We start from the raw sequence: 71,735 nt of genomic DNA, 5'->3' as shown, positions 1-71,735 counted from the left end.
CTTACTTAGCACTACTTAATCCTACTTTTATTCTTCTGCTATGTGCTACTTTATGATATTTAATGCTACTTAACACTGCTTAATCCTTATTTTCTTCGTCAACTTTATGCTCCCTAACCTACTTAACGCTACTTTTTCATTCTTTTCTTCTTCTACTATGTGCTACTTTATGCTACTTAACCATGCTTAATCCTTCTTTTATTTGCTACTTCAGGTTACTTGACCCTACTTAAGATTACTTAATCTCACTTTTCTTCTTCTAATTTATGCTACTTAACCCTACTTAAGTTTTACTTAAAAATACTTATCCATCTTTTCTTCTACTAAATAATGCTACTTAAACCTATTAACCTGCTTAATTCATCCTTTCTTTTACTACTTAATGGGTACTTAAACATACTCAATACACTTAAAGCGACTTAACGTTACTTAATCCTTCTTTTCTTCTTCTATTAGTTTTATAATTAGGAAGACACAATAATTAGTCCTGATGTATTTTATTTTTCTTTCTTAGTCTTTTTTTTTTTGTCTTTGTATAAATAATTAAAATAATATTATTTTACTATTTTTTTTTAAAAGATGTTTAAATTTTACAAAGATATGTTTGCTTTAGTGTCTTGATTAGCTAATTTGTCTTTCATTTTGTTGATTCTTTTATTTGTTTATTCAGGCCACCTGGTTGTATCAGAGTCATTAAACATATGAATAAGCTCTGATACTGATAAAATATATATATAATATACGTAAATATGTTATTTTTTTAATACAATTCTTTTTGCAAGAACACCATAATTATTAAAAATTAGGACCGGCTGATAGGTAAGGCTAGTAAGGAAATGCCTTGGGGCCCCACTTTCTTTAGACCTCACTTTTTCTTAAGACCATATATATGTATATACATATTTACTATTAAAAAAAAAGTGTATTCCTACGTTAACTTTGAAGTTTGAAGAGATGTATTTGGGGAAAAGTACAATAATAACTTCTTTCTTTTGTGGAAGAGTGAGTCTGCATTAAATGGTCTTCTCTTATTTATCCATTTTAAAATAAATAAGAAAAATGACTTAATGAATGATTGAGCTATAATATTATACAAGCTATGAGACCTATTTGTAAATAAACTAAACATAAAAATCTAATATTTCCTCCAATTCAAATCTGCTATCCCTCGCATTGCAACGGCACAAATAAAAAGATTTGCTATGTCTATTGAAGGCAATTCTATCTTTCTCCTCCCTTCTTGCTAAAGAAGGATTGCTTCTCCAATTTACTCGTCTTTAGAACTTTGTCTTTGAGTATTCTTCTTGAGTTTCTAAATTGTAAGTTTTCTACTCTTCCTTAACTCTAGCATCAATCTTATTTTCTAAAGAAAAACATTATAGTAATAGATATGCAATTAAAGTTTATATGGAGTTACAATAGTAATTGCTTTTTATTTGTGGGTGTTGTTTCTTGATCATAACTTTTACTTGTTCTTTGAAGAATTCATGGTGCAAGTAGATCCTAAAAATGTTGGCCGCGAGCTCAAGGAGAATCAGGTGCATCTTCATTTTTTAACTTTTTTCAACTTAAATTTCTCATATGAGTAAGAAAGGAATCACAGATTTTATAAATTAAGTGACAGATAATAAATCGGTCCGACCAAGTAAAAATCTGTCACAATTTACATGACCGATTATTAATTGTTCTACTCAATCAACCATCGATCTGTTTTATAAAATCATCCAAAAGGCTAAAATATTTTGTTTACCAATCAGGCGATTGATAATAAATTAATCTGACCAATCTATAAATCAGTCTGATTTTCTAAATATATAATAGACCGACTAATAGTTGGTCGGATCGATTTACAATCAGTCCTTTAAAATATTGGCACCAATCTTTAGTTTTCCTTATTTGTCTAATTGATATTACATTTGTTACAATATAATCAGGAACACAATATATCTAGCGAGGGGGATGAGTCTTCTAAAACCATTAGTGATGGGGATGAGACTTTTAGATATAACGACTGTTGACACCTAATTTTGGCTCGACGTGCTTAAAATTATCGTTTGGGGGGGCCCTGATTCGTTAAAAAGCACGAAATACATTTTTTACACATTTTTACATTTTTTCAACAATTTATTGATGATTATCCTTATTTTAGGAATTTTCTCAATTTATTGTCATTTTTTTAAGAATCATTATTTTGCACATGTACAGCGTGATACTACAATTTTTTGTGCAATTAATAATTGTTTCTTAATTTTATAGCAATACATTTTCATATCATAGACATTAATGTTTATATTTTATACTTGCGTTATTATTTATACATGTATTAATTAACTATATTTTAGTACAGTCTGACAGTGCAGAGAAAATCGGAGTAATTAATTTTTAAACGCGGAGTAAAATCCGATCAAGTCAAGGTTTCATCACTTTTTTTTTAAAAAGGGATTAAAATAAGCATTGAGGGGACAAAGGGGTGCATTCTTTTATTTTTTGGACAAAAGAGGGTGTTCATTGATATTATAAGAAAGGGTGGGGTTAAATTTTATTTTTTTCATCCTTTGTCTTCATTCTATACATCTACACAACACTTACACATACACACACAAGCACAACACAGATTTTTTCTCTCCCCTCTCTCTTCTAAAAAAAACAAAACCCTAAACATTTCCCTCTCCTCACACCTCTCTTTCCAGCCGCCGCCGCTCTCTACGAGCTCCGGCGAACTCCGTCACACCCCTCTTCACCCCACTGCCCCACTTCATTTCCCTCTCACTCCTCCCTCTCCATAAAAACCTAAACATTTTTATTTCCTCTACTTCACACAACAGCCGCCGCCGCCAGCCCCTCCACGCCGGAGCTCCGAGCTCCGGCGAACAGAAAACCCACCACGAAACCACCAGCCCGCACACCACGTTGCTGCTATCTTCCTCTCCTCTCTAACGATTTTTTTTGTTTTGTTTTGTTTTTGTGTGTATCTTATGTATTTTTTTTTCTTCTTTTCGCTTCACAAATATCACTCGGAGTTAAAATATATGTAAAGTTTCAATCTTGGTGAAAAAAAAAAAATAGAAAGTTTGAATCTTTACTGAAAAAAAAAAAAGAATGAGAAAGATTGAATTTTTACTGGAGGTTTGATTTCTTATTGATTGTTGAGTGTAGCTAGTATTGCAAAGAAATTTGAATAGAGGTGCTAGAATTTTTACATCCACATGAAGTTCCTTTTTAGGGTAATGTTGTAGTTGCTGTTTTACGGATGGATGGTTTACTGAAGTTTGGTGTCTTATTGATTACTGAGTGGTAGTATTTCAAAGAATTTGAATAGAGGTGCTAGAGTTTTGACATAAAAAAGAAGCCCTAAACATTTTCCCTCCTCTCATTTTTTTTTCCACAGCCGCCGCCACTCCCCTCCACGCCGGAGATCCGGTGAACTCCAACCACCACGAAATGGCCAACCACAACGTTACCCTCCTCCTCTTTCCTTTTTCTCTTTCTCCTTCATACCGGAGCAGCCAACGAGCAGCCACGCCGCCCTTCCCCCCATTTTCCTTTTCGTTCTCCTCCCATCGCCACCTTTACTTCAACCAGTCCGCAGCCGTGGCGACACCTCCATTTCCCTGGTAAAAGCCGCAAATAATATTTCTGAGCCTCAATACGTTGGTCGCTGTTGTTTCTGGCTAGGCTTGGCTATTTGACACCCACAGGCTGTTTCTTTCCTTTCTTTAAACATATCATTGTTTGCCTTGCCTTCGTTAATGTATTTATTTGAGCCTTGCCGGCTGTGGTTTGTTGATCGTTATTACTTCGCCTCATAGGCTGTTTGTTATCGTTGTTCGCCCTGTGTTGCTGCCCATTTTGGGATAAGTTTTCCACTTCCGTGTTGTTGCTATTTGTTATTGGGATGCCCTGTTGGTGACCATTTTAAGCCTAATGACTGATGTACTTTGCCAAAGCTCGCTGGTGTATTTTGAGAAAAATCGACTAATGTTTTTAAATTTCAAGGTGCTATAATTTTCGCTATAGACTTTCCGCCAAACATGAGTAGATGATCCACTTAGCTGCTCGTTCTACGTTGCTTCGACATCGTTTGATTAATACTTTGTTAGCATTGATGTTTTGGGCCATTCTCCCTCGTTTTGGGACTGATTTACTGCCTGTGTTTTTGGTCATTTTCTACTGTGTTTTAGGCCATTTTCACCTCATTTTTGGGACTGATTTCGCTGCTGCAATTGGAGGCCAACGCTGCCGCGTTTCTTGGCCATTTTCTACTATGTTTTGGGCCATTTTCACCCCGTTTTGGGACTGATTTACTGCCTGCATTTTTTGTCATTTTCTACTGTGTTTTAGGCCATTTTCACCTCATTTTTGGGACTGATTTCGCTGCTGCAATTGGAGGCCAACGTTGCTGCGTTTTTTTGGCCATTTTCTACTATGTTTTGGGCCATTTTCACCCCGTTTTGGGACGGATTTACTGCCTGCATTTTTTGGCCATTTTCTACTGCGTTTTAGGCCATTTTTTGCCTCATTTTAGGTCTGATTTACTACCTGCATTTTAGCCAACTGATTGCTGTGTTATTTAGGGTGAAAATGCCACATTCTTGATGACATATGGAAAAAATGGCTGCTGCATTTTTGGTCTGTCCGCTGCTAAGTACTGGCTGCTTTAAGATGAAATGTGTTGCATTTGAAGTGTTCGGTTGCTGCATTTATAAAAACTGAAACTGAAACTACACTTGAGCTATTGTATTTTGATGGTGCTAGTACAGTCCTTCTGAGCTCCTACTATGGGCTGTTTTCATTTAGTTGTTGTTATGTCTATTGATTATGTGAGCCACTTGTTATGGACAATATGTTGTTGTACTTAAGAGTTCTCTATGGCTGTTGTTTGAGATGATCTTGTGCTAAGGTTGTTCTTTGAGTTGTTGCTTCGTTGGTCTTCTATCCTGATTCTAATGCACTCTTTAAGTTATTACTGTTCTTGGAGCCTGAAACATTGCACTCTCGAGCTGCCACTGGGCTGTTATGTTTGCTGTAAAATGATGCTGAAATCTTGTCTACTTAAATCTCTTTTGGGAGTATTTCACATATGATTCCTTGGTTGAAACTTCCACTAGCTTGTTCGAACAGAATAGATACTGCTCATTATTGCTGTTAGCTGCTGAATCTGAGAAAAATAGCCTCTGTACTTAGCCTATGATGGTTGCATTTTGAGTAGATTTGTTGCTCCTTATTGTTGTTAGTTGTTTGGCCTAGCCATTGTTGTTATTTTTTTTTATTATTTTTTGGCAAAGAAGTCTGCTACTTTAGAGTTGTTCGAGAACAGTTTCATCTTGATATTTAGACGCTATACTTTGATATTTTACTGATATTCCAGATGTTACACTTTGGTGTTTACCTGATATTACAGGTACTGCATTTTAGATATTTTCTGATATGGCCGATGAAGAAATTTCCGTCGATTTCCAAGGCCTTCCATGTACAAAGACGGGTTTTTTTATTTTAAGTTTATTCATTATTTCTTTAATTCATCCAAGAGTTATTTATTTTCTTACTAACATTTTTATTAAGTCTCACGCAGGTATCCGGAGTTACTTTTTGAAGATGACACTCAAAAGAAGTTCAAATAGCTTCTTAAATTCTCTGTTTATATATATATATATATATATATATATATATATTTATTTATTTATTTTTACATTATTAAATTATACAAGCATAAAATATAGTGAAACTTTACTTTTTAGGGTGCAATTTGATGGTATTTATTTATGATCTGCTTAGGTGATTTAAATTTTATGTGTTTTAGAAAAATCAATATTAGGCAGTTATTATTTTCGTAGCTAATATTCTTATAGTTATCATGTTTCGCTAGAGTTTTAATTTAATAGCTTAGCACACTTAAGTAAATAAATAAGGTGATTTGCCTCAATATTTAGGCTTTAGAATGTACTCTCATAATTAATTGATTAGGCATACATACTTAGCTAGTTAAATTAGTTAACTCATCTTGAGTGCAAAATAATTTCATGTCCATTCCTTATACCCCTTTCACATACCCAAGCCTTTAAGTTGCACATAACTTCTTTTTTTTTAAATAATTATTATATCACATATGTATAAAATACGTATTGCACGATTATTTATGTGAATAGTCATATTAGTTATTCTTTAGTCTAAACTCTACTAATTTTTGTAAATAATAATCAAGCCTTTTTACACATCCCTCGAATAGTTAAATTGGTCTAGCCGGGAACCACATTTGTGGATTCTGAAGGATGCCTAACACCTTCCCTTCGGAATAATTTGAACCCTTACCTAGAATCTCACTTATTTTCGTAGACATGTTAAGCTGCATATATTAATAATTTATAGGTACCCTAGTATACCTTAAATGCTAGGTGGCGACTCTGTACATAATTAATTCTTTCAGAGTTCCATAAGTTGTAACTTTGTTTAGCCTTTGGTAAAAATAGGGTGCAACAACGACCCTTCCGGTCGTTATGGGAAATGTAGGGTCACTCCACCAAATAGAACCTTCCCAAGGGTAGAACGAACCAGTAAGAACTCGATTTTGTAAGCTTAAGAGCTGAATTTTGACTTGCTTGTGATTGTTGTTTAATTTTGATAGAGTCTGTTGGGGGATGACGTAGGAAATTAGAACTCCGTTGGGAATTCCGAGGCCATGGGTGGATTCATATGATGTTTTTATGTCTGTGTGCATGTTTTGTTTGTATTTGTGAGGCCTCGGATGAAATGTGGAGTGAAAGAGGGGAAAACTGGACAAAAGTTGAGCTCGCTGCCCAAATGGCACCGCTGTGGCGGTACCGCTGTAGCGGTGGGCTAACCGCTCCCAGCAGCCAGCCATTTCTCTTGTGGCTACTGTAGCGGACGATTTCCCGCTAAGGCGATACCGCTATAGCGGGGAATGGACCGCTATAGCGGTGATCGGATTTCTGTTGGATCCGTTATAGCGGTCACTTGGCCGCTATAGCGGGACCGCTGCAACGATGAAACGACTGCTGCAGCGGTCGACGGGGGGACAGAATCCATATTTTAAAGACTTAGTCTCATATTCTTTATTCATAATACCCCAACACAGTTCCCCACAAACACTTAGGGTGAAATTTCAAGCTAGGGCAAGAAAACTCTTGAGAGGTAAGTTTCATTTATTCCTTCTAACCATTCCATATCATCTTCATGATTATCATCACTCTTGTGGGTCTTCAACGGTGGAATTGTAATAGAAACCCTAGAAATTGTTAAACCTTCTAAACTTGATGGGTTATACTTATTATCACTTATTTATCATCTAAAGGCTTGGGTTAATTCCTCTTAATTATGAATTGAATCCTTAGAGCCATAAACTAAGTGAATTGAGACCTAAGGTTCTATAAAAATGATATCTTGACCATGAAAACTGCTTGTAGTGGGAATGTTGATATAATATTGTTATAATTTGATGATTAGTGATTACTAAGGCCCTTGATAGGTTGCTTCACATCTAGAAAATCATCCACTCATTGGAATGGGGTAAATGGAAGGGTATGCTTGCATTGGTACCTGTGATTTGAGATATTGTGACTCATTGAGCCTTCTATTTCTAGACTTTGAGCGTTCCGAGGCTTTAAGAAAAGGAAAAGTTGTAGCGGAGTGACTTGCGTTGTTCTAGCTCTACGTTTGAGGTAGGTTATGGTCTACTTGAGCTAGACTTTGGTTAGTTGATTGAATGTTTTGTGAATTCTTTAGGAGAAAGCATGTCTAGTTTTCATGCATGATATTGTGTGGTTGAATTCCTATGTGAACGCGATTGAGTGATTGTGTAGGCTTCATGCCACTATTCCTGTGTGTTAAATCTGCAGTGGATGTGTTTGTGACAAGAAGCTAATATAATCTTCTCGGTGATATTGTGATATGAAATAGTGACTTAACCATTGATAATGAAAAGGTAAAAGACGATGTCCTATTATGAGGTATGGAAAGACACAAATGTGACCTAGATTATGAGCTCATGGTCCAAGGTTAGTTCTGGAAACAAGAGGTATATTGATATGGCCCGTGTCTGAGGTTCGTTCCGGAGAGGAGATTTATGCTCGGGTCCGAGGAGTAGATCCGAAATGAGTGATACATGGACACCACGGGTCCCCTACAGGTCATGACTACTTAGCAATGACACCAGTTAGCATGTATGCACAGTGAGTATGGTTATTGTGGTAAACTTATTTCAGTTGTGACTTCCGTTGATTGTGATTCTTGATATCTTAGTGACTTGATTGTGATTATCCTTGGTTGACTTGTTGTGGTTTATTGATATTCATGTCTGTTGGCTGACTTGTTTATCCTATTGATTTTATGAGATATGCATGATACTAATCTTAGTCGCCCTATGATATCTACCGGTACATAGTGTTTGTACTGATACTATCTTGCTGCATTCTATTGAGTGCAGATTGTGATACAGAGACTGCTACCCGCCCTCACATCCAGCGTTGAGGACGTTTGCTGACAGATTTAGGGTGAGTTTCTATCCATGTCAGGCCGCCCGAAGATCTTCCTCTTATGATGTCTTTTTCTATTCTGGACATTATGGCAAATTTCATTCCTTATACATGGTTTAGATTAGAGTCCTGGAACGATGACTTTCAGATTTTGGGGATTTTGTAATAGTTAGAATTTTCGCACTTATTTTAGTATTTTATGGCATGACTTATTTTGTTTACTTGATGCTTGATTGAGTAATAACTGACTAACTTGATTAATATAAAATTAGACTTGCATGAATAGATGATTGTGTGTTGGTTCGCCCGCTAGAAGTTAGTGTGGGTGCTAGTCATAGCAGGTTGGGTCGTGACACTAAAACAGTTAGTGATGGGGATGAGTCTTCTGAGACATCTAGTAACGGGGATGAATCTGCTGAGGAGAATGATACATTATTGATACCATAACGTGAAACCTCAATAGACCTCTCCCAATATAGTTTGCGTAAGGAATTGGAGGACGAGGACCACTTTGATGGACTTGTGAGCATTTTATCAAGGTGGATGTTGTTAAAAATATACAATAGGAGAAGGAAAAAGTGTACAACCAATTTATGAGTGGTCTTTTTTTTTCTTTTTTTTCTTTTTTATCTTTGTATAAATAATTAAAATAATATTATTTTACTATTTAATTTTTTAAAATGATTAAATTTTACAAAGATATGTTTACTTTAGTGTCATGATTAGCTAATCTGTCTTGGATTTTGCTGATTCTTTTATTTGTTTATTCAGGCCACCTGGTTGTATCAGAGCCATTGAACATATGAATGAGCTCTGATAATGATAAAAAATATATATAATGATACATAAATAAGTTGTTTTTTAATACAATTCTTTTTGCAAGAACATCATAATTATTAAAAATCAGGACTGGCTGATATGTAAGGCTGGTAAGGAAATGGCTTGGGGCCCTACCTTTTTGAGACCTCACTTTTTCTTAAGACCATACATATGTATACACATATTTTCTATTAAAAAAGGTATACTCCTACATTAACTTTGAAGTTCGAAGAGATGTATTCGGGGAAAGTTACAATAATAACTTCTTTCTTTTGTGGGAGAGTGAGTCTGCATTAATTGGGGATATTTTAGGGGAAAAAATACAATAGTAACTTCTTCCCTTTTATGAGGGAGTGGGTACCGTTGAAGCATAATTGGAGAATTGTAATAGCTTTTTTAGGTAATTGTAGATTTGTAGCATCCTTCTTTATTTGAGTAACTATTTTATTACCTATATTTACCAATTTCCTTCTTCTTTTTATTATTCTTGTACTCTTATTATGCTACAAAACTTAATGCTTCTGCTTACAAAAGATAAAGATTTATTTTTTGGCATCTTCTTCAAATTATCAAGCATCGCAATAAGCAATCATTATATTGAATTAACGCAACACTATTTTGATAACATTATATCAACCTATCAATTCTTGAACTAGATTTTATTGTACTAACTTTATCTTATGTTTCATTAAAAAAATGTCATTGTTGATATTCTCATTTCATAATTATATATTATTGTTTTAGTTATTATTAGAATTTATTCAATTTAAATATGTCAACTAGAAAACATAAATCCGGTTATGTAAAAGGAGAGAAAAAGAGAAAAGCTGAAGAATTAATTAAATCCAAAAAGGAGTACTTGATAGATATTTAACAAATAATAAAAATCTTGAATTGAAAAATATGGGAGAATATGATCATATCGGAAAATATGAAAATAACATCGAAGAAGAAAATCTAGAAGAAGTTATTGAAAATTTGACATATTTACAGAAAATAAAAAAACTCCTAAATGATTTAAGTAATTGCATCACTTAAAATATATACGATCCAAGTCAATGGGATACTTTGGATACAAAGATGAGAGATTCATTATTGGAAAGGGGACCAATTAGAATAACTAACATAAATTTTCAAAGGATAAATTATCAAGACATTTTTATACAACACATTATATTCAAAAATTGGCAACTAGGGAAAGACATGAAAGAAAATGGTTAGTTTACTCAAAAGATTTAGATAAAGTCTTTCGTTTTTGTTGTAAATTATTTAATACAACTTCTAGTACTTGTAACTGTAAACTAGCTAGTGAGATAGTAATGATTGGAGAAATCTTAGTGCTAAGCTCAAAGATCATGAAATAACAAACAGCCATATTATTAAAATGGTTGCGTGGGTTGATTTAGAAATGAGATTGCATAAAAATAAAACAATTGATAAAGATGGGCAAGAATAAACTAATAGAGACAAAGCGCACTGAAAAAATGTACTGTCAAGAATTATTGTTGTGATCAAAACTCTTGGGAAAAATATTTTGGCGTTTAGGGAAACAATAAAAAGATTTATCAAGAAAGTAATGGAATTTCTTTTAAGCCTAATTGAAATGATTGCAGAATTTGATCCAGTCAAGAACATATCCGGCAAATTAAGCGTGAAAAAATTTATAATCATTTTTTGATGACAAAGAAATTTATAATCATTACTTTGGACATAATATACAAAATGAATTGATAAACTTGCTGGCAAGTAAATCAAGAATAAAATTATTGAAAAAGTTAAAGAAACGAAGTACTTCGCAATGATTGCACTCCAGATGCAAGCCATCAAGAAAAAATGTCTTTTATATTACAGAGTTTGGTTATTTCAGCTGCTCCAATAACAATTAATGAATATTTCTTTAGAGCTTTTAAAGGTGGATGATACAAGTGAAAAATATATTTTTGATGTTATCATAGATGAGATAAAAAATATTGAACTTGATATTGATAATTTAAGAGGACAAGGATATGATAACAGATCCAATATGAAGGGAAAACACCAAGGAGTTCAAAAAGGACTTCTCGATGTAAATCACAGAGCATTTCATACACCTTGTGGTTGTCATGATTTAAAATTAGTACTTTGTGACGTGGCTTATTCTTGTACGAAAGGTATATCATTTTTTGGAGTGATACAACACATATAAACGTTATTTGCTTCTTCTACTGAGCGTTGGAAAGTATTAAAAGATTTTATACCCAACCTAACTCTTAAGTCATTGTCACATGAGCGTTGGGAAATTAGAGTTGCTCTATTGAAACTAGTAGAAGTTAGCGAGGATCCAAAAACTAAAAGTGAAGCTTCTTGTTTAGAAATTGAGTATGACTATTTGATATGATATTTTATTTACGGTTAATAATTAGTAAAAGTTTACAATCTAAATATAGGCATATTGATGTTGCCATAGATAAGCTATGATGTATAATTTCTTTTTAAGAAAAAATATAGAGAAGAAGGATTTGCAACTGCTATAATTTTTGCTAAAGAAATTGTATATGAGATTAATATAGAACCTGAATTTCGTAAGAAACTATTTGATGGAAATGTTGATGACGATGTCACAAAGTCTCTTGAAGAATAGTTTAGAGTTGATTACTTCTTATACATAGTAGACCAAGCCATTTTGTCATTTCAAAATAGATTTTAACACTTTGAAGCATATGAAAATATTTTTGGTTTTCTATTTAATGCTAAAAAATTGAGATCACTAGCTGATGAGAGTTCGAGAATTTTTTGTCTTAACCTTGAACTTCTTTAACACGTACTAATAGTTATTCTGATATTGATGCTTTAGATTTATTTTTTGAATTAAAAGTGCTAAGAGAAATAATACAAGTAGAAGGTAATGATCTAATCGAAATACTCAATAAATAAAAAAGACTCGATTCCTTTCTAAATACATATATTGCTTATAAAATAATGCTAATAGTTCATGTAAACTGTTGCCTCAACCGAAAGAAGTTTTTCAAAACTAAAATTGATAAAATCTTATCTAAGATCAACAATGTCTCAAGAGAGTTCGAATGAATTAACTATATTATCAATTGAAAAAGAATTATCAGAACAAGTAAATTATAGAGCAACAATTAACGAGTTCTCATCCAAAAAAGCTAGAAAAATAGACTTTAAATAAAAATATATATATGATTTTTTTTTAAAATAATAATAATTAGGGCCTCCGTATAAAGTTTGGCTTTAGACCTCCAATCTTATTGAGACGAACCTGATAAAAGTCATACAAGTCACCAATTAATGAATATGCTGCCAGAGAAAACTACAATCTAAATTGACAATGAAGATCTAAGGATAAAAAAAAAAAAAACTCAAAAGTTGAAAAACAAAAAGAAAGAAAGAACATTATTGTAAAATCAAGCTAAAAGAGTAACATTACAAAAGGATGAAATCAATAGAAATAGAGAGACAAGGGATGATAAGTTTCTTATTCATCCAAGTGTGTAATTATTACATACAATCCAACTATATATAGAAATACATTGAGAACGCTAAAGAATATGTCATAAACATGGATAGTAACTATTTGCGGGTTATAGCAATAAAGTGTGGGAGCAGTGATCGTGAAGTAATGAAGTTACTTCTACCAGAGTTATGAACAGAAAGTGGTGGAAGTTATATATAGAGGAGTAATAGACATCCACACATTAATATTTTCATAACAAATATGCGTTTGTCTCAAAAGGTCTTGCCAATTTTCTTTTTGAAAAAAAAAATTGTACATGAGGTAAGTGGACAATCATTAACACAAGTTAGTCAATTACCAAATTCTCAGAAAGAATCAAAAAATTATTTTACTGTAATTGCAACTTATTTAAATCTTTTTAAATAACATCACATTGATCTTTTTAGGGAATGAAAAATTGGAGAAGTTGAAGAGCAGCAAGCAAGGGATGCAATTATTTCAAATTTTAGAATCTGCTCTTATACAATTTTTTCAACTTTAGTATTCAAAATTATTCTAATTCCTACTTTTAATTAAATAGAGAAATAGTTCTTCTATTTTCTTATTTAATGGACAAAGATATTTCTGTTAGCAATATTAAATTCATTATATAGTAAATTTTCTTATGTTGAGAAAATGATGAATCTCGATATTTCTATACAATAACAAATATTATTTCTAAATTCACATGCTTGATTTTAAAGTTTTTTATTTAAATTTTAGCTGTTTTAGAGTTAGATGTTATTTAATTTATCAATAAATAAAGAGTTATTCTTTTTTACTTTCTTTTTTCTCCTCAACCCCAACTAATTTTTTTATTACTCGCGTGTTTTGTTTTTCCTAGTGAATTATTTTCATATATACTTTTTTTCTTTCTTTTCATAAATATATAGTTCCAACCAAAGGGTTAATTTATTTCTAATTTTATTACTATCTATCTATTTTATTGGGTTGGGAAGAACAAGTCCCCTTGTCCGTAATCCTTTTATCATAAACCCCAGCCAGAACGGTGAGGTTTCTCCAAATCTTGAATGGCGATTCTTGCACTCCCATTAGTCACCTCAATTCTTAAACCCCACAAGACTCACTTCTCCTTTCTTCTAACCACCAAATCTCCTCTACCTGTCATTCTTCATAGGCGTTTTTTCTCTAAATCTGTGTCCACTTCTTCTTCATATGTGTCTCACAATTCAGAGAATCAAAAGAAACCATCTGTTCCCACTTTCCAACAAGCCATTCAAAGGCTTCAGGTATTCAATTGGGGTTGCCCAAATGTGTTACAACTTCCTTTCTTGGCAAAATATATAATGGAATAATGCATTGCTCTTTATGGTTTCAAGATTGTAATGGGGTTGTCTAATTGTGTTACAATTTCCTTTCTTGATCAAATATACAATGAATTACTAACAAATTGCTCTTTATGGTTTCAACATTGTAATGGGGTTGCCTAATTGTGATACAGTTCCCTTTCTTGATCAAATATACAATGAATTACTAACAAATTGCTCTTTATGGTTTTAACATTGTAATGGGGTTGCCTAATTGTGTTACAATTTCCTTTCTTGATCAAATATACAATGAATTACTAACAAATTGCTCTTTATGGTTTCAACATTGTAATGGGGTTGCCTAATTGTGATACAGTTCCCTTTCTTGATCAAATATACAATGAATTACTAACAAATTGCTCTTTATGGTTTCAAGATTGTAATGGGGTTGCGTAATTGTGTTACAGTTACCTTACTTGAGAAAATATACAATGAATAGCAATTGTACAGAAGCTTCATTCACTTTTCTTGGACATAGTATGTTTGTTGCAACAAATATCTCTTTATGGTTTCAAGATTGTATCAAGTCACAATTTTTAAGTGTTACATTAGTCCTACCACAAGCAAGAAACTATTCAATTTCTTTTTTGGAGGTAACTTTTCTTTTGATGATAAAGAATAGAAACAAAAACCTATTATGGGGATGTTTGTACCCTGCCTATATAGAGATAGATATAGGAACATGGTAGAGTAGGTATAATTTAGTTATACTTTGGTTAATTCAAGAATGGGAAAGGAAAGGGTGACAGGTAGGGATCTTGCATTCTTGCTAAAAGAGATATATCAATGTGGTATGCATGATTTCTTTGTCTACCATATTTTTGCAGAAGTTCTGTCTTATTCACGAGAATTACAAGATGTTTAAATGGATGGATACACATGTCTTGATTCTCGTAGCTTTCTCTTTGGCCTCCTCTTATCTATCTTAAAATTATCTATGGATTAACCTATCCTTTTAAAATGGTAGGAGTATTGGGGTTCCGTAGGATGTGCCGTGATGCAATGCAGCAATACTGAGGTATGATGTCATCCTTTTTAGGCTCAAAAAGTACAAGACATGATAGGAAAAGATTAACTTGCTTTTCCGCTGGAATTGATGCTTTTCTTTTTAATGAGTCTTCATACATTATCAAAGTCATAAATTGTGATTTTCAAGTTGCAAGAGCTAGGTATATTCTCCTTGCATACTTTCTTTCTTGATAGGTACTGTAACTTTTATTATAATACTGGCATAATGGGAATGCTGAGCATATTCTCCTTGTATACTTTGGGAAACGTTAATGTACTGTGTATTGCACCGAATCTGGATTGCGTACATATGATTTGATAAAATATGCTTTGTAGTGGACTTTTAGTGGTTATTAGATCTTTGAGTGTTTAAATTAGATTTACAATCTTTAGAGTTTTTTCTCATCTACTTTACTGACTTGTGTAGTTTAAATTGCACTGACCAGGTTGGAGCTGGGACTATGAATCCTCTAACATATTTAAGGGTTCTCGGACCAGAACCGTGGAATGTTGCGTAAGATTTTCTGATAGGATCATTTCATCTATTAAGTTCTCCGATACAATTAGCATCCTCATATTTGACCTGAATTTCTTAAAGGAAGAGAGGAAATGCGCAAAAAAGTCGTCCCCATCTTAGACAGTCTTTTTAATGCGAAGTAAAATCTTAGTCATTGTTGGTGTCAGTGTTGCTAAAAGCGAGTACTTCATCGCTTAAAGTGCTGAAGCGATACTAAAGCTAGTAAGAAACTCTTGCTTTTTACTAATTGTTTTAAAGAACCAATGGCCTTTTTAGAAGAAAAGAAAAGAAGAAGATAAGGAGACCTTTTAGACAAAATAGAGGCGAGAAGTTCATACTCACAGTTGCTGCTGCTTAGTGTTTGTTCGTTGCTTCTTTTCTTCAGCTTCTACAGTTCTGCTCCAGGTTTCCACTGGTTTGTGGTTCGCTGTTGTCTGCTTCTTCTTTGTGTCTTGCTGCGGTTTTTTTTTCTGCTGCTTCTCAGACTTTATTTTCTCTGTTTGTCTTGTCTTCATTTTCTCTTTCTTGCTACTTCTCAGATTTTATCTTTTATTTGTCCTTTTTCTTTCTTCCAGTTAGTCATTTTTTTCTTGCTTTCTTCACTGAATTCAATGGGACATTTTTAAGCGGAAAGGGCTTTTTTATAGATATTGAGGTGAGTAAGGTGGGGCTTAGCTTGAGGCTTCCCGGCCGCCCGCAGTAACAGGGAACATATCCTCCAAAAATGGAATGAGTTCGCAATTAATGCCATAAGAAAGCTGCCACTTTCACTCCTTTGAGATAAGAGTGCAACTAACATATTCAAAAAGGCACGGGAGGCCTCAAACTCATGCAAAGTTGGAGAATGAAATACCAAAAAAAAAAAAAAAAAAAAGATTCTCAAGATGAATGTACCAACAATATTTTCCCTTCTTGTTTTATTAGGCCATTCACAAGAGGAATGTATCAGATTTTATTTTCTTTGTTCGTCTTTCTCTCTCTTTCTTGCTACTTCTCAGATTTTATTTCTATTTGTCTTCTTCTTTTTGGTTAGTCCTTTTTCTTGCTTTCTTTACAGAACTCAATGGGACATTTTTAATCTTCTTTTCCTTTTTTTTTTTAAGAGAATGTCATGGACAATTTTCCTTTTCAGTTTGTTAATCCTTTTTATTGTTTCACTGAATTCTATTGTCAGACATTATTTTTGTGGAGTTCTTGTTTATTTTGTTATTTTATCTTTTTGTTCAAGGTTCATTTTGATATTCTTTTAAAATTGCCCTTCACTTCAATGAAGCATGCGCTTGCTTCTCGCTTAAAGCCCGAGGGCCCTTGTTGCTTTTAAGCTCGTCTAACTTAACACTGATTAGTGTCATTGGCAATGATTATGTCAGGTTTGCCTTTTTAAGTTTTAAACTTGCTTCTTCGAAGAGAAGCTATGTCATGTTGTCAGTAAGTTTTGATTGAACAGTTACTGTGGTTTGACTGACATGGATTGCAAGCTGTTGTAAAAACTAAGGCTTGTGATATTTGGAGATGATCTCCTTAATCTAAAAAGTGGAATACATGTCATGTTATCCGTCCTAAAACAAAAGTTTTGCCCACATTGCAATCACTTGTGCAGACTAATTAAGTCAAAGGACACAATGATTGTTAGAATCTGGACAAAATTGAGTCCCCTATAATATCTGAATGGAGATTTGGGTGTCAGATACCCATTTCTTTTCTTGCTAATTACAGATGGTCTATCATGCTTTTCGCACCTCTCAGAAGAATTGGGAGATTTCGTCTTTCTAACTAAATGAGTATGAATTTGGCAAAGAGAGAGGACTAGTCAGTTGTGCTTGCATACAGCCTTATTCCAAAATATCCCATTCCTTTAATTCACATCAGTCCTTTAACCTTGAGGTGCACCAGACGAGGTGCCTGTGGTAACTGATTCACTGTCTAGTTCTTCACTTACTCTTTTCTGGTTCACCATAATCTTAATCATGAGCATGAAGGATAATGTTATATTGGCAATGAAGTGAATACATTAGTATATTTTCTTGTATGGCTATCAATGTGACTGTCTGATGACAGGTATGTAGAGCCTAGTATTCGTCCAGATGATAGTCGTTATGGAGAAAATCCAAATAGACTTCAAAGGCATACACAATTTCAGGTCACTTTGCCTTCAATTTATTGACTAAAATTCTGAACCACAGTTGATTGCTTAGTATTGTTGAAGCCCTAAATGAAATTATCGTACCTTCGACTTAATTCTTCTGGATGCCTTTTGTGTTTGAATGAAACTCAGGTGATTTTGAAGCCTGATCCAGGAAATTCGCAGGATCTGTTCATCCGTAGCTTGTCAGCGTTAGGTTTGCAACCAATATCTACTTTCTTTTTCCTGCATTATGTCTTTCGGAATAACTTATGTGGTAACTGGTAACAAAAACTTCTTCCATTTGGCACTTCTGGTAAGTAATAAGACTGCACGGCGTATCAATAGCAAAAAGTTGCAAACTCTTCCCATATGTAAGCTTTGAGCCTGGGAGATAGGGCCATGATTACCAATCTCTGTTTTTTTGTGTTGTGGACCAGAATGCCGTGGTCACTGAATTTGAATGTCTCTGATCTGCTTTCTAAAAGGCGTGCATGGCAACTACCTTTTAGAAATAAAGCATAAATCTAGAGTTGGAACTAGGAGTACGACATAATGCAAGTTTGAGGCAAGAACATGTCGATAGAAAATGTGATTAGGAAGAATTGCAAGGATGAACTAAAGAAAACATGTCCATATAGATGACTGATCATGCTTGCTGGAATAGGTCGAGGAACACAGAGTTTCTTTCTATTCATTATTCACATAATATAACATTGACTCTGGGGAAAAAGAGAAACATACTTTGCTTTACATGGAGACCTTGATATATTGAAAAGGAATTGAGGGAAAAGCCTTAAGAGAAGCTTATTTTAGGAACTCAAAAGTTAGAAGCAACTTGTCACTTATGATAAAGAGACTATTTGTTTCTTTGTTCTAGTTAATATTGAGGGAAAAGCCTTAAGAGAAGCTTATTTTAGGAACTTAAAAGTTAGAAGCAACTTGTCACTTAATTTGTTCTAGTTAATATTTGGTATACTTGTGAGATTCCTATTAGTGTAGATGATTGGATGTTATTTGTAGAGAACCATATAGTTGTATAGGTTCTCTACTGTCTAAAAGACTCGTATCCCACTGTTTTCTTTCCAAATTAATTAAAAGAATAACTTTATAGAAAGAAAAAGAGTGGTTGTATGTTATTTTTCTTCTTCTTGTTCTTATTCTTAAAAATAGAACATTTTGTGTAACTTTATGCTTAGGTAACAGCCATACTTAACCAAATAGGCATACACTTTACTGTTTTTTTTTTCTCCCTTTTGGTTGTTGAACTTTCCTGCAAGTTTCATGTTGTATATGTATGTGTTTCTTGTATACATACGCACATGTGTATGTGTGAGTGTGTATATATATATATATATATTAGTTCTAGAAATTGTTTTCGCTTGAGCTTTTATTTGTTGACAGGTATTGATGTCAATGCGCATGATATTCGCTTTGTTGAGGACAACTGGGAGAGCCCTGTAAGATTATTCTTTCTCTTGATAAGGGATGTTTAACTTTTGTAATGCACATATAATGTTTCATGAACTGTATATTTCCTCTGTACTTATCCCTGTTCAGGCAAATCTCCAACTTTTTGTTTGGATTTGCATGAATGGGGTCTTCTGCTACATGACGCACAATAATATGTGTTCCTTCCATCTGCGTATCTCAGAGCTGTATTATTAAATGTTTGTTGACTTGAACTACTAGTAGGTGCTTGGTGCCTGGGGATTGGGCTGGGAGGTTTGGATGGATGGAATGGAAATCACACAATTCACCTACTTCCAGCAGGTTATTCTCTTTCTCCAACTTCATTTGCTTTACTGGTTACTGTTGACTTACAAGAACTTGTCCTTTTGCTTTTCTGTTCAACCCTTATTCTATTTTTGAGCACATCCACTCATTAACTTCTAATATTCCAGGCTGGAAGCATTCAACTGATGCCAGTATCAGTTGAAATCACTTATGGGCTTGAGCGTATCCTTATGTCACTTCAGGTTAATTTCGCTTGTTGAGGTCGCTTTCAGGCTTGTTCTTACTCCTCTCTTATGATTTCTTTCTTTCCTTTTTTCTTCTTCAAACAAACGATGAGGCTCGTTGTATAAATTCTGCATGCTCTTTTCACTAGGAGAAAAAAGGCCTTAACCTTCATGTAGGAGGTCATCACTGCCCATATCTTAGAATATAAAGAGGCTAAACTACCTGCATTCTCTTCTGTTTCTCAAATATTTTGCTTGTTATGACTCATTATTACTTATCTGCAGGGTGTTGATCATTTTAAAAAGATTCAGTATGCAGATGGCATTACGTATGGAGAGCTTTTTCTGGAAAATGAGTAAATAAGCTAAATCCAGCCAGAAGCTTTCTCCTTTCTTTTTGTTGATTGCCTTTCTATTAGATATATCATTTTGCTTCTTATAGATTTTCTTATGCCTTTAGAGAAATGTTATTATTTACTTTTTGTTAAGACTCGAACCCAGATTGGATATTTAAACATTATCTTCTTCATTTCTTGTCATTGGGCATAACATTTCTTTTAAGTTCCAATTCCTAACTGTTTAAGAAAATGAAACTTGCATTTATAACGTATAAAAGAAAAAACAGTAGTTGTTGTCATCAAAAAAAAAAAAAAAAAAAAAAAGGAAAAGCAGTAGTTGTAAAGGAGGAAGGCAAAATATGACTAGACATATTAAGTGACATACTAAGTTTTTTTTTTTTCTGAGATAATTAAGTGACATACTAATTGATATACTAAGTGTCAGGCAGATAGACCAACATGTTACATATAGACACTAGCATTAGGGTATAAAGATTATGAAAATAAGGACTAGTCAGGAAATTGTCAAACCGATACTTATTATTTATACGAGTTTCTTATGTAGTCTACCGGAAGAGCATTTAAAAGTTAAAACTGCTTCCTTCCTCTCAAATGGAATATTTACCTTTTCTGTTTTGTCCATTAATTATTGAATGGGAAGGGCCTCTTTGGCACTTATCTCTTGAGACTTTATGCTAAGTTAGTCATTTCCAAATAAAAGGAAAAACAAAAGGATGAGATACTTGACATATGTCGATATTACAAGGCTGTAAGATGGATAATGCATGGCATATGATAAGAGCCAAAGTCTATAGACTTTTTCTGTTTGTCATGTAAGCAAATCAGTGTTTGCTATGCTTTCGTTATTTCCCAATAACCGAATACTTTTAAATACTGCATATTTGATTCCATCCATAAATTGATTTTCTTTTAATTTGGCAAAATTCTGAATTGTCTGTATGTAAAGGGTTTCTGTGGTTTACTATGTCATTAATGAAATTAGGAGCACTTATCAGAAAAAGATAAAATAAAATTAAGAGTACTTGTGCTTGATAAAACAATCATTTTCAGGAAAGAGATTCCAATTCAAGCTTCTGTTTCAGGAAGGAGATGAGTGCATATTATCTGGAGCATGCTAGTGTTGACCACATACAAAAGCAGTTTGATCTTTTTGAAGCAGAAGCTCGCCGTTTGCTTGATCTAGGCCTTGCAATACCTGCGTATGTACTTATATTTTAATGCTATTTTTTCTTCACGGAATGGAGATAAGAATAAATATTTTGTTAACTTTACATTGAGTAACATTATTCCTTACACTGTGCTAGGTATGATCAGCTTTTGAAGACTTCTCATGCTTTTAACGTTTTAGACTCAAGAGGCTTTGTTGGGGTAACAGAACGTGCTCGTTATTTTGGGCGTATGCGTAGTTTAGCCCGTCAATGCGCACAACTTTGGTTGAAGACAAGGGAGTCTCTTGGCTATCCATTGGGTGTTGTTTCTCAGAGTGATCATCTTCTTGTTCAAAGAGAAGTCTCGGAGGAAGCAACAGGAAAGGTGCCTTCAGAGCCACGGTTGTTTGTTCTTGAAATTGGGACTGAGGAGTTGCCTCCAATTGATGTATCGAGTGCATGCAAGCAACTCAAGGATCTGATTGTTCAGTTACTGGACAAACAAAGGTTGTCTCATGGGGAAGTACAAACGCATGGCACCCCACGAAGAATAGTAGTTAGCGTCGAGAAGCTACATTCTAAGCAAGTTGAAAATGAGGTTGAGATTCGTGGACCTCCTGTTTCTAAAGCTTTTGACACGGAAGGAAATCCTACGAAGGCTGCTGAAGGTTTTTGTCGCAGAAATAATGTGCCTTTGGACTCCATGTATAGAAGAGCTGAAGGAAAAACAGAATATGTCTATGTCCGTTTGGTGGAGACATCAAGGCTTGCATTCGAGGTACACATAAAAAATAAGTGTTTTGTGTATGATTTCGTGGAAAAGTAAAATTTTCCTTTTCAACACCTAGCTAACCTTAGTAGGGTGTGTCAGTGACCAAGGCTACTGCTATAGATTACAAAGTTAATCATGGAGATTACTTTTGATTAAGTTTGGCTGTATTTGGTAGTATGAGCGCCATGTACTTTTATCAAGTTCTTTAAGTCAAAAAGGAGAGATTGAAAAGGAGAAGCTAGCGGAGTGTTGACATTGAGACTTGTAGACTATGTTTTATTACAGGTTTTCTGGAATAACGTTTATTTTGGTGATCAAAATGCTAATGGATTCTAGGATGAGCCTTTGAATAACTGTCACTATGGTGTTAATGATATATGGTGTCTTTTGAACTGGTAATACTTGAGTTAATTTTTGGAATTGAGTTAGGCAAAAGATCCCTTTCTTAATATGGGCCTCTTGTGTTTCTTTTGGGTGTAGACTACTATTAGACATGATTTAGCTACTACCGCATTGTCGGTGATTTCACGTGGCTGCTGGACAGCTTCTACGAAGAAAGATAAAGAGAAACGGAAACTAACGTTGGTAGTATATCTCTACGAAAAGACTTAAGCTACCTTTTGGGGTTGAGTTAGGCCCAAGATCCCTGTCTTAATAATGGCATGTGATGTGTCTTTCGAGATCCCTGACTTAATATTGGCATGTGGTGTTTCTTTTGGGTGTAGACCACTATTAGGCATGACTTAGTTATGAACGCATTTTCGGTGATTTTATGTAACAGGTAGCTGGCCATGTCAAGTTGCTGGACAGCTCTTTGAAGAAGATAAAAGAAATAGCCACTGTAATTGGAGAGTTTGGTAGTGAATCTCTAAGAAGAGCTATTTGTTCAATTTGAACTGGCTTTGGTCCAAGGACCTAAATGCCTAACGCTGAAATATTTAACCTTTTTTGTTTTTGTTCGAGTTAATTTTTGCAGTTTCGTTTATGCCTTCTCACTATTAGTACGTAAAACCTGAACAATCTCTTAAAAGCTGCTACGCTGTTCTTCTGTTGCTTTGTATAAATGAATAATATAACAGATATGTTCTTTTTTTGTTTTTAATACTTGAGTTTCCTAGATCTCATTGTTTGAATCACTATCAACAGGTTTTGTCTGAAGAGCTACCTCACATAATTGCCAGCTTATCATTCCCCAAATCAATGCGTTGGAACTCTGATGTATGTGCTACGACTTTGACTAACCCTTTTTCTTTGCAATATGCGTGAGTTGTGACCATGTTCGTGTTTATCTTTTTCAGTTTGTTTATTATAATCTAAGTGTTTTATTGCCTTTTTTATCCTTGGAATTATGTAACAAACCATTTTCTATAGCTGGAATAATTTGTCTTCATATTAACCTTCCTATCAAGCTACTAGGTGGCAAGGGGAAAAACATAGTAGATATTAGGATGTAAAGTTGGGTTGGAACTGAGCTTCAACGCCAAAAACACTTTGGCTGTTACTATAGAAGATGAGGTTTCACCAGAAACTTAGTTTCAAATCCATTTAACAGCTACCTTGTCTCTGTTATTATCAAAAGGAAAAGAAGCCTTTGCTTTCCTTCAAAAGAATTTTTTCTATAGGATGTATTCAAGAGGAGGATCAATTCGGCTCAGCCCCAAAATAGTTACATCAGATAAAACAAATCCTCCAATCATGGGTTCGGGGCTATTATTCATGAAGAAGACCTGGTGCTTTACATCAGTTTGAATATAGAAACTTTACTCTATTATAGCATGTGTTGCTGAAAAAAAAAAAAAACAATCTTGGAGTGTTCTGCTGTTTTGTGTTTTCCTTATATGCCATACCACACATAATTAAGTGTTTAAGATATTATGTTCCATTTCTTTGGGGGAAGTGCGCTTTTCTTCTGATCTAAGTATATTATTTTTTTCTTTTGGATCAATTATCCTTTCCCTTTTTAGGAATTTTCTCCAATTTTTAGAACATATATGAGTCCGTAAAAATAGAGATCCAATCAAGTTTCTTTTCCAATTTTTCATATCCTTCTTTTCCCGTTGAAGATAGAAGTTTGTCATAATGTAATTATCCATGATAATTGCTTTTTATATGAGAAAAAAAGACTAATTTATGTCTTATGGGATTGAAATATAGTAATAGTAACATGTGATTCTTGAATAATCCGCTTAACCTCTGCGGTTGTCGGTTTTCATTTGAATGCTTCCCATTCTTCCACTCTTTTTTCTCTCTTTCCTATAACAAAAGTACTTGGTATAGTAAAGGAAAGTAAATCAACCCTGAACTAGTGATATATTTCCCAGAAGCAAATTTGGTGCTACTTTTGCTTTGTATGGCATTTTCTTCAAACTTATTCATCATTTTTTCTTCAATTCAGTCTTCACAGCTCTTAGTATTTTAAAATTCTATAACTGTAAGAAAATGCGTAAATTCTATATGAATATAATGTGCATTGAGAGATTGTCATGTAGGTTGCATTCAGCAGACCTGTTCGTTGGATTTTGGCCCTTCATGGAGGTGTAGTTCTTCCATTTATGTATGGTGGAGTTGTAAGGCAAGTTTGAGCTCCTGCCTGCTCTTTTTTTTTTTTTTTTTTGTATAAAAGAAATTCCTTTACTACTTTACTCCACATGTGCTTAGAAGTAGGGTTGCGGTTCCGGTACTTTGTCAACTCTTAGTTTTTCTCTTTTTCTTTTCGGGGGAAAAAAAAAAGCTATATATCCAATGATTTATCTTCTCTTCTCAGGCCGGTTGGGTGGGTAATAAAGCTAATTCTCTGTTTTATGTCCACTCTCAAGAAAGTCACAATAATTTTGTGTTGAGGGAATTCAGTAACTGTTAAATAGAAGGAAAAACTCTCTGTTGGATGTGTTTAGTTGAAGGGAAAACGAAAGTTTAGTAGAAGAAAATAGTGATTGATCTCAGCTTTCTTTCAATATCCTACTATTTTCGGGTGCTTCACTTGCAGGACAGTCTATCTTGAAGTTGACTTTGTCATCTACTTGGTCGCCTTTGTCTTTCTTTCTGTGAAACTTCCCTGTATAGATGTTTTGCATGGTCTTAATCAATGCAAACTTACTATGGGCTTGGCACTTCTAGCAATTTATAAGCTGTAAGTGGTCAGCCGGGGTGATCCTTTATTCTCTAGCACCACTTCATGAAAGGCCCCACTAATAAATGATTAAGCCTTATCTATTTGCCTTTTCCCCCACCAGCATCAGCTTTCTTTCTCTGATATATGGGCTCCTTCATGTTTTATCTTTTCACTTTTTCATCTGCGTTTAGTTGATTATAAACAACACATTCAAGTGAAAAGTTACATTGAGAAGGAATGGTCTTTTAGGGCTAGGAGATAAATGTGATTCCTGAAGCTCTGATACCATTTCACAGAAAAGAGGAGATTTAGAGAGACGGAATTTGCTTAATTTATTTCTTCAAAACTCTTGCAGATTAAATAGAGTTTAACAATGCAAAGAAAGGAAAACCTCTAATTGTATCCCTATAAATCTCCTAATTGCCCAATTATATGGATTGAGAATCCAGTTTTTCCATATTTACAGTTATTTACATTCTCATCAGTCTGCTATAGTTTAAGCTTTGATTTTCATTCTCCAAGTTAGTTTACTTCAGAGCCCAGTTGGAGGTCACCAGATTTTCTTCATTAATGAAATTCAATATCTTGAATTTGCTCTAAAGCCCAGGGTAATTCTAAATACACACTTGTGGCACATTTGTTTGGATGAGTACTTGTACTGCATATATTTTTGTGCATTTATCAGTAGCGTTACTGCTCTTATGGGATCAATGTTCGTTCTTTACTGGTTTTATGGTTTTTGGTTTGTCTCTTACTACTGTATTTCTTTGATTTTGCTACAGTGGAAATGTGTCTCATGGTCTACGCAATACTCCATCAGCTACAGTTAAGGTCTGTACACAAAATTATAGACATCTCGCTTCCGCCCGTGCTCACCATTTTTTCAACTTATGTATTAAGTAGTGGAAGTTGGGTATAACACACTTTATCTTTTGGAAGCTCTTCTATTCTTGTCATCATGCTCAAATATTAGAACCTGGTCATCCTTTTGTTGCATCTGCTGTGTTTTCTCTCTTATTACAGTTGAAAATCAAGGGAAATTGATATTGTTATATGTTCAAAGTATGTCTAGATTCATTGAACTTGAGTATGCAGACAGCATTGAAGTCCTTTATTTCAATCTTGTTCCATGGATCCACATTGTCTCGGGAGAGTGTGCTTAATCAATCTTAGGGTAGTGCCAAATCAATTTATGTTACACAATATTTCTTGGCGGTAATAATCAAGGAGTGCTATTCCGACAACACTATTCCAGTAGTACTTTCCCTACGTCTATTAATTTGTGAACTACTGATTGCGGCAATGTTTATACTGATGTTAGTTAAAAAATTTCAAACTCACCTAAGTTCACCACCCTGAGATTAAGAGGGCTTGATCAAGGAAATTAATTTTATAATTTCAAAATGTCTAAATTCATTCGATTTGAATAGGTAAATATGAAAAATAATAATTTATAGAATATTGTAGAATGTCTTTAATGTCAGAATATTGTGTATCAGCCAGTTTTATAAGTAAATTGGAAAGACTCTAAAGGAACTTCCTATTCAATTCAATAGATAGAGCAAGAAAGTTTCATTTAGTAAGTTGGGAGGTGGTTACGTCCCTAAAAAGATGGGAGGCTTGAGGTGAAAGATCTTCGAGTGTTCGATAAAGGCCCTTATCTGTTGTTAATAGTCAATTCAATTCAAGTTCTCTTTTCTTTTCTCTATTTTAAATATCTTTTTGAGATTCATAGCTTCACTTTTTAAGGAGAATTGCTATACTTCCTCTACCCTTGGAAGCAAAATCTCTGATGGATTCTTTCGACAAAATACTACAGATTTTGGATGCAGAAACCTATGCAAATGTAATGCAGGATGCTGGGATTCTTGTTGATGTCGAGGTAATTCAAGTTCTGCATAAACTTCCATACATACCTACTATGCTTGTTAATGATCTTTTTGATGTTTAACCATCATCAAATATCAGCATCGCAAGAAAACAATTGTGGAGAACTCAAACGATTTAGCAAAAAGTGTACATGGACATATTGTAATGAAAAGTGATTTGCTTGATGAGGTAATAGATGAAGTTTCAGACTTTTCCTATTCAAACGTCGACAGAACAGTATTTAAGCATTTTCCTGAATGCTTAGGTTGTGAATCTTGTTGAGGCACCATTGCCTGTACTTGGCAAATTCGATGAGTCCTTCTTAGAGCTTCCAAAGGAACTACTTATAATGGTAAACTCTCATACTCTCTGGAACTTCAGTTGTTTTGTGGCTGTCTTCATTTATGATACTATTAGGGTTGCGCAAAAAATGTGACCATCTCTGGTGAAGGAAATAAGCATGGATATTCTACTTGTTGATTATGCCTTTTAAAGCCATCTCGTCTCTCAGAATCAGAAATCTAGACGTTACAGTTTCTGGGAGATATGTAATCGTTCTGGTACTGTAGGCTTAAGTGCTATTAGAGCTTTTCTTTAGGATTAGACACTATATGTGTCAACTTCCTTTTCTTGACCAAAATAATATCTCTGTAATTGGATATCCAAACACCAATTACTTAATTCATACAAAACTGTTTACCATTGCAATACGTGGAGGAATATAAATAGACTTTCATGGATCCATGCATATCGGTTATTCATCCCCTGCCTTGTAAGTTGCGGTGCCGGTGACTGTCAAGCATGGCCTTGACTGCAGGGTCGCGTTTTTCCTTGCTATTGCATGTCACTATTCTTAAGCCTTTTTGAAGCTCTTCATCATGTCAGAGTTAGTTAAAAACTTCTTTCTTTTTGGCATTATGCAGGTGATGCAGAAACATCAAAAATACTTCGCTATGACTGATGAGAATGGGGAACTGTTGCCATACTTTGTCACAGTGAGAAATACTAACTGTGTTGTATCTGTGGCAAACTGTGGCTTGATTAGCTTAAAATGAGATGTTAGTTTGTAATTGGTAACTCGATATGGATCTAACTTTCAGGTTGCAAATGGATCAATTGATGAAAAGGTAGTTAGGAAAGGAAATGAAGCTGTGCTAAGGTTACTATCCTTTAGTTTAGTTCTTTCCTTCAACATTTCTAAAGTTTTAGATCTAGGTGCTATTTGCAGGAGTTGAAGCAGGCTTAAATAAGTTACTTGCACTTTTTATGATTTTACTCCTTTATCAGCTTACTTTATGATAATTGGTATATGCTCATACACATTGCAGAGCTCGATTTGAAGATGCAAAATTTTTCTATGCGATGGACACGAATAGAAAATTTTCCGAATTCCGTACTCAACTAAAAGGGATTCTCTTCCATGTAAGTCTTAGAATTCCATCTTGACTATCCTCTTTTTTCCTATTGCGGCTTGACTTCAAATTTCTAGCAAACTGTAGCTTTTGTTGGCATCTTTAATCAGGGAATTTTTGTTTTAGGTTAAATTTAGTTACGTGTTTAAGTATTGAAATCCTATTCTAAGCAAAGTCTTATAGAATTGATTGTTATCAAATCTGAAATTAGTCTTTTTTATGTACATACCAGCAGTTTGTTTGCGCAATCAATGAAATCTCACTTATTTTAAAAATATCAATTATGAATTTGTACCCTCATATGGTAATATCTGACTAGAGCATCAAGCAAAATTTCTATTAAACGATAGTCCCACATGGTATATTTTGCTAGTGGCTCATGCAGATATGTTAGTCTCTAGTAGTTTTCGCTAAATGCTGACGTATCTACGCAGGAGAGGCTTGGGACTATGCTAGATAAAATGTCACGAGTTCAGAATTTGGCTAGTGAAATTGGGCTGTCTCTTGAAATGAGTGAAGACAAACTCAAAATCATCCAAAATGCGGCCTCACTAGCCATGGCTGATCTTGCAACTGCAGTTGTTACAGAGTTTACTTCTCTCTCAGGGACAATGGCACACCACTATGCACTTAGAGATGGCTATTCAAAGGAGGTAATGAGAACCAAAAAATTTTATGGTTACTTTTGTGACTAGTTGACTCTTCAGTTGTCAATTGATCCTAGATTTTTGTTTTTGGTTATTTTCTAATTGTATTTGCTAACTGATCATATGCGTATGTGTGTTTATTCTAAATATACATCACCTTATATCTGGTCTGTGATTTAATTGCTTTACTAGCACTACTGCAAAAGAAGCATCTTCCAAAGCACTGAGGAAATGAGGTCAGGCTGATACTTTGTTTCTTTTAGCAGGAGCGGTTCTCTTGGATTTTAGCCTTCACTAATATTGAATTGCCGAGGGAATCAATGTTTAATTTGTGTTTTAGCAGGCAATAATCAACATCAGAAGAGTTTTATTTCAAAGAGGGGGGAAATTTTGTAACAAATACATTTGAATGTTTAGATAGTTCATTGTTCTATCCTTTGTTTTGAATAAGACAAGAATTTCTTTTAGAGCCTGTTTGGATGGGCTTATGCCTATAAGCTGCAAACAGCTTATAAGCTAAAAAAAAATAAGTTGGGGTAGTCTAACTTATTTTTTTTTGGCTTATAAGCTGTTTTCAGCTTATAAGCTGCTTTAGATAAGCTAAGTCAAATGGGCCCAATTATTTTTTTGAGCTTATTTTAAGCACAAAATGACTTTAAGCTGGTCAGTCAAACACTCAAAAAAGCTAAAAACAGCTTATAAGCAACTTATAAGCCAATCCAAACGGGCTCTTAAATTGGAAAATGAGTACAGAAAAGAGGACCAGGTGTTCACATTCTGGAAAAAACAAATTAAGGGCATAGTTTCATACTAATAGTTGTATGATTATCCTTGTAGGTCCTTGTCTTTCGATTCATGTTACTATTTGTTGTTGCTTGTACTTCGATTATCAAATTATTTTACTTTCTATAGTATTTCGCCATGCCTTTTATACTGCTTTGAATATCTTGTTCTTATCGCTAGTACTATTTGATCGCTTCTTTTACTATGTTATCTATCATATTATCTTGCTGCTATTACTGCTTATTATTACTGTTTATTATTCCTGATGCTTTTTCATCTCTGTTTGAGCTGGGGGTCTATCAGAAACAGCCTCTCTACCCGTCAAAAGGTAGAGGTAAGGTCTGCGTACACTCCACCCTCCCCAGACCCCACCTGGTGGGATTATACTGGGTATGTTGTTGTTGATTGACAAAAAAAACCACTGCATGGTGTTGACTGGCATTGTTCCTGCCTTGTTCAATTAGTTCTAGTCATTATTTGTACAGATGTAATCTAGTGTAGGTGATGGGTCCAGAGTTGAGTTATTGTCCTTGAATTTTGTGAAGTTGAATATCTACCTTTCTGTAGATTCCTCTAACTTCTGTCTAGTGCACAAAATCTTAGAATTCTAAATGTTGAAGCTTTACGCTTTGAAGACCATAAAGTAAGGAACCAGAAATCAGGATGTCTTCGTTACTCCTTTTAACTTTCTGTATAATGCACAAAATCTTAGAATTTTAAATTCAAGTTACGCTCTGAAGACCATAAAAGAAGGAACCAGAAATCAGGATGTCGTTGTTCCTCCTTAATACATAGATGTGTCTTCTTCTGTTGGCTTATATGTTTGCATTCATGTGTAGTTATGTACTCCTGTAACAGTATTGTGATGCGCCTCATGAAGCTAAGGCAATGCAATATCGGTTGTTTTTACAGAGAAAGTTGTGGTGTACTTTGTCAAATCATGTGTTACAAGCTTGATGCAGAATATTACTGAGTGATTTTTGAATAGATCACTCAATTACTTTATAGTACCAATATAATTTAATTACGTCCCAATAATACATTTGGCCAAAGGCCAAATCAAAGGTTTACTATTTCAAAGAATTGCCGGCTATTTAAACTTGTTGAAGCAAAGGCTCACTAATTCAAATAATTTCCAGCTATTTAACTTTGTAGATTCTCACTTTTGATAGAAATTTTAGTGTCACTTTTTTGTGATTTATTTCATTGTTTTGGTGTTCTATTTATGTTATCTGACTATATTAAGAGTTTTTCTGTCATGTGCTTTACAGATTGCAGAGGCATTGTTTGAGATCTCACTTCCGCGATTTTCTGGAGATATGCTCCCAAAAACTGAAGTTGGGACTGTTTTAGCAATTACTGACAAGTATGACTACTGCTGGTTACCTTTCAGTTTAAGGTTTCCAGATGGTCATTAGGATTAAGGAAAATATGATTCATGTCACTGTGGGATCAATGTTGGATGATTCGTATTAGACACATGATACATGTTTTGCATTGACTTAAGGGAGAAATTCACAAATGCACCAAAAAGTGTAGTGTACTCGTAATCATCTTCTGATTGGTAGTCTCTAATCTGCTAAACCTGATTAGCGTTAGCTTAATTTTGTGTCAAATTGTCTATTCTTCGAAATTAGCTTCCACTAATAGTGCATGCAAAGGTTGCTTTATCTTGCGGTGCTTCTACATGCTTTAACTTTAAATTGCATGCACTTCTTATCCTAGTGATACCATGACGAATGTCTTCCCTTAAATTTCATATGTCTTCCCTTAAATTTTATTCTCTTGGCTGTGTAGTCCAATTTTTTGTCGTCTCTCATATAGTGATATTCTACTGCAGGCTGGATAGCATTGTTGGCTTATTTGCTGCTGGCTGTCAGCCAAGCTCAAGTAATGATCCATTTGGCCTGCGAAGGATCTCTTACGGTCTTGTATGTCTCAACCTTGAACAGCCTTATTCATTTAAAGAATTGTAACAATAATACATGCTTTTGTTTTCCATAGGTGCAACTCTTGGTTGAAATTGACAGAAATGTGGACTTAAGACGGGCTTTAGAACTTGCTGCTGCAGTGCAACCCATTGAAGTAGATGTCAGGATAATCGATGATGTAAGATGACCGCCCTATTTGCTTAGTTAGTTTAGAGTTTTACAGAAGTAGTGACTTGATTCTGTCTCTGTTGGTCTGGGTTATATTGAAGGGTAATTATGTCCCCTTGCAGTTGCCTGTTCGTAATACTTACTGTTGAAATAAAGGATGCAATTCACCAGCTGCAGTACGTCCTGTAGGCTGGATATTTAAATATGCTGTAAACTAGTAATACTAAGTTAATATAGGTAACTCTAGCAATAAATTGGTCGTCTTTCGTCCTTTGTATGATGCATGCAGTCCTTGCTTATATTTTATCCTTGCAACTTTAAGAGTCATAAATATGACATGATTCTTCTTTTTCTTTTTCCATTTAAGGTACATCAATTTGTAACACGAAGACTAGAACAATTTCTGGTATGTTCCATTTTCATGCACGCTATTACTCTGCTGTTGTTATTTTGTTCTTCTGGTTTTCTTTTATTCTTCTTTCCACAGTTAGTAATCCTTTTGAATGTGTCTTTGGTTTCTCTGAAATTGGATTTGACTTGCCTCCTCTAGGTTCCATATCTTTATCATCTTAGTGCATGAACTATTTCTAGGTTTCTTTTTGTTCAGTATTTGAACATCGTGGGATAATTTTGATCTCTTCAATAAATCCTTTTTTATCAATTATTCACGTGAAGAGGAGTATGGTCTTTGACAGTCTTAGGACCATTTTATTACTGCCCCCTCTCCCCTCCAAAAAGCAAAAGAAAAGAGGAAAGAAACGAAGACTTTTTAGACAAAGTGCTATATAAATTTGACACATGCTGCTGTGTTTCAATTACAGATGGACAAAGGTATAAGCCCAGAAGTTGTTAGGTCTGTTCTTTCCGAGCGTGCAAGTCGACCTGGTTTGGCTACTAAATCGGTGTACAAAGTAACTACTATCCTTTTCCTTTCTTGTGCACTCACTTATTTGTTATTATTCTTTGCTGATAATTTGCCTCTTTCATGTCTTAAGAGGCAGTACTTTTTCTATTCCGTATGGCAATTTGAAAGTTCTCAATTAAAATCTGTGTAAACAAAAGTCAGCATAGTAGGGATCTAGTAGCTCAGTTGGTTGGCTACTTGAACTTTCACCTTGTTGGTGAGGGTTCGAATCCCCACATTGTAATCCCCTTCCCCTACCCCCTATGTAATAAAAACAATTGAAAAAAGAAGAAGAAGCATATCCTATACCTAAGAGGTTCACAGCTTATGAATGCTCTATGGAAAGGAGTTGTCTTCTCTGGCTAATACCACTATGCATGTTGAAGTATCATTGGCACTAGTGAGTGTTCTCTCTTGAAAGCTCTTCATTGCTCTCTCCCTATGCTGGACGTAACTGCTCAAGAGAGTTTCCTCTTGAAAAATTGGACGCATTAGAGATACACCTGAGTGTCCAGGAGTTTGATGTTTCTATGAAATATCTGCAACATGATGTTACTCCACTAAATGTTCAATTGTTGTCTCCTTCCAAGCACCCCCTCCCCGGCACTCCTCCACTATGGTTAAAACTTTAGTCTCTCTTATTTTATATGAATTGACTCTTTTGTACCATTTCTCCCCCATTGCGTCATAGTTCAACTTTGAAGACAAACTTTATATATTTGAGCATGTTCTATAGCACTGATGATTTTTAAAAAACCATGTTTGTTAAGATATTCTGAAAACCTAATTACGACAGAAATACAGTTTTGTGTATATTTAGTTTTGATTTTTGCTGTCCTTCGATTTTTGTTACTACTTGTTGTATCTTGTGCTTCGGTTATCGCATTATTTTGTTGTTCTTACTCTTCCTGTTACTGTTGTGTAATGCTTTCCGTATTATGTGATATGTCCTCTTTACTTCTGTATTTTCTTTTTCACTTGCTTTGATGTGCGGTAGTTGAGCCAAGGGTCTTTCTGAAACATCCTTTCTCCCTCCACGAGGTAGGGGTAAAGTCTGCGACACTCTACCCTTCCCAGATCCCACCTGTGGGATTTCACTGGGTATGTTGTTGTTTATCTAGAAGAGTTTATGCATATTTGCAATTTGGACTTCGATATGTTGTTTTAAAAATCAGTGATTTCTGCATAAGGAGGCAAGATGATATCTTGAGTCATATCCAGGTCCCTGGACACAGATAGACGCATTAGAAGTGCTATATTGGGAGGAGGTTGTATTATTCTTAACGCTCTTTTCGGAAGTTTTCTGTGTGGCTCATGGTCAAAGTTACCTCTTCATCTGAATCCGAATATATACAACAACTATGCTTCAGTCCCAAACAAGTTGCTGAATTTGAATATAATTTAAATTAAATATAAATTATAACTCTTCATCAAGAAATATAAAATATAACTCAAGAACTTTGAGCTTTAATCTTCAAATTTGTGGCCAAGTGTTAGGAATCTCTTTTTGTTGCTTCGTTTGACAAGTTAAATGTCCTGTATTGTGTCTTCGTCTCATGTTGAATACAAAATGGTACAGTTGGTTCTGGAGAGGTGCAATGGGTTAATTAGTATAGAAGTACTTTTTCGAATTCATTATGATGTTTTGGACTGTATAATTGATATTTATTGCCGTCATTTGTAGATGGAGTCCTTGTCCAAAGGGGAGCTTTTGCCTAAGGTTGTTGAAGCATATTCACGTCCAACAAGAATTGTTCGCGGGAAGGATGCCAATGTTGATGCGGAGGTATACTCAACAAATTTCTTTCTGTAACATAAATCTTCTTTGTGATTATACTCCACCATACCGGGTTTTGAACTTGCATCTGTAGAAAAATGGCGTTCTTGATACAGAAGTTGCAGAATTTTTCTTGTACTTTTTTATTCGCATATTTCTTATTCTTAGTTTTCTATTACCACTTCTCATGTCTTTTACTTTAATTGTTTTGCTATCTTGATAGACTTCAGCCGAGGGTCCATCTGAAACAACCTCTCTACCTGCCAAGGTAGGGGTAAGGTCTGCGGACACTCTACCCTCCCCAGACATCACCTGTGGGATTACACTGGGTATGTTGTTGTTGTTGATACAGAAGGCATTTTCATGTTATCTAGAGCTTTTCTCTATGATACAATTACAAATAATTTTTTTCAAATCTGCTCTGCTGGATTGGTAATACAATTGTTAATATTGTCAAGCTCTATGGACATCTTACAATGTGTAGCATTGGATTTTCTTTTTAGTCAAGACAAGAATCATGACTTCTTGCCGTTGGTGATTAGTAGGTAGAGTATTGAGCATAAATTGATGTTTTGGTTGATTAACTCTATGAAACACTCAATTCTGCAACTTCAATGATTTAGTTGGCTGCCTATTAGCATTCTTTGTTCATATTTAGTAAAAACATCATTTCATTGTAAATTAGGTGGATGATCAAGCTTTTGAAACAAATGAAGAGAAAGTTTTGTGGAGCACTTTCTTGTCACTACGAAGTAAAATTCATCCAGGTATTGCCTCACCTCCAGATGAATAACCTTTCCTAATGTATTCAAATAAATATAGTTGTCTGGTATGTTGATGTTACATTTTGTAAATACATTCAACTTCTTCTGCTTTTTGGGTATGTTGTTGTTGTATTCAACTTCTTCTGCTCCTTGTTTATTCGTGGGTTGAGTTTTTCACCAAAATATTTGCAATGTATATGACTGTTCATTTACAGATATGGAAGTTGATGATTTTGTTGAAGCATCCTCAGTACTTGTAGAACCGCTGGAGGATTTTTTCAACGAGGTCTTTGTAATGGTGGTAAGTTCCTCTGATTTCTTTTTACTTCTTAGATATGAGAACTTCAGAGTTCTGACGCATGGAACAGATAATCTGGATTTGTGCACATCCAACAGGGTATAGGCTTAATAGCCTCTGCTTACCATGGTTTTTCCTATCTTAAATGAAGCACATCGGATAGAACATCATGTTTGCCTTGTTAAGTTTTCTTTTTAGCTTCCTATTGAACGCCGCATTCCTGTCTTCGTGCATGCATCAATCTGTTGTCTTTTCTAATACAATTTCTCTCTTAATCTAAAAAAAAAAAAAAGTGGTTTGTCTTATAAATGTCTAAAGCTAGTAGAATTGCCAATTCATAAGTACCTGCTCCCAGTTATTTCTGCATTTCAATTCTTGAAGAAACTCCGTCACCATATTAGAGAGCTGCTCTACAAAAAGGTTTATCATGTTTCATTTTCTGCAGCTATGTTGTGCCTTCTATCTCGTCCTATAATATTGATTTTGTTCTAGCTTAGACATCTCCACTGCATATTGTCATACACCAGTTGCAATTAGCCATGGTTCTGTTTTAGCTTAGACATGCACTGCAGATTGTTTCTTAACTATGATAGTAGGCTTTTTCCTACCACAACTGTATGTTCTCTCATTTGGTTTTCACAATGTGCACATTTCTCACACTTGGAAAGCAATCATGTACATTTCGATGAACCAAAGTAGTCCAAAATTTTGGTGAAGCATAAATCGACGCTTGATTCTTCAGTGCTGATACAACTACAGTGCATACTTGTGCCTCCCATTCTTCACGTTAATTGTTCTTTATGCATATCGCAGGAAGACGAACGGATCAGAACAAACCGGCTTGCACTGCTGAAGAAAATAGCTGACTTGCCAAGGGGAATAGTAGATCTCTCAGTTTTACCGGGATTTTGAAGTATGTGTACATTGTCCACTTAGGTTCATACTATCAGCTGAGGCAACAAAGAAGAACAGCTATAACCTATTAGCGAATAGTAAACGGAGTCATTTTTTCCGTGGAGGCAGCTAGGAAAATGTATACGACCACAACAGGAGCGAACTAAATGAGACTCTATTACACAAATCTCATGACAATGTCACAGTTTGCATTTTTGCCTGTTGTACAATGTATCAAGTGAATCAATAAAATGCACCATCGCTTGTATGTTCACATTGCCTGAGAAATATATGATTTTGTTTCAAGTTTTCTCTTTGAAAAGGTATCTTCTCAATTATTACTCAAATCAAAAGTGAGTACATCAGAAATAAAAGATGGTTGGACAGACCACCATTCCATCGAGACATAGAAACAACCGCTCTACCTACTGAAGTCATTTTGTTTCAAGTTATTCAAATAAAAGCTGTAACTAATAATTTTTGAACTTGCTTTAGCTTCTCACGTCTCAGTTGAGTGTATCTACTTGATGTAGTACGTGAGTTTTGGGTTGGTATAAATGCACTTTCGTTATGTAGAGGCACGGCACTACATGGTTCAAATGTAATTTAATGGAATCGCATTCATCGAAAAGTTATATTTACATTATAAGATGAATCCAATATATAAATAATTCTCAAAACTTTATGAAGCTAGCGTTGTACATAGCTTTGATTAGAACTTAAAAAAAGAGTTCTGGAATTGCGTGTTTTTGAAGGTTGAAGTTCAGTTTGGACATGCATATTACTTCAAAAAAAAAAAAAAGTGAGGTTTTGAGTTGAATAAAAAATTTCACCCAAAAACTGGCCCAAACTAGTTTTTGGAACTTAAATTTTTTCTTCAAAAATATTTCAAAAACTGGTCAAATTCCATGAACAAACAATGTTTACAATCTTCTTTTTGGAAAAAGGTCTAAAAAAATAAAAAATAAAAAAATCTATGTCCAAAGGGAGCGAATTAGCCAAGAAAGCCTTTCTTATTTACTCTTCAACTTATTTGACCATATAATTTCACTGGTCAGTCAGCTGCATAAGTATTTCCAAGATGCAACTTTTCTGCACAAGTTTTTGTTTTCTTGTCTTCATTCTAAGTTCTCAAGAAACCCCGCAATTTAGACAGCAAGAGTTGAACGAATAATAGTAATTGCTAACTCTTTCAAATTTCTTGACTATTTAGTTGCTCCTTATTAATCCAAAACTTTTAACTTACCCGATTTATTGTTTTTTTTTTTTTTTTATCAATATTGTATTTTGCAACGCCCCTAAAAAATAGACAACGAAAAATCAAAGAAGGAAAATTAGAAAAAAGAAGTTAAAGCTAGTTCGAGCGAAGCAATAATTTTTTGTTGTGAGCTATTATAAATGTATATTTCAGTTATACTTACTATTCTTTTCACATAGAAGCAATAAAAAATGAGTACAAAAACATGTGAATAAAATTCAAGGATCATTTTCATCTATTTGGATAGTCAAATACAATTTAAGGCTAAAATGTATTTGACCTCAGACTTGGACAACATAGTAGCTTGGTGGGCGCCGAGATACCCGCACGTATTCGTATATTCTCTTGACAGTCCCTCTAATACAAGAATTGTTAAATTTATCACCTCCTTTCTTGACTTAGACGTGAACATAGAGAAGGAAAAATCAAATCGGTGGACCATGAATAATGAAACCGACATAGATGGAAAAGTCAAAGTGGCTAGGTTGGCACACTAAGATGTCCGAAAAGTAGCCAAGGTGTGTGTGAAATTACAACCTGTTTAATACTTGATTAGTACTACTACTAACTTTCCAGGAATGGAATAACTTAAATCTTTTTGAAGCAAGCAAGGGATATTGGGGTCTGGTCAATCAGATCATCATTTGATTTCAATTGTAGGCCAAGAAATGACGAAGAGCAGAGAGCTGTGTTACTATGATGGTCAAGGACAAAATACTAGTACTAGTTTAGGGAATGAGATTGTAGAAATAGAAGAACATGGGAGTAATGGTGGTTATGTTCCGGCAAGTGAGTTGTTGGAGATCAATAGAGGACTAGCTAGCATAAAAGAAGTTGAAGTTGAAGGTAGTTTATATTCCTTTGATTTCCACAACAACAGGGATCATGCTGTTGTCTATGTTGCTGTTGGACATAGCAGTGGTAATAGTAATAAGATTAGCAAGGACTCAAGCATGGATGCTCTTCTTTGGACTCTCAATCATGCTGTCCCGGATTACTCTTCGACCATTCTTTTCCTCATTCATATCTATCCAGAGACCAAGTACATCCCTACTCCTTGTAAGCTAGCTAACCAATCATAATCTCTATTTTAATTTCATCTCTCAACAGTAGTGTATACTTCAACATTCATTGACTAATTGTTATTTGGTGACGATGATGGTTATAACAGTGGGATTGATTCCAATAGGTCAAGTGAGTGCAGAGCAAAAGGAGAACCACATGGCTCAAGAAAGAGGCAAGAGGCGCCAGTTCCTTCAAAAGTTTTTTGATGCATGCGCTGCTACAAAGGTACATACATGATTATTGGCTACTCATTCGTCTAGCATAGCTTCTTGATAAACAAAGATAGCGTGATGCTATGTATGACTTGAGGCTAACCATGTAAAAGAACATTCAACAACAGGTTAAAGTTGACACCATACTTATAGAGAGCGACATGGAAGCGAAAGCCATACTGGACCTTATTCCAATCTGCAACATAACAAGGCTCATCTTGGGCACCTCTAAAGCCAACCTCAAGTATGATTAATATCGATCTCACTTAAATTTTTTGGGCACCTCTAAAGCCAATCTCAAGTATGATTAATATCGATCTCACTTAAATTTTAGTCCCGTCCTAGCTAGGTCCTCATTTCTGAATCTTGTTGATCTTAATTATCTGGCGTCCCTCTTAAGTAAGTATTTCTTTTTGATGGATCTTTAAGGAAACTAAAGTCGAGAAAAGGTTGCGGAACAGCAGATCAGATATTACTAAATGCACCTGAATTCTGTGAGGTTAAGATAATATGTGAAGGCAAGGAAATGGTTGAGCTGCAGATGTTTGAATCTCCTTCTCCCAAAGCCAATACTGCTGACAGTCCAAAGCCAATTCAGAGTCATACCCACGATCAAAACCAAGCGCAGAATGAATCGTTTGTATGTGGATGCTTTAAAGCCAGAGTCATGCCTTAAATCTTCAACAATCTGCATTAGCTTATATCAATCCCAAAATTCAAGGCGGGATGTCAATTTCAAGCATTAACCCCAAACCTGCCCCAGGGTTTATCATCTCATACAAAATTCATGAATATTGGCAACTATTGTACATCGAGAAACAATGAATATACACACCATTGTTGACATGTTCAAAAAGATGTAAAGTTCTTTTCTTTGGCCTAATTCAATCATCCTATTGAGTAGCTTTTAGTATAGACAGTTGTCACTCTTATGAAATGATAGTTGCCTAAGCTAATGATGGTTGCTGAAAAGTAAGAAAGAATCATGGGTGTTTCCTTCTTTCCTCAAAAGAGACAAAAGCAAATTATATACATACATGAGAAGGTAAAAGGTAGCAACTTTACTGTCGATCAAATGTCTGGAAATACAGCACCATCCACCATCCAAAAGTATGGTCTTTGCATAACTTACGGGTGAATCTAAAGTTAGTCCTACAACACTGTAAAACTTTTGGATTGGATAACACGTATTCAAGACAAATATACAATGTATTAATACCCTTGAGCCACCACCAGCTAGTTCCTGACCTTCCTTAAGAACGTGTGAATGTGCTAAATTAAATAGGAATCAGTAACTCTAACTATGAGGAAGTTTCAGGTGTGCTTTCTTTCCAGAAAATGCGAGCTTGAAACTATTCAGCGTAAAGCAGTTACTTACTACGCCTGATAGACGAATGTGCTAGATTAGCTAACACAATCAGCTGCTAATTAATAATAAGAAATATATTGTTCATAGTTAATCATTTGACATATAATAAACGTGCAAGACTGAGAAAATATTTTATAAGAAAATTGAGCATTGACCATATAATCTTGAGTCGTGCACATCCAACAGGGTATAGGCTTATAGTCTCTGCTTACCATGTTTTTTCCTATCTTAATTGAAGCGCATCGAATAGAGTATGATGTTTGCTTTGTTAAGTTTCTTCTTCTTAGCTTCCGATTGAACGCCTTCCTGTCTTGGTGCATGCATCAATCTGCTTTTCCTTTCTAATACAGTTTCTCTCTCATCTAAAAGAAGGGTAGTCTGTCTTATAATGTCTAAAACTATTAAATTGCCTAAATTATAGATACTTGCTCCTCCCAGTTATTTCTTCATTTCAATTCTTGAAGAAAGTCCATTGACCATGTTAGAGAGCTGCTCTACAGTTTTTCAAGCTTCATTTGCGGCAAATATTCCGTGCCTGCTATCTTGTGCTATCTTTATGATTTTGTTCTAGCTCAACATCTGCACAGTTGCAATTGGACATGGCTGTGTTTTAGCTTAGACATCTCCATTTGCATATTCCTCCACTAGTTGGCAACTAGACATTGTTTTTTTTTTCTGAATAATTCAAATAAATTCTGATAGATTTGGTACCAAACATCATATTTGAAGCCACTCTCTCTTCGAGTGTACACTATGTTCAAGTGTAACTAAGGTTTTGGATTTAGTATGAAATGTTCTTAATTCTAATGTCAGAATTCACTCTCAATACAATTATAACAACTATTACTACGCCTCAGTTGAAAAGGATAGTTTTGATACTTTTCTGCCCTGTAATACTTTTCTGCCCTGTAGTTTTCCTGCTAGGAGAATTGTACGTGCAGTTCGTTTCTTAACTATAATACTAAGAGCTTTTTCCTACTACAATTCGTTCATTTGATTTACACAATGTGCACATTTCTCACACCTGGAAAGCAATTATGTATGTTACGATGAACCAACGTAGCTGCAAAGTTTTGGTGAAGCATGCTGATACAACTATAGTGCATACTTGTGCCTCCCATTCTTCAAGTTAATTGTTCGTTATGCATATTGCAGGAAGACGAACGGATCAGGACAAACCGGCTTGCACTGCTGAAGAAAATAGCAGACTTGCCAAGGGGAATAGTAGATCTCTCAGTGTTACCCGGATTTTGAAGTATGTACGTACTACTAGAAATAGAGGTTTTTCCCATCGACATTCAGTATGATTGTCCCACCTCATTCCCACCGAACCAGCTCACTCGGAAAATATGGTGGGAAATAGGTTCCCATTGAAATGCTAAGAAACTCCCTGATTTTCGGTGTGACAACACTACTATTTAGGTTTTTCCCTGTGTGAAATGGCCAATGAACATTTTTCAGTAGGAAATTTAGTGGGAAAATAATGATTTTTTAGTGGTGACAGTGTCCGCTTAGGTTGTGTCATACTATCATGAGCTGAGGCAACCAAGAAGAACAGCTATGGCTTATTAGTTAATAGTGAACGGAGTCATTTTTTTTCGCGGAGGCAGCTAGGGAAAGGGATACGACCACTACAGAGCGAACTAGAGGAGAAACTATTACACAAATCTCGTTACAATTTCACATTTTTTTACTGTTGTACAATGTAATAAGTGAATTAATAAAATGCATCATTGCTTGTATGTTCACATTGCCGGAGGAATATATCATTTTGTTTCAAGTTATTCAACTAAAAAGTTCATTTGTGTATTCTTCTTCCAGTTTGAGACGGATTTGTTTTCAAGAAATTTACCTTAATAACATGTATTGCTAAGGCAGTTCTATGTTACTGGTGCAAAATAAGAGCAAATTACATTCCCCGTCCAGATGCAACACCAAAAAGTTGGAGAAGAAACTAATTTAAAGTTATTACTTGTCCTTCTCCACTTGTTGAGATTGGCATGATACATTTGGTCCTTTGGTTTAAAAGATGGGTTAATACATAACTTTTTAACTTGCTTTTGCTTCTCACATGTCTCTGTGAGTCGATATACTCGATAGGGGTGTACAAAGTAAACCGACAAACCACATCAAACCGATAAACCGAGTCAAACCGAGAAAAAAACTCGACTAGTGGTTTGGTTTGACTTGGTTTGGTGTTGAGAAAAAAAACTCGATCATAATTGGTTTGGTTTGGTTTTAACTAAAAAAAGTCAAACCGAACCAAACCAACTCGACATTACTTGTATTCAATTTTTAAAATATTTTATACATAAAAATATTTATTTGTAATAGAATTTATAGATATTTCTTTTATTTTTTCGTAGTTTTTTTTATCTATTATCATATTATTCAAGCTTGAACTTAGAATTTTGAATGTCAATAAGTTTTAAATCCTATGGATATTTGTAACTCAAATAAAGTTCAAACCAAAACCAGCTCAACACTAACGCTAACAAAAGAAATTCAATTAATCACTAGGAATGACAATAATGTTGAATATCTATTCTTTAGTTTTGCATAATTAGTTTAGATAGTGAAAATACATAACTTAAGTTTTCTTTCCTTTTTATGTAACTAATACTTATTAGCCGTGCTTATTTTAGCATGACTTAGTGTTTTTAGATTATGGTCATTTTCTTTATAACTTGTTAATTAGCAATATTTATTTTAACCGATTTTATTAGTTTTTGTTGAATATTTTAATATAATGTTATCACTCTTCTCACATTTTGTGTTATTTTCTTAAGAAACACTTTAATTATATAATTGTATCTTATTAGGACAGAAATATTTGAAGTAAAAGTTATATGTATTGTATCAAGACTATTCCGAAAAAAAAATCCGAAAAATCCGAGAAAACCGAATAGCCCGAGAAAACCCGAATTTTATTGGTTTGGTTTGGTGTATAAATTTAAAAACCCGACGCAATTGGTTTGGTTTGGTGTTTAAAAAATCCGAACCAACCCGGTCCATGTACACCCCTAATACTCGATATGCTACCTTTGGGGTGATATTATTAAATACAATTTCGCTAAGTAGACGCGCTAATTAAGTTCCATGGTTTTAAATAGTAGTATTAAATAAATTCCATTCGTCCAAAAATTATATGTGTAGATAGAATAAAGGGAAAAGGGTTAAATATATTCTTCTACTTTAGTTTATTAGTCAATTTTGCCCTCCGTTAGGGAAAGTAGTCAAATATACCCTGCCGTTAGTAAAGTTGTTAGAAATTACCCCAATTAAACGGAAGTGACACATGGCAAGTTTGATGTGGAAAATGACCAATTAAATGTGACCATGTGGCATTTTGGCAATTTATTTTAAAACTATTTTCTTAATTACAAGAAACTAGTATTTCATTTTTTTTTTAAAAAAAAAAACTTATAACCCTGCCCCTGCTTCCTTTTCTACTCCCGCCGGTGGTGGTGGCCGGAATTTTTCCGGAACTTAATCAATGGCAATATGGCATACTTGTTCAGCAAGGAATTTGTCCTCCTTCTTGTGCCCCCCTCCAAGATCTAAACCCATCAAATTAAAGCACTTACTATGAACCAACAAAAAAGAAACGCAGAAGAAGAAGTATGCAATGCGCGTCACTAAACAATGAAAAGAAAATAAAGTACGCAATTTGACGTTTTCGAACTAAGGATGAATGATATAAGGATATTCGAGTATCTAACTTTAGTCAATCGAATTCCTATTAACACTTTCACCACATATGAAACTATTATAGAAATCAATACGTCAAACGAAATGGACAGATTTATCTACTAATCTACTGGAATAAGCTCAGTTAAACGCCTGCCATTAATTGCAAATTAAGCTGACTGAGAAACTAAGCCCCAGTTATCATCCTCTTGAACTGTTCAAAGGTAACACTTCCGTCACCGCCGCCGGCGGGAGTAGAAAATAAATAGTGCAAGGTTATAAGGGTTTTTAAAAATGAAATATTAGTTTCTTTTAATTAAGAAATTAGTTTTTAAAATAAATTGCATAAATGCCACATGGTCACATTTAATTGGTCATTTTTCACCTTGCCATGTGTCACTTCCGTTAAATTGGGGGTATTTCTAACAATTTACTAACCGCAGGGTATATTTGACCACTTTCGCTAATGGAGAGCAAAATTGACTAATAAACTAAAATAGAAAAGTATATTTGACCCTTTTCCCTAGAATAAATCCAATGCATGAGTTAATTCCAAATTTTTATGCAGTAGTCAATAATCCCCTTTTTTTTGGTAAATAAGTGTTCTTTATATACCAAGGGATTTGTGTACAAGCAAATTGAACCCCCAGAAAGGTTGGACATACCCCAACCTGCAAACAAACAGAGACCATCCCAGTTACCCATTATACTTCCTTCTACATGAACTCAAGATTTCACTTATTACTTCTACGGGTAGTAATTCATGTTCTTTAGCGCACCAGCCAGTTTTGAGAATCTGGCACTCCGAAAATGTATTTCCTGCACTATCATCTTGCATAATACTTCATGAGGCCTAGCGCTGTCCTGGAATATCCTATTATTTCTTTCCTGCCATATGAAGTAGACACAGCTTGCCAACACCATTCTGTACACCATAGTTCTAGCATTTTTCCCAGTCACAAACTTACCCGCCCATGCTAGCTCTGCATTCCAGCCTAGGGCCTGTCGATGCACTCCTTGCCAGCCTAGTAACTTAGTCCACAAATTCTTAGAATAAGGGCATTTGAAGAAGAGATGGTCCACGTCCTCATCAGCAGCCTTGCATAAGGCACATTCAATAATCCCCTTTAATATAACATAATAGAAATGATAAGTTTTTATAAAGCACTTAAACCTATTAAATTTCATACAATCATACTTTCTCGTCTCGTAGAGGTGGTTTCAAAAGTATCACAGTACGTAGACTTAAAGGGACTACTCAAGATAAATATCCAGATTTGTTTGATCCTGTATTCATGATTATGTGATCTTGATATACACATTAAAATATGGGTTCTTCGTCATGGATAGGCATTAATAAGCAGAGGGCTTTCTTAAAAGATAACGAAAAACCCTTCTCTCAGGAAATAGGATATGGCGGACTCAAAAAAAGTTTGTGGCCCTGTACACTTTTTTGCCACTTCAATTTTTGTTGTTCCTTTTTTAACAAAACTGGCTGGTAAAGAGGGGTATGGTATTCTTATTCTACGAGGATCAGAAAATTTATCTAATTAAACAAGAGCTGCTTTTCTTTCACGTGATTCTCTCTTTACTACTTTCTTAGCTGTGGCCCTGAAGGGACACGATGAGCTAACAAAATTGTTCACCAAATGCAAATATGTCTTCAAATCGTGACACGTTGCCACATTTCCTTTGCTAATGTGATGTGGAGAATCTTTGCTACTCAACTTAAGCTCCTTTCCCACCTCAGCATACACCCACTGAGTATCTTCCATGCACTTTTCAAGCCAGCTTGGCAATCTCGTCAGCGTGGCATCGCTTGCCATGTCATCATCGTCGATCACGAATCCCGGAACTTTTGTTATGGGATCATCAGAGTTGACAATTCGGAGTACCTTCGTACCATTTTTGTCCAGCTGGTACCTAAAGCTCTTGTTTCCAACTCTAGGCCCTCCAAATGATAACACTGTTACCATTGGCAAGTGATTAAATTTTGTTGTTATATCATATGCTGTAAGTGTAGCTAAGGCTGCTCCAAGGCTATGTCCTGTAAGTGTTATACTCAGAGTCTCATCACTATAATTACTAAGAATGCTGGCAATTTCTTGTAATATTGTATCTTGTAAACTTCTATTACCTTCAATTTTCGACGTGTACATGCTCAAAAATCCACTCTGTACCATAGGTTCACTGTTTTCAGGTGCCATGTCATCGGGCAAGCAAGTCAGCGTGGCACGTAGATTTTCAAGCCATTCTGAACAAGTGGCAGTACCTCTATAAGCAATCACAACGTCTCGGCGACCTAGCCGAGCAATCTCGTCCACATCATCACATACTGCCACATAACCAATCCAGCTGGATCGCGGCGACACCATCTTGGGGAATCTATCAATCCACCGTGGCATTTGAACAGCACACGTGGCATGCAAGTTTTTTATTACCTTGTACCCACTCTGGCCCAGTCCGCACTGTGTCAGCATCGTATCCTTGGGATACCGACATGTTGCATACGTGGATGATGACGTGTCAAAGTCGAAGCAGCTATACGCTGCTTCGACAAACTCTCCGTACCTTAGGATTTCCTCGCGAAGATCATTGTCTAGAGGATCAAGCAAACCGTCCCAATTCTTGATTCCTTGAAAGTCCATCCACCTCCCTCCGAGTTTGTCGTTATCGATGAGCTGGCAATGACCGGAGCTAGGATCGCAGGAGTTACTGATCTTGATTCTTCGGCGAGCAGTACTCGATTTTAGAGTACTAGAGTAGTATTGCCAAGTATTAGGCGGTGCAAGTCCAAAATGCTGGTAGTTGGTTGAAAGTAGTTGATTTAGGCATTGCATTATATATGTTGCAATTTGCACTTAGTTTGTACTATAATATAGTTGTTTTGTGGAACACTATGCTCAGTTGCTCACAATATTTTTGGCTGCGCTCAAATGGCTAAATTTATACTTGTTGATGGCACTATATCAACTAAATTCAGTACTTTTGATATGATGACACAACATATAGATGGGGATATATATAGATGGGGATATATATTAAAAAAGTAAGAAAAAGCTTATTAATGTTAACTTTTACATATTATAGTTTTAAAAATATAATGTATTCTAAAAATTTTAAAGATTGAACATGAACTTTAGATTGTGTGGGGAAGAGTATATTCTTAAAGAAAGAACTAGTAATTGATAGAGAGGAATTGTGGGGCGGACGGTGGATTGAGTTTCATGGGATAAGTATAATCTGACAAAAGTGTTAGCAACTGATCAAGTATAATCTGACAAAAGTGTTAGCAACTGATTAAAGATGACGTTGCATTTAGATTCTTCTTGTACTGTCATAAAATTGTTGGGAAAGTCGTATTTTTAGTATTGATGACGAATAAGAGAAAAGGTAAAAGTTAAACTAATGAAAGCATGTTAAAAATATGATGGAAGAATGGAAAAAGGTAAAAGTTAAACTAATGAAAGCATGTTAAAAAATATGATGGAAAATGGAAAAATTATAGGACCACTATGATATGGTGGATGGATGAGATGGTGGATGGATGAGATCGTTAATTCCTTTTTAATTAGTGGTTATATGTGGTTCAAATCCTAAAAATAATTCTTTTTTGATAGGGATTGCTTCCTCTTCCTCTTAGATGAGTAGTCCGGAGTTTAAAGGGTATAAAAATACACGGTATAAATTTAAAGGGGTAGCCTAAAATATATATACCAAAACGGGTATAACGTAGAGGAGTCCACGTTATACCCCAAATTTTTATTTCAATGTCAGACTGATCAACCAAAAAAAAAAAAATTTAATGGTATAACGTGGACTGATCCACGTTATACAAATAATTTTGTATAACGTGGATCAGTCCACGTTTTACAACATATATTTGTGAAACGTGGTACTGTCCACGACTCATTGTGCATTGTTGCCCTAATTTTTCTCCTTTCTCCTCTGCCTCTTCTTCCATCTTTTGAAGTTACAGAACTTCGTCTCCGTCTCCTTCTCTTTTTCCTTCTCCTCCATTTATTTTCTTTTTAAACCCTGCATTACAGTCTAATTTTTGGAGCAACTTCTTCATCTTTATCTTTTGGTGCTATTTATATTAAGGTATTTTTTCTAATTCATATAATATTGTATATTTATCGTAGATGTAGGATATCTGTTTGTCTTATATATCTTAATTGTTATTTTTTATTTGTGTTATTTTAATACGTATAAGATATATGTTTGTGTTATTTTAATTTGAACTTAAGATATGATTGTTAGAAGCATTCTTATATAAAAGGTTCGATTTGTTTAGTAGCACTTTTGAAGAAATTTGTTGTTATGTTACTGTTATTTTTGTGGATTGTTATATAAAAGATCTGAATAACTAACTATTTTTCATTGTACCTTTAATGTGATATTTATATAGCCAGAAAAGTGAAACTTAATTGATGCCTCAGTAGCCCAAAAAAAAGATACTTAAAATGTCATGATAGTGCTTTATTATATGGGACCTAAGTCTAAGTGGGTGGACAATTATTTTGTCTATACCTTATAGGTATTAATATGGTCCACTATCAATGGTTTCTAAATAAGACGTATGGAAGTTGGCTTTATCTAGCCAGTGCATATTTGTTCTGCTAAAATTGGAATAATATATATTTTTTTAATAGTAAGTTACTCCAAATAGCTTGATCTGGACTTCAATTTTTTTTTATCTAAGGTATGGAGCTTCCACGGGTATGCGTACATCCGGGGCCAGAAGTGTACAATGTGTTAACACTCCAGGAGAAACATCGATCACAGGCTGTGTGGGATGGTGCCTTGAGAGGACCGACCGGATGCCTGTTTCCACGCCGCACGGATACCGAATTTTGGAAGCACGTGAAGCGTCATCCTTTTCATCCTCGCATCCTTGACTACTTTGGCCTGTGTGGATTTAGGGGAGTAGTAGAGGTAGGATGTGTATCATATGATTGGGCAGTCATCACTGCACTTATAGAGAGATGGCGTCCTGAGACGCACACCTTTCATCTGCGTATGGGTGAGGCGACCATCATATTACAAGATATTGAGCTCATGTTTGGCATGGTTGTTAATGGTAATCCCTTGAATGATGTTAATGCTAGAAATATAAGTATTGTTGGGTGACAACAATTAATCCATGAGCTTATTAGTTGGGCACCCGGTCTGGATTGTTTTAATGGTGTTAGTAGGTTAGAACTAAATAAATTAATTGAATATATTAGAGGCTGAGATGACATTACAGATCAGACCCCAGAAATTGTTGTGCAACAACGGGTTAGGTTGTACTTGCTATGGCTTTGTGGCAGCACAATATTTCCGGATAAGTCCGGTGACTTACTTAATTTAGACTATTTGCTTGACATGCGTGACCTTAGAGCAATGAGTAGACAAGCTTAGGGAGCGGCTGCATTGTCATATTTGTATACTTGTTTATGTCGCGCTTCGTTGAAGAAAGCCAAGGATGTGTGTGGATTCATTTCCTTATTGCAGGTACGTGACCTTTAAAATTATATAATTTTATTTGGTTGCCCTATTTGATAGTTATAAGGTTTTTATGTATTTATTTTAAATTTTTAATATAGGTTTGGGCTTGGGAGCGAATTATACCGATGCAGCCACCACTCAGGGCCCTTCAGCCACACACGGCTCTTGCACGAAAGTGGACTCATCGTAAAGCTCGCGAAAATGAAGCACGTGTTGTGCTACCCATATGTAGGGATGTATTGGACAACCTAACAGATGGTCAGGTATTTTATCATAATTATGGTCGTTAATGGCGTTTTGATATAATAGTTACGCTTGTCTGTAATTTATTTATTTTATTATCATGTAATTTTATGTTCTTTCTATCGTAGTTTGTGTGGCAGCCTTATTCAGAGGCCATCATTAATGGACTCCCTGAGTGATGTCGGTGTGGCCGATTTATTTGGATGGCGCAGGTTTCCCTTATTTGTGGGATCTATCGAGAGTGGCACATGGTAGACCGCGTTATCAAACAGTTCGGTAGGAAGCAACATATTCCGGAACCATGTGTTGAGATTGATCCTTTTCATTTCAAACGTGACAAGCGGTATGCTATAACAGTGAAGGATCAACAAAATTTTACACAAACAGACTTTTTGTGGGAAAATCGTCGACAAAGAGTAATTCTGGCCGAGTATGAAACTCAAGACCCAGACTCATTATCAGAGTATTTTTGTTGGTATTGACGTCACTCGCGCACTTTCATAGGAAATCCTGCGCATAATGTGGATAGAGGATACCAACACATGGCAGGCAGGCATGAGGCACTGGTATGTACATTACATTCCATTAGATGTTTGATGAGCTTATATGCGTCTTAGACCACTATCAAATCTTGTAATTTAATTTTTTTTTAGGCTTTAGGACATCAAGAATCGTACGGGTTGGCTCAGGAGACTATCCAAGATCCAACCAAGTCTAATGAAGTGAAGGAAATAGCAGAGATGTTTAGCCACATTAATACAGAGTCCATGGCTGCTGCCTCTCTAGGGACGATGTTGAGTTTCGCTCCCAATTATACACCACCGGCAGAGTATGTTGAGCCGCCTACTGTGCAAGTTGATGTGGCGTGATTTTACGCCACATTCGATGCTTTTTGGCTATAAGTTTTACTTATTTTTAAGCTAGCCTATGTGATTTTACGTGTTTTTTTTAGTGTTTTCAGGTAAAGGAACAGATTGGGCACAATCACAGTTGAAATGCAGAACCAGGTCGTAAATTGAAGTTTACGGTCCGTATTCTACAATACGGGCCGTATTCCATGGTCGTGTTAAAGTATAGCAGAACCAGAAAGTCAAGCTGAGAAGATGGTGGTTTACGAGCTAGGTTTACGGACCGTATTTCAGTTTACGGTCCGTATTCCATCTCGTATTTAGTCATTCAAGCATCTGGCAGAAAGTCTAAGATTAGCAAAGTGAAAGACGACCAAGCAGTTTACGGACCGTAAACCACTTTACGGTCCGTATTTTGGAAGGTTAAGTTGCACACAACTGAGAGAGCGATGTGGGCGTAAACCATTTTTACGGTCCGTAAAGTGATTTACGGACCGTATTTCAACATGACGGGACTGAAGTGCAAAATCTGTAACTTATGTATTTCCAAAACCTATAAATAGTCATTGTAGGGTTTTTAATAGACATCATTCAATATATTTTTGTCTCTTGACTTAGAACATTAAATTCTCTCTAGTTTTTGAAGATTCAAACATCAATTCAAGTATTACCAATTCCTCTTTTATTCCAAAGTAAGTGATGTGCCGTGAATTTTGGCACATTTTATGCCCTTGTAACTAGAAGTGTTGCTTGATTTTAAGTGTTTTTATATTGTTTCTTATGTTATTTTTGTGTTTTATAGGGTTGATTAACTAAGGATCGGAAATGAGAAGTAATGCTGAAAAAACGGACAAATTGGAGCTAAGCGACGGTCCGTAACTTGAGTTACGGACCGTAACGGGGTCCGTAACTCATGTTACGGTTCGTACCATTGAACCGTAATAGGGCCTAAAATTCCAGAAAGTTTTCATTGAAACCATCAGTGTTACGGTGTAGTGTTACGGTCCGTAACTCATGTTACGGTCCGTAACATGAGCTAAAATTCCAGAGAGTTTTCAATGAAACCATTAGTGTTACGGTGTAGTGTTACGGTTCGTAACTCATGTTACGGTCCATAACATGTCACCGTAACAGGGCCCAAATTTCCAGAGAGTTGCCAAGTCAAGTCACAAGTGACGCCTCAGAAGGACGGACCGTAACACAGGTTACGGTCCGTCGCATGATAGCCGTAACAACAAGTGGTCAAATGACGAAATGAAGGACGGACCGTAACCTGAGTTACGGTCCGTAACAATGCGGCGTAAGGGCATTTTTGTCCAGAAACTTGGCGCGAAGTTTGGCTCTATAAATACATAATGTAGGGTTTTAATTCATTATTCAGATTTTATTTTTAGAGGCACAAACCTTAGGTCTCTAATCTTGAAGTGGTTGGAGCATTTAAGGCAACAACTTCACTCTCATTCCATCTTGTATTAGCATTGTAAGTGTATTATGTTAATCTTTAAGCTTTTTCTGTCAAGAAACATTATGAGTAGCTAATTTCAATTCTAAGGTTGTGAATCCCATGATGGGTATTATGTGAATGGGTTTCTATTTATGATATATGCATAATGGTTGTTGTTATTTATTCTATCGTTGAGTTGTAACGTTGGGTAATGATTGCAAGCATTAGCCGAAGCCATTATATTGACTTTTCTTGGGAAAGAGAGTCAATATTGGTAAGATTGAATAACAATGACTCGAGGCGTTAACCCTCGTTTAATAGACTAACTTAGGAATAAGAATAAGTCTAAATTGGCATTATTGGTCACTCTTCGATTGTAACTCTTTTATACTCGGAAGAATCATAAAGAGGAAATACTGCTTAACTGTTGGGAAACATTAAGAAGTCTTTAAGAGACCAAGTGCATATTCATAGAACAACCATTAGAAATATATCACTTTGAAACCTGAAGCATAATATCTAATCAAATTGGGGAACACAACCTTAGTATCTCTCTCACATTAATTACATTTTAAGTCAAAGTATTCAATTACATTATTCAACAATCAATTCAAACTATCCGGAATAGGATTAAAGCATTTAAAGACTGGTATCGAATACGATTAGTACTCTTTTCTCTCCATATTCCCTGTGGGATTCGACCCCAACCTTGTTGGGTTACTATATTTGACAACGTCCGCTTTACGCCATTAATAGGTGTAATTTGAGCGTATCAGTTAGCAATTATGAATTCTTCAATTTCTTATCTATTGTTCTTTGTCATGAGTAGCTAAATTCCTTGACTAGGGTTGTGAACCCAATGATGGGTGTTTTGTGATTGGGTTTGTGATTGATATACAAATAATGGATTATTAGGGTTTAGTTATTCTTCATTCTTCATTCATACTTAATGGTTGCAAACATTGATTAAAGCCATAAACCCTGATTTATTTGGGAAAATAATTAGGGTTGGTAAGAATAATTAACAAGAACTCAAAGCTTTAAACTTTGTTTAATAAATTCACTTAGGAATAAGAAGAATTTACTTGGCATAATTAATCGTTCTTCATTATCACTTTCTTATATTTGGGAAAATCATAGAAAGATATAATCTTTATTTATTGGGAAATAGTAGAGATTCACATAGAGATTAAGTGCATTCATATAATGATCCATTGCAAGTATATCAAGACCAATACCCATGACCATACACTCTATCTAACGGGGACACAACCTTAGTTTCTTTTACCCTAAATTACCACCAAAACAATAGCTTAGCAATTAGTTATAGAACAACCAAATTTTATCAAAATCATCGGATTAAGACATTAGACCTAGAACTTAGCATCTACGAGTTTAGTAATCTTTTCACACCCTATTCCCTGTGGGATTCGACCCCAACCTCGTTGGGTTACTATATTTGACAACGTCCGCGTTATACCATTTATAGGTGTAATTTGAGCGTATCAAATTTTGGCGCCGTTGCCGGGGAATACGGTTTTGAAATTACTAAATAGCGTGCTGGTAATCAGGTGAATCGGTTGAACAATCAGGCGAATGAATCTGACGATGAGAATATTTTTGCTGAACTGGTTCCAGAGGAGGACTATGCATCTGCTATTGTTCAACCTCGAGTTGGAGCGACTACGGTGAAAATTGACTCATCTCTATACCAGCTGTTGAAACTTGAGGGATACTTTCGGAACTCTACCGAGAATGACCCTCAACGTCATTTGCAGAATTTTATGGATGTGTGTGCTAATCATATCTATAACAATGTTCCACAAGATGCTATTCGGTTGAGGTTATTCAAATATTCCTTAGCTGGAGAGGCAAGAACATGGTTCGAGAAGCTACCCCGAAATTCGATTACTTCATGGGCAGAGATGGTAGTTGTTTTTCTTACCAAGTGGTACCCCCCTAGCAAGAAGGCTGAGATTCGCGACAAGATATATGAATTCAAGCAGCGACTGGGGGAACAACTATATGAAGCCTGGGAGAGGTTCAAGGAGTATTTACAGAAGAGCCCGAATCATGGTTTTTCGGAAAATATATTGATGGAGAAGTTCTACCGAGGGTTAGATCCAGTGACACAGTCAGTAGCCAACAATGCAACTGATGGCTGTTTTATGAACAAGACCTTTCGACGAGTGACCAATATACTTGACAAGCTGACAACTCATAATCAGGCTTGACACTCAAACAATGCTGATGTGGTACCATACGGCAGTGCCATGCTCCAGAATATAGTGAAGGAGAATCAAGACACCCAACAAACATTGGCAGAACTAGCAACACATATTTCCTTGCTGACAAAGAAGTTTGATGAATCTCAAATCAAGAAGGTAAATGTTTGTGAGGATGATGCAGTTTTGCCTAAAAGGATGTACCGTGCTCAAGATGGTCCGTTCCTTGATGGGCCACCTATGCAGGTTGAAGATGCTAATTATGTTAATAACTCTCAAGGGGGTTATCAAAGACAGAATTACCAAGGTGGCTATCAGAATCAGAACCAGAATCAATGGAGACCTCAGCAAGGCCAAGCTGCTTACAACAACTCTGGGAACTACAACAATAATTATGGTGGTGCGAGCCAAGGGAACTACAACAACAACAACAATTTTGGGAACAAGAGTTCAAATCCTTATATACCACCAAAAGGGCAGTCATCAGAGCAGGGTAGTTCGAAAGTTGAAGCAATGCTTGAAAAGATTCTGGCAAATCAATCGAAGTCTGAAAGGACTTTATCTGGGCTAACAGAAACAGTGGGTTCTCATACGGCTGCTATTCAGAAGCTTGAGTCGCAGATGAGGGATATTTCTAGAGAGCAGCACCCTCCTAAAAAGGGAGGACTTCCAAGTGACACCATCCCAAATCCGAAGAATGGGAGAGGCGGTTTGAACAATGTGTTTGCCATTACTACTTGAAGTGGTAAAACAATACAGGGAGCTGTTGAGAGGGTGATTGATCTTGAGCCGATAGATGAAGAGAATGGGGTGCAGTCCGAACCACCCATTATTACTGATGAGATTCCTACTGACAGGAAGGTTGCTGATATTCCAGAGATGATTAGGGAAGCTGATAACACGAGCAAGCAGGCTGTAAAAGGGGCTCTCCGCCCTTTGTCACAGCTCTTCAAATCTAAACCTCCCTTTCCTCAGAGGTTGGTAAAGAAACAGGAAGATGCTAAGTTTGAGAAGTTTTATGATCAGCTGAAGCAGTTATCTCTAAATTTTCCTTTCTTAGAGGCTGTCAAGGAGATGCCGGGTTTTGCGAAGTATTTGAAGGATTTGCTGACCAAGAAGAAAACGGTGCAGCATGACACCGTGAGTTTGACTCACACTGTGAGTTCCATCATTTCGACTACAACTGTGCAGAAAAAGGGAGATCCTGGGGCGTTCACCATTCCTTGTTCTATCGGGCACTGTGATTTTTCTCGTGCTTTGTGTGATAATGGGGCGAGTATAAATTTGATGCCCCTTGCTATATATAAACAATCAGGTTTGGGGATGCCAAGGCCGACTACGATGAGATTGCAGATGGCTGATAGGTCTATCAAAAGACCTGTTGGGGTGGTTGATGATGTCATTGTGCGGGTTGGTGATTTTATGTTACCCGCTGATTTCGTGATTCTTGACTGTGCTGTTGATCGAGACATTCCTATCATTCCGGGGAGACCTTTCCAGGCTAGCAAAGGGATGAAGTTACCAAGTGTTTATGAGAGTATTTCGATAATTGATTCATTCGATGTTGTTGATGAAGCAGTAGAGTTCAAGATGGAAGAAGAGAGTTTGGGTGAGGCTTTGGCTGGTATTCTGATGAATTTCGACGCTGAAGACATGGAAGGATATGAGGAGACAGTTAATTCACTTGTTGGGTTGGGCTCATACACATACCACCCAAAGAAGCTGAGTCTTGATCTGGAAAATAGAACAACTCCTCCAGCAAAGCCTTCGATCATTGAGCCACCTAAGTTGGAGCTTAAGCAGCTCCCATCACACCTGAAATATGAGTTCCTTTGTCCCAATAATACATTACCAGTGATTGTTTCAGCCTTATTGACTGAGGAGCAGATTGTGCAACTTTTTGAGGTATTGAGGGAGTATAGGCGTGCTATTGGTTGGACCATAGCAGATATTCGAGGTATCCCATCTGGGATCTGTGAGCACAAAATTCAGTTGGAGGAGGGCAGCAAACCAAGTGTAGAGCATCAGAGGCGACTAAACGAGAATATGCAAGAGGTCGTCAAGAAAGAAATTATCAAATGGCTAGATGCAGGCGTGGTTTACCCGATTGCTGATAGTAAATGGGTAAGTCCGGTCCAATGTGTTCCTAAGAAGGGCGACATCAATGTTGTGCCGAATGCAAAGAATGAGTTGATCCCGACCAGAACTGTCACCGGATAGAGAGTTTGCATGGATTATCGCAAGCTCAATACAACCACTTGCAAGGACCATTTTCCTATGCCCTTCATTGATCAGATGCTTGCCAGGTTAGCAGAGCGTTCTTACTATTGTTTTCTTGATGGTTATTCTGGCTACAATCAGATCAACATCGCCTTGGAGGATCAGGAGAAAACCACCTTTACTTGTCCTTATGGGACATTTGCGTTCAGCCGGATGCCGTTTGGTTTGTGTAATGCACCAGCCACTTTTCAGAGGTGCATGATGTCAATCTTCTCTGACATGGTAGAAGATTTCTTGGAGGTGTTCATGGATGATTTTCTGTGGTGGGTGATTCGTTCGAAGATTGTCTTGGCCATCTGGGTCAAGTGCTAAAACGGTGTGAGGAGACCAATCTGGTGCTAAACTGGGAGAAGTGCCATTTTATGGTGTAGGAAGGAATCGTCCTCGGTCACAAAATCTCTGAAAAGGGAATCGAGGTCGATCAAGCAAAAATTGATGTGATTTCAAAACTTCCTCCACCTATCTCAGTCAAAGGTGTCCGAAGTTTCTTGGGACATGTTGGGTTCTACAGGCGCTTCATCAAAGATTTCTCCAAAGTTTCCAATCCTTTGTGCAAGCTTCTTGAAAAAAAGGCTAAATTTGTGTTTGATGAGAAGTACCAGAAGGCGTTTGAGGAATTAAAAGAGCGTCTCACTACTGCTCATATTATTGTTGCTCCTGACTGGTCCCTACCATTTGAACTGATGTGTGATGCTAGTGGCTTTGCAATAGGTGTTGTGCTTGGGCAGAGGCACAATAAAATTATGCACCCGATCTATTATGCTAGCAGAATGCTAAATGCTGCACAGATGAATTACACAGTGACAGAGCAAGAGCTGCTTGCCATTGTGTTTGCCTTCGAAAAATTTCGTGCCTACTTGTTGGGGTCCAAAGTTGTGGTGTATACTGATCATGCAGCCTTGAGATACCTCATGGCAAAGAAGGAAACAAAGCCGCAACTGATTAGATGGGTGCTCTTGCTGCAAGAGTTTGACTTCGAGGTGAAAGACCGAAAGGGTACTGAAAACCAGGTGGCTGACCATCTCTCTCGACTTGAAGAAGCTGGGAGACCTTCTGATGAGCTTCATATCGATGATGTTTTTCCAGACGAAAGGGTATTGGCGGTGTCGATGGAGGTAGCACCATGGTATACTGATATTGCCAATTATTTAGTAACAGGTATAGTTCCCGATGATATCAAAACTTACCAAAAGAAGAAATTCTTGCGGGATGCTCGGCAGTACTATTGGGATGAGCCTTATTTGTTCCGAACATGCGCTGATAACATCATTCGGCGTTGTGTTCCGGAAAGTGAAGTGATGGCAATTCTAAAGGCATGCCATGACTCTCCTATTGGGGGTCATCATAGTGGAAACCGGACTGCAGCCAAGGTACTTGAGTGCGGCTATTACTGGCCGACTATTTTTCATGATGTTAATCTTTTGGTGCGGTCCTGTGATCAATGTCAAAGGCAAGGGAATATCGGCAGAAGGCAAGAAATGCCTATGAATTTTGTTATGGAGGTGGAAGTGTTTGATGTCTGGGGGATAGACTTTATGGAACCTTTTGTGAGTTCTGGTGGAATGAAATACATCTTGGTAGCTGTGGATTATGTATCAAAATGGGTAGAAGCGGTGGCTTTACCCAATAATGAGGCCAAGAGTGTTATGGGATTCCTTAAGAAGAACATATTTACTCGTTTTGGTACTCCGAAGGCGATAATCAACGATGGTGGATCCCACTTTTGCAATAAAGCGTTCACGGGACTGATGGAGAAATATGGTGTAAAACATAGGTTGGCAACGCCTTATCACCGTCAGACAAGTGGACAGGTTGAAGTGTCCAATAGGGAGATCAAAAGTATTCTAGCAAAGACAGTGAATGCCAATAGAACTGATTGGGCCCGCAAGCTCGATGATGCTCTATGGGCATACCGGATTGCTTTCAAGACTCCAATTGGGACTTCACCCTTCAAGCTTGTATTCGGGAAAGCTTGTCACTTGCCGGTTGAACTTGAACCCAAAGCTATGTGGGCGCTGAAGAAGCTGAACATGGATTGGGAGGAAGCAACCAAGCTACGGTTGTTCCAATTAAATGAGATGGATGAATTTCGGTACCAGGCGTATGAGAGTGCAGCCCTCTATAAAGAAAGGATGAAGCAATACCATGACAAGAAGATTCTGAAGCGAGAGTTCTACAAGGGCGACTCTGTATTACTGTTTAACTCTCGGCTGAAGTTGCTACCGGGTAAGCTTAAATCCAGGTGGTCTGGTCCATTTGAGGTGGTAGGTGCCTCACCCCATGGCGCGGTTGAATTGAAGTCCGGAGATGGTACTCGGGCATTTAAGGTGAATGGGCAGACATTGAAGCACTACCACGGAATGGTTTCGGAGGAGAGGGTTATTGATCGCTAGAGGTTGAAACACCTCGGAACGAACAATGATCTGGTATACCAAGATAAGGAGTGATTGGTCACCACCGTCGTGCCGCGACGTTAAATCAAGCGCTTCTTGGGAGGCAACCCAAGTGTAATGTTTATTTTTCTTTGTTGTTCTTCGTACATATAGGGTAATGGTTGTTTTGGTGCAGAAATATATGACAGGAAAATTCTGCTGAGATGTAGGTAAGTTCAGTTGTCAAACACTGTTCTGCAACATTGCAAAAGAAGCCTGAAGTTTACGGACCGTATTTCACAATACGGCTCATAATACAGGGCGTATTTAACGATGCTGCAAAACAGTGAGCACTGTAATGTAATAGGCTGGTTTACGACCACGTAGGACGGACCGTATTTCACAATACGGTCCGTAAACCTGAACGTAAACAAACATGAGACAATACAGTGTACTGCCCGCTATAACATCTCTAAATACGGGCCGTAAATCAATTTACGGACCGTATTTAGAACAAAAAAAAAATACAACGCAGCAATTTAAATATAACGAGCGATTGAAATCTAAAGGGCAGCGACCAGTCACGATAATTCCCTCCATTAAAGCACCCCCACGATTTCCCTCCATTAATTCCCCCTCCATCTTCACGTTTTCCTCTTCACCTTTCTACACCCCACGATCTCCAATCCAAAACCCTTCATTCTCCATCATCCTAAACCACCATAAATACTCAACTCACACCCACCAATTTACCCATCTCACCAAAAATCTCTGCCCTAGGGTTGAAATTGTTTGTGCTTCAAGCTGTGTTTCTCTTCAATTCCATGTTGCCTGTGATCAGTTAGTTCTGCATCAAAAAGTTATGATTGGTTTTCCTTCTTCTTCTACATCTGTGAGTTTGAATTTAGTGGTAAGTGTGATTAGGCTGGGTCTGTGAAATTAAGTGTTGATATCATGGTTAATGATCTTGTGGGGGATAAATATGTTTCATTCTTTCAAATTCTGGTGGGTCATTGTTAATTAAACCCAAATGGGTTGGAGGGCATTCCATACTTCAAAATTCAAAATTTGAAGTTTTGGTCTGCCCACCAATGGCTTGACTCTGCGGGAATTATGAAAATTGGTAGAAAATGGGTGAAGTCTGAGTAACCTAAGCCCCGAACACAATGTGAAACCACGATATGCAATGAAATTTTGAAATCAAAAAGTGTGTCTGTCTGTGGTGCGTAACACGACTTCAATTTACAGACCTTATTTCAATTTACGGTCCGTATTTAAGCATGTATGAGTGAACAGATTGTTATCCAAAAGGAATCCCAGTTTACGTGCTAAGTTTACGGACCGTATTTCAGTCTACGGTCCGTATTTAAGCTTATAGAATGGGACAGAATGTTATCCACTACAAAATCTTAGTTTACGATCGTACTATACGGACCATAAACTAGTTTACGGTCCGTCTTTTGTGTTTACGACCACAGACAGAACATGTATTCTGTGCACAAACATATATTCTTATCTTTGGTTGATTGTTCCATGGTAACTAATATGTGGTGTCTTTTGCAGGAATGGGCCAGAAAAGAAAAGCAACGAGAGCGGGGGCCCACAACACGGGCAAGAAAAAGAGAGCGCGCTCGGATTCAAGGTTGATAGATGAACCTTCCACTTCGGAAGGGGAACAATCAGGATCCGAGTACGCCGAGGTTATACCTCCACCAAAAGTCCCGGGGGCCCCCACCCAAGACACAATGGAAACCACATCAACCCTGCCCTCACCCATGACTCCATCAAAGTCTGAGTCGGAAGCCTCCCAGTCTGAAGAGGGGGATTATGACGCGGAAGCATCAAGCAGGGGGGCTGCCACCCAGACTCCACCAGAGAGTGACTCAGCAAGGCCTAGTGAGGGCAGTGATCCGGTTGATGGTACGCCGCCTAAGGGGCGTAAGCTGGTCGTCAGGACCAAACAATTGGATGAAGAAAAACTGCGGTTCTCGGTAAAAGGGTCAAAAGAGTTGTATGTCCAAGGGATGGCCGGGTCTGAGACTGGTGGACAGCCGTCGAGGAAAATATTCGAAGAACGACGGTTGATTTTCGATGGTATTTCAGCTCACCCACAGCTGGATGATACCATCAAAGGGTACAAATTAGATGTATTCACTCATGAGCCGGGAGAGTATGTTCCGCATATTATGCGGGAGTTCTATGCATCCTATGGGGCCGTCTTGAAGTCGATGAAAAAGCCTAGTCTTGCTTGGCATTAGATCCCAATGCTGGAAAATATGACGGTCCGGAACTCCCTGGTTGATATTTCGTCCAAAGCCATCAACAGGGTCCTGTTCGGTGATGATTTTGTGGCTCCTACTGATCTGAGCCTTTTCCTGGACAAACGAGACAGGAAGGACAAAAAATCTGTCCGGGAATGGACTGCGGCAATTATAACATCGGAGCCACATGAGCAAAAATGGACCTCTGATGGGAAAGTCAAGATCACTAAAAGCTGTTTGTCCACGGGGCTAAATTTTAGTGGACCTTGCTGCGGTACAGGATCACTACAACACAGGCAGATAATACCTTTTCCACAAATCAGGCAGTCACTATTTCCTCTTTCATGTCAAGGTACCCGATGAATATTGGGGAACTGATAGTTGAGGAGCTGCATGTCCGGGTACACAAGCCCAACCAGAACATGGTATTTCCGTGCCTTATCACGACATTGTGTCGACGGGCAAGGTTAATTCCGCTTCCAGATTGGGACGGTACCATTTCAGCTGCCCATGTAGGGGATTGGAGGAAAAACAAGGCGGTAAGCAAAAAGGACCGGGAGGCAAATCAGTCCGGTGATGACGACGACAGTCAGCTAGAGTTGAGTCCGAGCCGTGCTTATGGGACTGATCCGGTAGGGTCCGAGTTTGGTGCTTCTACTACCGGGCCTGAGGATGCCACGATGGGTGTTCCGAATGCTATCCATACACATGATGCTGCAGCCACACTAGGTATTTCTGAGGCAAGACCTCCACCACCACCTCAGGCCACACAGGGTCCTCCTTCGGGGTCCGCTACAGCTGTTGCGACAGCCGAGCCTGCTGATCCAGAGCTGGGGTTGCTGCACTTCAGCCCTACTAACTATAGTCAGATTGCAATCAAAGCAGTGCGGACCGAAAGGAAAGTAGACAAAATCTTGCAACAATTCCGGCCGAAGGTGGTGAAAATAGTGCAGCAGCTAGTTACTGAGGCGACCACAGAGATCCGTGCAGATTTTGAGAAAAAACACGAGGTGTATCAGACTAGACTTGACAGCTTCGAGGAGAGATTGTTGACTCGAGAGCAGACCGCACCCGGTGGGGAGTCTAGTTCTTTGAGGAGTGAGTTGGAGAAGCTGAAAAAGGAGCTTGAAACACTCAGGGGGCACGGGATGATAGCCGCACCAGCACCAGCACCACGTCCCATTTTGCCTACTACGTTTAAGGTGCTGGATTTGCTTGATTCGGATGAGGAGACGGAGGAGGCCGAAACCTTTGTTCGCAGTACTGGAAAAAGGGTCCTTGACTCATCTGAGGACCCGGAGGAGTTGGCTGGGAGATTAAAGAGGACTGAAAATAAGGACCTGCAGCAGGCGATCTTTCAGTCACTAGTCGAGCCGCAGCGCCAACCAGGAGAGTCCTCCAATCACCCGTCGGATGCGGCGGGCCAGTCATGAGGTGCTCACAGCACTAAGGTACCATTTCTTTTCCCTCGTTCTTATAATTGAAGCACTGAGACAGTGCTTGATCCTTAAGTTGGGGGTGGGACTAATTGATAGTAGAGCAGTGTAAATATGTGTTTAGGAACCCCCTCGGCTTTTCTTTGCCAGAGTTCTTTTCCTGAGGGGGGTTTTATTTTGTTGAAACTGGCATGTTTAGGATATTGCTTAGGTTGAATAGAATAATTTTGACTTATTTGGTGTTACTTAGTAACTGATGGCATGTGTTGTAGTTTGTTGAAAATTTGGACCCCTCAGAATTTTTGAAAAATAAAAAATAAAAAAAATGCATACTTTAGATGACATTGTGATTATTGGGGTGTTGTGTGTGAGGAATGACTACTTAGGAAGTCACAAGTGTAAAAAAAATGATTGTCCTTATGCCGATGTGAGTGTGAGTCGTTAGTTTAACTCTGTTTACGCATGTATAATCTAGAACTTGCCTGATTGGTCTTGTTTGAAATACGAAAGTTAGTTTGGTTGTGAAATGATCTTAGGCTTTCTTTGTGTAAAGTCACTGTGCCTAAATAAGCCTCTCCAAAAGCTGAAAATATCACTAGTGTCCCTTTTTTAGCCTTTTTGACCTTTTTCTTGGTTAGCCGAATGAAACCTCACCCATTGTGAAATTTACCCATCTTCGCACCCGTTCCCTCCTTGATGCTACTAGATAGACGTGGCCAAGCGCCTAAGTTGGGGGTGAATCAAATGTGAAGTAGATGTTGAGGACAACGGTTGGGGGTGGTGGAATTTGCTAATAGAGAGTCGATGTGGTAGTTGAAAAAAAAAGAAAAAAAAATCATTAGAAAATTGACACACAAAAAGAATTGATAGTTGGATAGGAATAAAACCACATCGAGGTCGAAAACGTAAAAGAAAATAAAGGGGTTGGAAAGACAAGAGGCGAATCAAGGTAAAGAGATGTAGTAGTGTCAAGGAGGGTGAGTCACTAATACCCAAAAAGTATCCTACCCGTCCCTAAGCCTACATTACAAGCCGAAACAAGTCCTAATGTGATCACAACCGAACGAACCTAGGATGAGAACATAGAAAATAAGGGCAAGCCTATGGTATTTGCATGTGTAGATATGAACTCTTTGTGAGTGTTGAGTGTTTTCTCTTCTCTTTCATCTTCGTCCCATTCTTGTTGTATATATGTGTGTTGGGACATTCGTTGGTCTATGTGAGGGCATAAGGATGAAAATTGAACAAAATAGAGTGACTGCCGAAAGTAGCGTCTGTGTGCACAAAAGCATGTCCGATAATGTGATGTCATGTATTGAAGCTTCATGGTCAGTCATAACGTTCTTAAAGTGTGTATATTTCTTTACAATAGACAGTTGGGGTGAACAGTTGAAAGAAAACATGCATGCTAGAAGTTCCAAGTCAAAACCGATGTAGACATTGTTATTCTATGATATCTAAGTGTTAGATTGAGTCGTTGTGTGGTATGGCCTGCTTGAGGACAAGCAAATACTTTAATTTGGGGGTGTTGATGTGGCGTGATTTTACGCCACATTCGATGCTTTTTGGCTATAAGTTTTACTTGTTTTTAAGCTAGCCTATGTGATTTTACGTGTTGTTTTTAGTGTTTCAGGTAAAGGAACAGATTCGGCACAATCACAGTTGAAATGCAGAACCAAGTCGTAAATTGAAGTTTACGGTCCGTATTCTACAATACGGGCCGTATTCCATGGTCGTGTTAAAGGATAGCAGAACCAGGAAGTCAAGCTGAGAAGATGGTGGTTTACGAGCTAGGTTTACGGACCGTATTTCAGTTTACGGTCCGTATTCCATCTCGTATTTAGTCATTCAAGCATCTGGCAGAAAGTCTAAGATTAGCAAAGTGAAAGACGACCAAGCAGTTTACGGACCGTAAACCACTTTACGGTCCGTATTTTGGAAGGTTAAGTTGCACACAACTGAGAGAGCGATGTGGGCGTAAACCATTTTTACGGTCCGTAAAGTGATTTACGGACCGTATTTCAACATGACGGGACTGAAGTGCAAAATCTGTAACTTATGTATTTCCAAAACCTATAAATAGTCATTGTAGGGTTTTTAATAGACATCATTCAATATATTTTTGTCTCTTGACTTAGAACATTAAATTCTCTCTAGTTTTTGAAGATTCAAACATCAATTCAAGTATTACCAATTCCTCTTTTATTCCAAAGTAAGCAATTATGAATTCTTCAATTTCTTATCTCTTGTTCTTTGTCATGAGTAGCTAAATTCCCTGACTAGGGTTGTGAACCCAATGATGGGTGTTTTGTGATTGGGTTTGTGATTGATATACAAATAATGGATTATTAGAGTTTAGTTATTCTTCATTCTTCATTCATACTTAATGGTTGCAAACATTGATTAAAGCCATAAACCCTGATTTATTTGGGAAAATAATTAGGGTTGGTAAGAATAATTAACAAGAACTCAAAGCTTTAAACTTTGTTTAATAAATTCACTTAGGAATAAGAAGAATTTACTTGGCATAATTAATCGTTTTTCATTATCACTTTCTTATATTTGGGAAAATCATAGAAAGATATAATCTTTATTTATTGGGAAATAGTAGAGATTCACATAGAGATTAAGTGCATTCATATAATGATCCATTGCAAGTATATCAAGACCAATACCCATGACCATACACTCTATCTAACGGGGACACAACCTTAGTTTCTTTTACCCTAAATTACCACCAAAACAATAGCTTAGCAATTAGTTATAGAACAACCAAATTTTACCAAAATCATCGGATTAAGACATTAGACCTAGAACTTAGCATCTACGAGTTTAGTAACCTTTTCACACCCTATTCCCTGTGGGATTCGACCCCAACCTCGTTGGGTTACTATATTTGATAACGTCCGCGTTATACCATTTATAGGTGTAATTTGAGTGTATCACAAGTGCCTCATCATCAATGTCCTAATGTACCAAGGACTGTGGCGCGTGGTAGAGGACGCCAATCAGGTAACAGACGGGGTCGAGGTCCCGTGGATCACCAGTTGGTTGATGAGGAAGAGGTTCGTTTTGATCAAGATATGTCCAGCTCAACGATGCCTGCAGCTAATGATGCATATTACCCAATAATAGATTTTATGTCCAGGTCATCGACGTCTGCTCCCGAGGTCCAATCACCAGCGGTAATCAAAAGTGAGGGGCCTTTCCAGGCATTCGCATCGTCTGAGCCTATTAGCCTCGCAGTTATGGCCCAACAGTTTGGTGTTCAGACAGGCAGCTCTTATGGGATGACTGAGGGTCCTTTACCTTCGGGGGACCGTTATTGAGTGGGAGCACCAATCAACTACAATGCAAGGTGAACACATCTTCAAGTTTCTTTTCTGGGCTTATAAACCAAGCATCGATGGATTCAAAAGTTGCAGGCCTTTCATCTCAATAGACGGTACTCATCTGTATGGTAAGTATGAGATGAAACTGCCAATTGTTGTTGGAATTGATACGAACAATAACATTTTTCCACTTGCATATGCTATTGTTGCACGTGAGAGCTTTGAGTCTTGGGCGTGGTTCCTTGTGTTGTTGTGGGGACATATTGTTCGTGAGAGACAAGGAATTGGACTTATTTCTGACCGTTATCAGGGCATCTTGCAATGTGTCCAAACGCATGATTGGTTACAACCACCATCCACACACCATAGGTTTTGCGTTCGACATTTGAAAAACAACTTCAATAAAAAGTTCCTCAGCAGTGACCTTTAGAAGCTAATGTGGTTGGCGGCTACAGAGCACCAGAAAAAGATGTATAAAATGAGGATGAAACAAATCAAAACAATGTCACCTCCAGCGCATCTGTGGTTAAAAGCTCTTCCGGAGGAGAAATGGACATTGCATAAGGACAACGGTCATAGGTGGGGGGCTATGACAACGAATATCTCCGAGTCTTACAACGGTTTATTGAAGAAAGCTCGTGGATTGCCCATTACTGCCATGGTCCGTTATACGTTAAAAATCTTGTTGATCGGTTTGTTGAGAGAAGCACCCTTGCTGATTTGTTGATTGCGGATAAAAAGTTTTGGCCACGCGCTGTTGAAAAGAAGTTTGATGAATACTAGGAGAGGTCCCTAAAGCATACTGACATGCAGCAATACAATGCAACTGAAAGGGTCTTTGAGATTCTGACATTTGCACACGAAGGTAAGGGCAGAAATATCCATAAAGTCTCTGCCGAAGGGAAAAAGTGTCTGTGTGGGAAGTGGAGAAACTACCATATGCCATGTTCATATGCAATTAAATTTTGTGATATCCGCGGAATTCAACCAAAGACCTATGTTAGCAAGTACTATAGTTGCAGGTTTTACAAGCAAACGTACAGTGAAAATTTTTCACCGTTGGGTGATGAGGCATATTGGTCACCTTCTCCCTTCAGTTTAATTGCAAACACTGAATACGAGCGAACTTCAGGAGCGCGGACTACAACTAGAAGGAGGAATGAAATGGATATAGCTCCTGCTCGCATGGCTAGAAAGTATAATACGTGCAAGCAAACAGGTCATAATAAGAATCGCTGCCCCGACAGAAATCAGTAGTTGTTATTGCTTGTTGGTTTTTATGTTTTTTCTTAAGTTGTACAATTGTTGTTTCCTTATGTAATCTTCCAAGAATATATAACATGTCTTGTGCCGTTTAATAGTTAGTATGTAATTTAACATTTACTATTCAGTTAATGTGTGACGTTTATTTAACTTATATTTTATTTTTTATTTCTGTTCGCATATATAACACATATTTAATTATTGCATGTGTTAAAATATTTATTTGAGTTAATCATTGAAATTAACTATATGCTTTAAAATTTAAAAAAATCAATAATTTTTTTTTATTAAAAATACAGCCGAATATGATTTAAATAGAGGCAACGTCTTACAAACTATTTGTAAAACGTTGGGAGAAAAAATTAATGAAAGGTATAACGTGGACTGATCCACGTTATACAAAATTATTTGTATAACGTGTATCAGTCCACGTTATAACATTAATTTTTTTTTTTGGTTGATCAGTCTGACATGAAATAAAACTTTGAGGTATAACGTGGACTCCTCCATGTTATACCCGTTTTGGTATATATATTTTAGGCTACCCCTTTTAATTTATACCGTGTATTTTTATACCCTTTAGGCTCCGGACTCAGTAGTCTTACGCTGTGTGATATAAATTAATCGAATTAGTAAGCCTTAGATATCATATACAAAAAAAAAAAAAGGAAAGGAGAGAAGTTAGGACTATGAAGTGTCATTTGCATTTTTATCCTTTATTTTGTGCCGGTCTTTAATTTTTGCCCCTTAAGGCAAAAAAAATTCGCGGAGCATAAGTTTATATTTTTGCATCATAATATTCCACAAGTTATGCCCAGCGCCCTGAAAGAACTTATGCTCTGCTAGGCATAAGTTCGATTTTGAAGGTAAAAAATTAAAGACCAACCCATTTGAAGGGCAAAAATTAAAGACCAACTCATTTGAAGGGTAAACTGTAACACTCCGTAAATTCGGATTAGGTGTGGAAGTGTTAAATGAGTATTAATGTGATATTTTAGACATGTGAAGTCCTATCGGGATGAGTTTGGGTGGAAATAGTTGTTCTGAAATCAAGACGAATAGTGAGGTGCTTAAGATTCGATAGAATCGGCTAAGTTTACAGCAGGTCTGCCTTCCAGCCTGATTCGTGAAAATTCGTTGAGAATTTGAGAAAACTTAAAACATGAAAGTTGTTTATCTTTGAAATACCTTTTTAAGATAAATGGTGTAGGCCGAACGGAGCTCTATATAAGAAGTTATACCCATTTTACTGAACACTGCGCAGAAGCCGACACTGGCCACCGGCGATGGCCACACGCCGCGCATCCGATGGCCCCGTGTCGCTGACCCAACACACAAAAATGTTGTCTCTGAACTTGTAACCCACAGGGGTTCCCGCGGTGGCCCTGCGTCGCGTGCCTAACGCGGATGGGCCGGGTTTCGTGTCAAAACTTCAGATTTAATTTTCGCGTTTTTCTTATATTTAAGCTTGAAGTTTATTTCCCTAAAACCCCTAATCACAAAAAATCATCCTAAGGCAAGAGAGAACAGGTCCCAAGCCTCAAGAACCCTCCAAGGTGAATTCTTTAACGATGCTAGGTTAATTTCAAGTCTCTAATCCCTTTCTAACTTGAGTAAACCCTTCTAATCCATAGAGTTGTGATTGGAACGTTATTGTTGGCCGTGGAAACTCTAACATTCGAATTCAAGGAGATAGAACTTCAAAAAAGTAATCCTTTCCCTCTTCTAATCATTGGTAGTTGTGAATTGATGAGTTCATGGGTGATAAGTTAATGGGTTTGTTAAGGAAAAACATGTGAACTACAGTAGGGTTTTGGGATTGTTGATTTAGCATTGTTGTAATCGTATGAGTGATGAAGAATAGTGTTAATTACATCTAATTGAGATTATAGAATCACCAAGAAGTAATAGAATGAGAATTGAGTGAAGAAATCCCCATTATGAAATTTGTGGAGCTTTATGCCCTCCAAGTGTTTGATAAAATTTCTAGATGACCAGAATTTGAGTTTTGTTGCTAATGTTGATTCCATTGACATATATTGATATAGATTAAAGTCGAAAGGGAGTGACCAATGTTGTATTACGCTTAAAGGCTAGAAATTTAAGGTATGTGAGGCTAACTCTCTACGTTTGAGGATGTTGACAATTCTCCATACGATACGGTTTGTTGACTATTACGATTTTCCTCAGAGTTATAGTTGTGCTTTAGTTCCATGAATAGTTGCAGAACCTCTATTCTCTAGTTTCGTATTTCGTTCATGACTTTCATTCCGAACGTTGTGAACTCAAAACGTAATCTAAATAGACTCGTGGTTTATACCCCTGAGTCTCAGTCTAGAAACTCAGTATGCTTAGAAATTGTTAAGGCTTCAGGTCTCATAATTAGTTCTAGAATACCTAGCTCAGTTCAGTAATGCTCATTATTCCAGAGGTCTTAGTTCTTTAATAATAATTGTTGAATATTGAACTCTTGCATTTTTCTCGAGGGCCATCCTTGTATTTTGCCCAAGGACAACTCTTGTATTTTTGTCCAAGGGCACAGTCTCATGTATACGGATACTTGACCAAGGCCATAGACTAATGCACTTACTTGTCAAGGCCATAGTTTTGTGCATTTATTGTTGGGCCAACGCCCCATATATAAATACAGGAAAACAGGGGATTCAGATGCAGAACAGGAAGTACTCAGAACTCTACTTCTTTTGTTCATTTCAGTTTACAAGTTCAATTTCAATTTCAGCATTTATTACCTGTTTATTTATTGGGCTGCCCTTTCCTTAGTACACCACTTACAACTCTTTCTTTCAATTGCTTTACATGCCAGTGCAATTCAAATGTACTGACGTCCCTTTTGCCCGGGACCTGCATCGTAACGATTTACAGGACGACGCATCTGCTCGCTAGGATCTCCAGTATTAGCTGATTGGTGAGCTATCATTACTTTACAGTCTTTCAATATTTACAAATAGTCAGGTATGCAAGGGGCTTGTCCCGGCAACAGTCAGTATTTTTTCAATACTTCATTAGAAGCTTCATAGACTAGATTAACAGCTAGACACAAGGGCAGATTTACGTTGATGGAAGGGGTGTCATCCGACACGGCTTCGTCAAAAAAATTCACTAAAATAAAGGTAATGTAAATAAACATAAACAAATAACCTACATGACTATTATGTGACACTGCATGACGAAGCAGCTAGTTAGCTCAAGCGGTCGCACTAACTCCTTCAGTAACTGATGTTGTGAGTTCGATTCCTCGCATATGCACTCCGTTGTCTTTTTTTATTTAAAACAACATGTTGCAGTTCTAATTAACGCCCCAATATTACATTTTTCAGTAAGTGTAAAAATACCAACAAAGAAAAGGAAAGAAGAAAACAATTTCAACATGACATTGTTAAAACTTCTAAAACCTCATCGTTAGAAACTTAGAGATAAATATACTTTCAACTTCCAAAAATTATTTTAAATTTCCTAAAATTACTCCAACAAAGCTTTGAACACTTGCCCTTATTTTCTTTTATTTTTTTAACTGATAGACTCCAAAACCAACTCAAATGTTTTAAACGCTTTTTCCCCTAAGCTTCTCCCGAGCTATGATATCCAAGTTAATGCGTTTAGTGATATTCTGAACCCATAAACTTCAAATATGAGATTCACCTCAAGTTTCACTTCTTCAAATTGCGACACCGCTTACCTAAAATCTCGCGTACGCCACTGGTTAGATAGAGTCGCAGGCTTTTCATGTTAAGCTATGTTGGCTACAGTTGTGCTTCAGACTTATATTAGCGTTTCCACATTTTGATTTATATCATTCAGACCTTCAGTATATCAACATGTGTTAGTTTATTTTCTGCACTCAGTATGTTATGATATCACATGTTGATTCAGTCAGCCAGTTGGTTCGCTCGGTATCACATGTTGATTCAGTCAGCCAGTTGGTTCGCTCGATCACATGTAGTTAGGCACCTGGTACCGTGTTACGTCCAGGCCCAAATTCGGGGCGTGACATAAACCATGCAATTTATACATATTCTCTCCTCCTCCTGGACTTGTCCAATTTTCCAAAAGAACACTTCAACTTTACTAGTCTTATGACCCACGGCCTTTGTTCGAAGTGTAATATAGCCTTTTCGAAAGGTACATAGCAGTTTAAAAATAATTTAAGTTAATTACAAATTTTGTGATTAATATACATAGACCTTTAATGTAGTTTTTCATATATAAGAATTCTATCTTAAATGTATAAGGGTTAGATAGTTGAATTCACAAAGATAACCAATACAATTTTGATACTCATATACATCGAAAGCCCCACCCATCATTCTTTCGAAAAGAGAGAGTAAACATAATAAAAATTTCGATA

General features: G+C 36.7%; 3 protein-coding genes and 1 non-coding gene across 9 annotated transcripts; 2 read left to right on the top strand and 2 right to left on the bottom strand.

The window, feature by feature from the left end:
• The first annotated feature begins 13,742 nt into the window (after positions 1-13,742).
• LOC132645802 (glycine--tRNA ligase, chloroplastic/mitochondrial 2) lies at positions 13,743-36,884 on the top strand. 2 transcript variants are annotated; one of them, XM_060363007.1, is made up of 30 exons: positions 13,743-14,054; positions 15,100-15,150; positions 15,587-15,654; positions 17,716-17,797; positions 17,933-17,996; positions 19,184-19,239; positions 19,475-19,552; positions 19,684-19,758; positions 20,026-20,096; positions 21,182-21,298; positions 21,404-22,025; positions 23,166-23,237; positions 24,509-24,591; positions 25,914-25,962; positions 26,951-27,013; positions 27,100-27,189; positions 27,266-27,352; positions 27,924-27,995; positions 28,101-28,159; positions 28,329-28,422; positions 28,847-29,065; positions 31,114-31,208; positions 31,683-31,773; positions 31,847-31,951; positions 32,309-32,347; positions 32,763-32,852; positions 34,530-34,631; positions 35,308-35,389; positions 35,602-35,687; positions 36,498-36,884. In XM_060363007.1, exons 1-30 carry the CDS (start codon positions 13,836-13,838, stop codon positions 36,594-36,596), a joined length of 3,180 nt encoding a protein of 1,059 aa, XP_060218990.1. In that variant the 5' UTR covers positions 13,743-13,835; the 3' UTR covers positions 36,597-36,884. The 2 variants fall into 2 exon arrangements, with proteins under 2 accessions (XP_060218990.1, XP_060218992.1); XM_060363009.1 differs by lacking the exons at positions 13,743-14,054; positions 15,100-15,150; positions 15,587-15,654; positions 17,716-17,797 and having other exon boundaries at positions 19,472-19,552.
• A 1,237-nt stretch (positions 36,885-38,121) lies between these two features.
• On the top strand, positions 38,122-42,224 carry LOC132645800 (uncharacterized). 5 transcript variants are annotated; one of them, XR_009584185.1, is made up of 5 exons: positions 38,134-38,895; positions 39,008-39,126; positions 39,242-39,357; positions 39,543-39,972; positions 41,638-42,224. XR_009584185.1 is itself a non-coding variant. In XM_060363004.1 (4 exons), the coding sequence occupies exons 1-4, from the start codon at positions 38,505-38,507 to the stop codon at positions 39,787-39,789; spliced, it is 855 nt and encodes a 284-aa protein (XP_060218987.1). In that variant the 5' UTR covers positions 38,127-38,504; the 3' UTR covers positions 39,790-40,026. The 5 variants fall into 5 exon arrangements, 4 of the variants coding, with proteins under 4 accessions (XP_060218989.1, XP_060218987.1, XP_060218988.1 ...); XM_060363004.1 differs by lacking the exon at positions 41,638-42,224 and having other exon boundaries at positions 38,127-38,895; positions 39,026-39,126; positions 39,543-40,026; XM_060363005.1 differs by lacking the exon at positions 39,543-39,972 and having other exon boundaries at positions 38,129-38,895.
• A 2,089-nt stretch (positions 42,225-44,313) lies between these two features.
• On the bottom strand, positions 44,314-47,012 carry LOC132644484 (phospholipase A(1) DAD1, chloroplastic-like). Its single transcript, XM_060361077.1, has 4 exons — positions 45,729-47,012; positions 44,952-45,297; positions 44,788-44,843; positions 44,314-44,325 (listed from the first exon to the last, which is right to left on the bottom strand). The coding sequence occupies exons 1-4, from the start codon at positions 47,010-47,012 to the stop codon at positions 44,314-44,316; spliced, it is 1,698 nt and encodes a 565-aa protein (XP_060217060.1).
• A 7,162-nt stretch (positions 47,013-54,174) lies between these two features.
• LOC132600977 (small nucleolar RNA R71) lies at positions 54,175-54,280 on the bottom strand. The gene has a single exon (XR_009567431.1). It is a non-coding gene; the product is annotated as a small nucleolar RNA R71 (small nucleolar RNA).
• Positions 54,281-71,735: the final 17,455 nt, after the last annotated feature.

The sequence above is a fragment of the Lycium barbarum genome, chromosome 6 (genome assembly GCF_019175385.1).
Source record: "Lycium barbarum isolate Lr01 chromosome 6, ASM1917538v2, whole genome shotgun sequence".
Classification (NCBI taxonomy): domain Eukaryota; kingdom Viridiplantae; phylum Streptophyta; class Magnoliopsida; order Solanales; family Solanaceae; genus Lycium; species Lycium barbarum.
The sequence above is the reverse complement of the archived record's forward strand: the minus strand, read 5'-3'. Positions and strand labels throughout refer to the sequence as shown.

Bases quoted from the DNA above. Each gene is read 5' to 3' on its own strand.
- LOC132645802 (XM_060363007.1), top strand. From the start codon at position 13,836: ATGGCGATTCTTGCACTCCCATTAGTCACCTCAATTCTTAAACCCCAC. The intron at 15,655-17,715 runs GTAAGATTTTCT...GTCTGATGACAG, and splicing joins CCAGAACCGTGGAATGTTGC to GTATGTAGAGCCTAGTATTC. The intron at 27,190-27,265 runs GTAATAGATGAA...CTGAATGCTTAG, and splicing joins AAAGTGATTTGCTTGATGAG to GTTGTGAATCTTGTTGAGGC.
- LOC132645800 (XM_060363003.1), top strand. From the start codon at position 38,505: ATGACGAAGAGCAGAGAGCTGTGTTACTATGATGGTCAAGGACAAAAT. The intron at 38,896-39,007 runs GTAAGCTAGCTA...TGGTTATAACAG, and splicing joins CAAGTACATCCCTACTCCTT to TGGGATTGATTCCAATAGGT. The intron at 39,127-39,241 runs GTACATACATGA...ATTCAACAACAG, and splicing joins ATGCATGCGCTGCTACAAAG to GTTAAAGTTGACACCATACT.
- LOC132644484 (XM_060361077.1), bottom strand. From the start codon at position 47,012: ATGCAATGCCTAAATCAACTACTTTCAACCAACTACCAGCATTTTGGA. The intron at 45,298-45,728 runs GTTTAATTAGAT...GTTATATTAAAG, and splicing joins GTGAAAGAAAAGCAGCTCTT to GGGATTATTGAATGTGCCTT. The intron at 44,844-44,951 runs GTGCGCTAAAGA...GTTTGTTTGCAG, and splicing joins CAGATTCTCAAAACTGGCTG to GTTGGGGTATGTCCAACCTT.